General features: G+C 34.7%; 3 protein-coding genes across 6 annotated transcripts; 1 reads left to right on the plus strand and 2 right to left on the minus strand.

Annotated features, from left to right (window-relative positions):
* Window positions 1-2,576: 2,576 nt before the first annotated feature.
* On the plus strand, window positions 2,577-3,846 carry LOC115975804 (membrane protein PM19L-like). The gene is made up of 4 exons (XM_031096792.1): window positions 2,577-2,829; window positions 3,048-3,225; window positions 3,398-3,446; window positions 3,569-3,846. The coding sequence occupies exons 1-4, from the start codon at window positions 2,697-2,699 to the stop codon at window positions 3,758-3,760; spliced, it is 552 nt and encodes a 183-aa protein (XP_030952652.1). The 5' UTR covers window positions 2,577-2,696; the 3' UTR covers window positions 3,761-3,846.
* Window positions 3,847-7,151: 3,305 nt separating this feature from the next.
* LOC115975803 (ultraviolet-B receptor UVR8) lies at window positions 7,152-19,920 on the minus strand. 3 transcript variants are annotated; one of them, XM_031096789.1, is made up of 10 exons: window positions 19,611-19,918; window positions 18,750-18,860; window positions 18,586-18,646; window positions 18,176-18,294; window positions 15,507-15,592; window positions 15,129-15,330; window positions 13,124-13,225; window positions 12,674-12,787; window positions 9,977-10,033; window positions 7,152-7,511 (listed from the first exon to the last, which is right to left on the minus strand). In XM_031096789.1, exons 1-10 carry the CDS (start codon window positions 19,785-19,787, stop codon window positions 7,305-7,307), a joined length of 1,236 nt encoding a protein of 411 aa, XP_030952649.1. In that variant the 5' UTR covers window positions 19,788-19,918; the 3' UTR covers window positions 7,152-7,304. The 3 variants fall into 3 exon arrangements, with proteins under 3 accessions (XP_030952649.1, XP_030952650.1, XP_030952651.1); XM_031096790.1 differs by having other exon boundaries at window positions 13,172-13,225; window positions 19,611-19,916; XM_031096791.1 differs by lacking the exon at window positions 9,977-10,033 and having other exon boundaries at window positions 19,611-19,920.
* A 14,987-nt stretch (window positions 19,921-34,907) lies between these two features.
* On the minus strand, window positions 34,908-38,838 carry LOC115975805 (14-3-3-like protein A). 2 transcript variants are annotated; one of them, XM_031096794.1, is made up of 5 exons: window positions 38,731-38,838; window positions 37,364-37,854; window positions 37,120-37,242; window positions 35,756-35,872; window positions 34,908-35,243 (listed from the first exon to the last, which is right to left on the minus strand). In XM_031096794.1, the coding sequence occupies exons 2-5, from the start codon at window positions 37,847-37,849 to the stop codon at window positions 35,169-35,171; spliced, it is 801 nt and encodes a 266-aa protein (XP_030952654.1). In that variant the 5' UTR covers window positions 37,850-37,854; window positions 38,731-38,838; the 3' UTR covers window positions 34,908-35,168. The 2 variants fall into 2 exon arrangements, with proteins under 2 accessions (XP_030952654.1, XP_030952653.1); XM_031096793.1 differs by having other exon boundaries at window positions 37,120-37,245.
* Window positions 38,839-53,218: the final 14,380 nt, after the last annotated feature.

The following is a 53,218-nucleotide window of genomic DNA, read 5'->3' on the forward strand; positions in this document are numbered from 1 at the left end:
AGAGGGGCAGTGAGGGAGAGAATAATAAAAAATTGTAAAAGAATGAATATTTTATTGAATAAATATGTAGAATAGATAAACTGATGTGGGTATTTTGTAAAAATTGGTGTGTAAAATAGAAAAAGTAGTTTTTTTGTGCAAAATAGATGGAAATTTTATATCCACTGATGTGGATGCTCTAATACCGAATTTGGTCTTAATGTTTTGCATATCAATTAAGATTTTCCATCAAATTCATGATAATTATTGAAAAAATTATAATCATATTAATTTCATTTATACTCTCGTGAAGAACATCTTTGACATAAATAATGAAAATAAGATCTATTATTTTATTTCATTAAAATAGTTGTAATTTTTTTTTCTTTTATCTTTAATCTCTTTTCCAAGTTGACTTATTCACAAATCTGTTAGATTGTATAAAGGTCGAATTGGATTAGTGCGGGTAAGAGACACTATTACTTGACTGTATGACTTTAAAGATAATTTGGAGTTGTTGTAATTTATATGATTGTTGTTAAAAATTAGCTATATAGAACAAAAGACCCTAATTATGTCTATATTTATCAATATTCTCTTAAGAGCATCAGTATTCGGAATTGTAAAACTCCTAATATGTTATATTTTAGCATCAAACCACAAAAGGGAAGCATTAACTGGGATGCCAATTTTTTTTTTTAAAAAAAAAAATTACAACCAAGCTATAGTGGTGTCCTAAATTTAGAACCCACTGTAGCAAGGTTGCAAAAATAAAATAATGTTTTTTTTATTCCTTCTCCTCCTAAAATATCTCATTCTTTCTCTCTCTTCAGTCTCTCATCTCCTCTCTCTCTCTTTGTCTTCTCTCTTTTTTTAGGTTATATTATTAAAAAAAAAAAATGAGAAAAAGGTAAGGAAATTTTATTGAATCAAATCCAATTGGAAAACACTATCCAAATCACTAGGTAGAGATTCTACCCATACATCCGTGTCTGCAGATATAACTGCTCTCCTAGCTAAAGCATGCGCTAACCTATTCCCTTCCCTCCTAACATGTCTGTGGATATATTATTTTAATGTGTTTTATATGAAAATAAAAACTAGGATGTTGAGTGTATAATAAAATGGGATGGTATAATAAATAAAATAACCTTTTAGATGGTAAAATAGAATATTTTTCGCAATCCTGGACGCTAATGCTTAAGCAACAATTTTTACATAATATGTTCCTTCTTATCATTCATATGTAGTTTTTCTATATATAATGATTTGAACATAAAAATTTTTAATCCGAACCAGTGTTTATGAAAAATTAATATATAATTAGATAAAATGTGCATAACTACTAAAAAGAAAATTTAATTATATCTCTCAATTTCATGTCATATTGTTTTACCTAATGGCCACACATCATAATTTAGTTACGTATTGATATAAATGCAACAACCTTGAATTAGTATATATATATATATATATATATATATGATAAGTTTTGTCATTTAGAAAAAAATAAAATAAAAATAAAAGAGCCTTTAACCACGCGCAACATGCGTGTGTATAAGCTATAACTTTTCCTTAAATTAAATAATAATAAAAAAAAAAAAAAAAAAAGATAACTTAAAACCCCCTCAAATTTGTCAAAAATTGAGGTAGTACAACTTTTCCTTAGGGTCCGTTTGATTGAAGGAGTGAAAAAGTGGGATGATAGAAAATGAAGAAGGAATAGAAAAGTGGGAGAATAAAAAAGATTTAGTTTTCTCTTATATGTGTTTGATTGAGAGAATAAAAAAGTGGAGAGATGGAAAACTATAAAAAATGAAGTTGGTATAAATTTACAATTACGTTCCTATTAAATAAAAAAAAAACAATACAATTTTTTATACACGTTTATTTATTTAAAAAATTATGTATGGACATTTCACTTTTTTTTAAATTATTATTTTAAAGGCACAAGCCAGATCATAAAACTGGTGAAAAAAAAACACAGCGTGAACGTACATGTTAGTAACAGTGGAAAAAAAAGGGAAAATAAACTAGGGAAGAAACTGGAAAGTGATAAAAACAAAAGAAAGAAAAAGAAAAAGTGGGATGGAAAAAAAAAATCATGAAACAACGTGAACCTGAAGCAAAGAAGGAAAAAAAAAAAAAAAAAAAAGTTAGCAAAGAAGAATGTGAGGGGCATTTTGGGCAGTTTTTATTTGTAAGCTTCTCTCCATAGTTTTCTCTCTATTTTGAAAAGAAAATTTTTTGATGGATTCGAAGAGAAAACACCTGAACCTTACCATTTATTTTCTTTCCTCTCCATTTAACCAAACACACTCCAAAAAAATTTTCTTTCCTATTTTTTTCAAAATTTTTCATTTCCTATTTCACTCCCAAACAATTACACCCTTGAATTGTATTGTTTTTCCTTTGGTCCCTAAAGATGAAATGTTGGTTTTGTCCCCATGAGTTTACCGAAGTTAAGTAAAGTAGACAATCACATGCCCCCAAATATTTCAAACGGATAATGAGCCAGCACCGCTCCACGTTGGCACTGTAGAGTTCAAAAAACGCATCCCTGTTTCGTAAAGTCCTCCACAAGACACCACGTAAACAAAAGTCTTTTCTTCCATCAACTCCAAGAAACATCCAGAAACCTCGTGTGAATATGTTGTCTGTAGGTCCGTACTGTGTTTTTAAATTTTGATTAGAAGTGGAGCTTGAGCATAATAACAATGGCTGTTGGAAGGCGTAGTAGAGACCTGATAGGTCCTCTTTTGGTGTTCAACTTTGTGGTGTGTCTTATTGTTCTTGGACTGGCTGGATGGTCCCTTGACAAGTATATTGATGGTGAACAGAATCATCCACGTATGCTCTCTCTCTCTCTCTCTCTCTCTCTCTCTCTCTCTAATGGTTGAGTATCTCTTTTTATTTTTATATTTTATACATCGATAGTTGATAGTTGAGTTGGGAGTTGGGAGTTGGGGTGGAGGATTTGAAAACTCCAAAATTAAAGGGTGTTACTTGGGTATCTCTATGCTCTAACTGTTTGAGTATACTGTGCTACTTGTTTGATATCTTTACAGATTTGGGTGGGAATTCATCAACAAGCTTTATGTTGATCTTTGCTTTGATAGCTGGGGTGGTTGGTGCTTGTTCTGTGCTTCCTGGGCTAGTGCATCTTCGGGCATGGCGGAGTGACAGTTTGGCTGTGGCAGGCTCTTTAGCAGTTCTCTCCTGGGCCATTACAGCTCTTGCTTTCGGGTATTTCATACAATCACCTCTTTACAACATTTTAATTTGTTCATGATTCCAGTACATGTTTCATGTTTGTGTGACCAATTCTTGAATTTCATTGAGCTAAAATAGCTAGGTAATTGTTAGTGGTTCGATGCACTAATCTTGGGTGTATATATATATATATATATATTGACAGTCTGGTATGCAAGGAAATCATTTTGGGAGGACGCAGAGGTAAACGTCTGGTAAGAATTCTCAACCAATAACATAGATAGATGCCTTAGTCAAAATGCTGTTTATTTACCAAATTCAAGTCCCTCCTAGTTAACAAAAATAAGTGATGCCTTAATAACCTGGTAATTTGCAGCAAACATTGGAGGGCCTCATATTCATATCACTACTGAGTCAGTTGCTGTATATGGGGGTTCTGCATGCTGGGGTGTTTGACAACAGCTATGGACCAGGTTATCGTAGCTACGACGTCGACAAGGACCATGCTGGTGGCGGCACTGCCATGGGTCATGAACCCCAGAATCCCGGAACTTCTGATGTAATCTGAAACATCTCACAAATGTTCTCTCTTAAGAGGGTGTAGATGATACTTGAACTTTCAATTTTTGTGTTTTTGTATGAAATGGAATTAGACATGCCTGAATTTTTCTGATTGATTAATTTATCCAAACAAAGAAACGCATGGTGAGGTAATAATTGCATCGAACCACAGAAATTAGGAAAACAATATTACCCCCAAAAGGGCCTGGCCCATGGATCAACCCTTGGTAGCCCAATTATAATGACTAATTAAGGAGAAGGCCCAACTAAAGCCAACAGACCAAAGAAAGAATCCATCAACTAAGGAATGAATGCGAACCGAGGGAGGAAGGAAAGATCCTCCTCGGCATGAGCAACTGGTTGGAGCGAGGGAAAAAGAATAAGGAAGCAAACAAAAAGAATTCAAACAGGGAAGGGAAGAAACGTATGGAGAAAGCAAGCAGTCACTTTGAGTTTCTCTATAGTACTAGATTCATCCCATACAAAATTAAATAAATATAGTTAGTTTTTCTTGATTTTTACCTACTGCGCTAATTATAAAAACTAAATTCAAGCTAAGCACCTTTCCACATTTCTAAAGAGCAAAACTTAGATACAGTGACTTGGGGGAATTTTTTGCAGAATAACATCATTTTGCTAACAATTTTGTTAGTTAACAATGTTTCCAAACTATATAGGAAACTAGCATCTTGAGTATTTTAGACTCGAGTTCATATGCTGATAGAGCTAAGATGGAAAAATTATCCATGTGAAACTTGAGTATTAAAGATTCGAGTTCCTAAAGAAGCAACAAATAGAAACCACAAAGAAGAAACAACAAACCCACGAAGATCAAAGCCAAACCACGAAGAAGAAACAAAAAGCCCACAAAGAATAAACAACAAACCCACGAAAATCAAACCCAAACAACAAACAACAAGAACAAACCCAAACAACACGAAAAAGAAACAACCAAACCCCTCGGCTTAGACTAAACCCAGGTGGTGAAGGCTCTAGGCGGCGGCGAAGGCTCCAGGCGAAGGAAAAAGAATAAGGAAGCATACAAAAAGAATTCAGATAGGGAAGGGAAGAAACGTATGGAGAAAGCAAGCAGTCACTTTGATTTTCTTTATAGTACTGGATTCATCCCATACAAAATTAAAAAAATGGTATCTTGAGGTTTTTTGAGTTTCCTTATAATGGATTCATCCCATACAAAATTAAATAAATATATTTAATTTTTCTTGATTTTTACCTACTGCACTAATTATAAAAACTAAATTCAAGCTAAGCACCTTTCCATATTTCTAAAGAGCAAAACTTAGGTATTTTGACTTGGGGGAATTTTTTGCAAAATAACATCATTTTGTTAACAATTTTGTTAGTTAACAACGTTTCCAAACTATATAGGAAACTGGCATCTTGAGTATCTTAGACTCGAGTTCACTGTAGCAACTTGAGTTTATATGCTGGCAGAGCTAAGATGGAAAAATTATCCATGTGGAACTCAAGTATTAAAGACTCGAGTTCCTAAAGAAGCAACAAACATAAACCACAAAGAAGAAACAACAAACCCACAAAGATCAAACCCAAACCACGAAGAAGAAACAAAAAACCCACAAAGAAGAAACAACAAACCCACAAAGATCAAACCCAAACAACAAAGAACAAACAACAAGAACAAACCCAAACAACACGAAAAAGAAACAACCAAACCGCTCAGCTCAAACTAAACCTAGGCGGTGAAGGCTCTAGGTGGCATCGACGAAGGCTCCAGGTGACGGTTTTTCTCTAATTCCTTCATATTCTTCTCTAGGTGTTTGGGTTTTTTGAAATTTTGTTTTCTTCTCTAATTCCTTCATCACTCAAGTTTCATGTGGATAATTTTCCACCTCAACTCTGCTAGCATATGGAATTCAAGTCTCTAAAACTCAAGTTGCTATAGTGAACTCGTGTCTAAGAGACTCGAGATGTTAGTTTCCTAAAATAGTTTGGAAACGTTGCTAACTAATGAAATTGTTAGTATTTTGATGTTAAATTGCAAAAAAATCCGTAACTTAGGTACTGTTCTTTAATTTCTCTTTTTAAATTTAAGCCACGTATCTGATAAAGACAACCCAACAAACGAACGTTAAAAGAAAAGTGTGCCGTCTCCTTGCTTTGGTTTTTGTGTTTTTCCTCACTGGCCCGGAATAAAGAACTAGATGATTTTAGCTTTAGAATTCAAATCTTTCCCCAATTGAATTCTTCCACTAAATCTTTATTTTTTGGTTTGGTACTTTAGTTTGATTTCTTTGGTTTGATTTGCCCCCACCGACTTCTTCCATTAAGTCTCCTCCTTCAGATTTCTTCCACTATGGTCTCCTCCTTCGGAGACATCAGGTTACTTTTCTTTTCTTTTTAATGTTTCTTGTGTGTGTGTGTGTGTGTGTGTGTTTTTTTTTTTTTTTTTAATCGTCTCCTCTTTTTATGGCTTATCCAGTAATAGCAATCCACACAACCTCTCTCTCTCTCTCTCTCTCTCTCTCAAAAAAAAAAAACAAAAAAACCTTGTATTGTTCAGTAACAAATTGAAGGAAACAAGGAGCAAGGTCATGGACCAAAACTTCTTACTAGATTCAAGGAAATCAAAATCCACCGTGAATCCCTACGTAGCCACTATGCCCTGCTGTCTTCTTCATCTCTCTCTTAGGTTGGTTCTCTCTTAAAACTTCTATTATGAGTTTTCATTTCGGTGAAAACCAATCTACCTCCTCACATGATGGCTAGAATGAATGTGAGTTGTGGTTGTGAAATGATCTTGCCAAAAATTTGTTTAGTTTCAGCCAAAATTTTTGTTTGTTTCTTGGGAAAATGAGGGTGAAAGTGTTTGAAGCCATCTAGTTTTTCTCGCAAGGAAGAGATAAGTGGAAAAAGAATGTATAAAAAAAAATAAAAAAAGAAAAAAGAAAAAGAAAAGAAAAGACAGTGTTATTACTTCAAGAGAAATAATATGTCTACAACATTTTTACAACAAATTTTAAGTGGCAAATTATTACTAATTGTTATTGTTGGGGTAAAAAAGTAATCTTAGTATTAGTTTGAAATTTGAACCAATAACAACTAACCACCTGTGATTTATTGTAAAAATGTTGTAGACGTAGTATCTCTCTTACTTTAAACACCGTTTGTTGAGTTGTTCATTTTATACACATGGCTGAAATTTAAAGAGCGAACCTAACGAACTGTTAGGTATTGTATCTAAGTTTTGCCTGTTTCTAAAACATCTAAGGTTCAAATTTCCTAGCTTTCTAAAACATCTAAAGTTCAAACTAAAACATCTAAGGTTCAAATCTCCTAGCATTTTTAAAACATCTAAAGTTCATACCTTCTTTTTTCCACTATAACTATTGAATTAAAAAATAAATAAAAAAACTAAATTCAAAACCAACAATCTAATCACCAAATTATTTATCAGATCAAACTGTTCCGTCTATGTTGCTTTGTTAATAAGTGTCCCTTAAGTTATAAGTTATACAGCCTAAAATTTATGATGCTTGTTTTTAGAAACTTGGCATCATCATTTAATCACATCACTGTTTAGATTCATCAGTATCCTTCCATTCAACAATAGCTAGAGTATGGCGTCCCCCACAAGCAACGAGTTTAGCAATCCAACGACCCTCAGCTGCAGCATCACCAAGATTTCTTGGAGGTGGGATGTTTATGGGCACTTCCAATGGTTGACCAGTAGTCACCTTTCGACCATATCCAAGACGTCCATGGTCACCTCTACCAAACTGCCCAAATCATTATCAGTCATCATAATTAGTACTTCCAACTGTCTAAAAATGTGGCAACCAATCAACCCGATCAAATATAAAAAAAAAAAAAAAAAAAAAAAAAAAAAAAAAATTAAAAAAAAAACAGCATGAAACAAAACTAGAATATAAAGAAGACACAACAAACTACTTATCAAAAAAAAAGAAGACACAACAAACTATCAGATGACCAAACAAGAATGAAATGAAACTATATCTATGTTACATTCTGAAGTAGAACAGAAATTTAACTCCTTGTGAAGTGGTTTTGCTGATAATAAAGCAGCAACTAAAATAGGTTTGTCTGACTATCACTTTTCTTAGAAGAGAAGGTGGTGTACAGCTGTTGAATGGAATAGAATGACTGTCACGATATTCATCTGGAGTCTGCTAGAGCTGGGTGGGTCAATTTGGGTGGCATGGACCAAGCATATCTGTTGAAAGGTCATTTTGGGAAATTGCTGTTCCATTTGACAGCTCTTCGGATTGGAGGAAGATCCTCCATTTGAGAGATGAAGCAAGGTCTTTATTGAGAGACTCGTAGGCAGGCAATGGTGAACAGATATTCACTCGACCTGACAATTGGCATCCAGATGGCCCTCCACTCTTGAAATATGGCCATATGATTTTAATGACCCTGCAATAAAACCTACCAGCAAATTGTTTACTATTACATCTGATGGTCATTGTAATTACCAGATCTGACGATCTAGTTCACGTCTAAGAAAAGATGTTTGATGTGCATTTGGGTGGTGAGAACAACGTGGAATGGCTCCCAGCACATAATAAGCAATACAATTGCAAGGAAACCTGGAATTATATTTGTGTCTGAAAATCTGTTGTAAGTTTGGTGGAGGCTGGTTTGGTTTCCAAAACACATTCCTAAGCACACCTTATATTAGTTGGTTAGCTATTCCTGATAGGCCAACAACTTAAAACAGGCTTGTCGCCTGGGTATATCAAGGTGATTACCTGTTCTTTCTGTAGAAGCAAGCTAGAATCAAGGGATCATATATCTCATGAGAGTTCTTTCTCTAAAAGAATCGGGTAAGGGGTGGTAGAGAAAATGTCTCATTAAAAAAGGAAGACTGGAGACCCATGTTAAAGTATTGAGTTTATTTTGATGTTAATGGCCCAAGAGGCCCAGTTATGTTATAAGCCCTTATTGGGCTCACCCTGCTTCTAGTCTCTATATATTATAACCTGTTAGGATTCACTATAATTGATGAATTGAGTATAGAATAAAGATGTAGCCGCTAGGACATTATTCTATGGATGTTGGACATTGGTCGAACCACGTAATCCCTATTTTCTTTTTATGGCTTCTGCTTCTTTATATTATTTTATTCTCGTCTTTAACAACTGGAATTTTGAATTAGCTTGGACTGTGAAGAAGGTGAAGAGTAAGAATTTTCAGAAAGTCATCTGCAGCTTAGCTGGGACAGCAGCTATTTACCACCTATGGCTGAAAGAAATGGAAGGACTCATGATGGCAAAGGTGTGCACTACAGAACAAGTGATTTCAAGAGTTATCATTAATCTTAGAGTCAGATTATCTTGGTGTAGGAATGTAAAAAACACCATCTAAAATAGGTTCCTTTGTAGCACTTGTAGAATTCCTTTTTCTGTGCTTGATCGATGATCTGGTTTGGTGTGCTTAATGGATCTCTGATGTAGGCTTCCCTTGGTTGGTTGGCTGTTTCTGGTTTTGGCTTGTGTTGTATTTGAATTTGCCGCATAAACAGTGTGTTGTACTGGTGTGTTTCCAAGCAATGAAATTTATTGTTCATTTGAAATATATATATCTATATATATATATATATATATTCTACATTCAATACCGTGTCACCCAAAAAAATTCTCAAGCCAAATTGGTGTTCTCAACTCTCTAGTGAGTTTGGTATTGCCCCAGTGAAGAAGACTTTGGACACATGATAACAATAAGAAAACATAATATAAATAGACTAATGCAAGTCAGTAAATACAATAAATTTCAAGCACTTACTTGCATTAATGGAAGATAATATAAATAATTACCTAATGTAAAAGACCTTGAGAATAGTCAAAATCAAATCACTATTTCTCCTAATCTCTTAATCTCTTAGCATGTCCCCTTATATGTCATGTGGCATAATTGCCAAACTTTATAGATGTAATATGCCATGTTAATGTCTTTTTTTATTATTATTGTAAGTTAATAACATTCTTGATAATTTCAAATGGCGTATACCATGTTAATGTCATAGTTACATTCTTAACACTTGTATGGTACAAACGCCAAGAAAATCCACCAAGGTGAGCTAATGCACGTTCAATTTTTTTTTTTTTTTTTTTTTAATTCATGTTTTTATTCTTATTATTTTTTTGAATACATGTTCATTGTTTATATTCAAATATCAGTCTTCTTGTCACAGCATTGACGTGAAAGTGTTCAAAATACATACTGAGAATATGCGCCCATCATGCGTAAGTGCAACCGAATGCGTGCCTCCACAAGACACCTGGATCACAGATTAGAAAATTTTGTAACAGACTTTCAAAAAGGAGAGTTTTTTTTTCCCCAAAGATTTCTAAGTATTGAAATGATACTGAAAACAATTTCCCTAATAGCCTTTGGAGGAACATGCACATCCGTAGGATTTGCAACAAAAGCAAAATGAGGATGCATAGGGCATCACCTGAAAATGAGTATAAAAAACTTAATGGTGTCATAAGTTGTGTGCTAAAACTATGACATACATGATTACACCATGCTAAGGACTCAATTAATATGTAACAGACCACAAAATAGACTCATCTTTGTTCCTGCATAAATGATCTCATTTCCATGGGATGCTAACCCTTTGTCAATTCAAAAAGATGTCTATCATGCCATGAACACAAAAAATATGGGATAAGAATGAAGTAAATGATAACGATAACAAGGAGGTATCTCTAAACCTAACATTTTTTTTTTTTGATAAGTAATAAGAATTCATTGATAATAAAAAAGATCCACCCAAGCACACAGGGAGTATACATGGGGGAGCAAGTCAAGAACGAAAATTACAAAAGTCAAGTAAATCCAAAATAGAAAAAGGATGGTTTCTCCACACAGAGAACCATTCAAGTAAGGTTCGGATGAAAAGAAGCTTGAGGTCAGGCATAGCACGCTCAAAGTCTTCAAAGCATCTACTATTCCTCTCCTTCCAAATACACCACATCAAACAAAGAGGAACGACCTTCCAAATAACTCCATTGCGGAGGCGACCAAAGTGACCTTGCCAGCAAGCAAAGAGACCAACAACAGACGAAGGCATGATCCAACACACTCCAAATAAACCAAAAACCATATCCCATAACTCCGAAGCAACCGGGCAATGAAGGAAAAGATGGTCTACACTTTCACTACTACACTTGCACATATAACACCAATCCAAAATGCAAACCTTTCTTTTCCTTAGATTGTCAATAGTCAAACATTTCCCCAAGGCTGCGGTCCAGACAAAAAAAGCCACTCTAAAGGGGATCTTCTGCTTCCAAATACTTTTCCAAGGGAAAATATGCTCACTATGGCCAGCAAGAAGATGGTAGTAAGCACTAACCGTGAACCCCTTACTCTTACAAGGCAGCCAAAATCTCTTATCCTCCTCGATTCCCCTTACAGGAGTGCTATAAATGGAGTTGATGAAGCTCCTGAAAGCTTCCAATTCACGATTATGCACCTCCCTACAAAACTGAATCTCCCAATGGAGGACTCCATTGGAGAATTTCATAAGATCCGCCACACTTGCCTCTTTGCTACAGCTAATCCTATATAAATCGGGATAGCGGACAGCGAGAGAGGAAGTCCCACACCAACGATCTAGCCAAAACTGCACTTTTGAACCATCTCCAATATCATACATAATAAACCGAGATAAAGAGTGCCACCCCCTGCTAATATTTTTCCACAAACTGACACCATAAGGACAAGAGGAAGACCTAGAACGCCAACCACCCCAATCACAACCATACTTTACCTCTATCACTTGACGCCAGAGAGCATCCCTTTCTTGCCCGAATCTCCAAAGCCATTTCCCTAAAAGAGCTATGTTGAAAGTTCTCAGGTTCCTAATCCCTAAACCACCTGAAGAAAGCAGGGTACACACCGTAGACCAATCAACCAAATGAAATTTGGGCTCATCTCCTAGGCCACCCCACAGGAAGTCCCGCTGAAGTCTAGCAATACGGTTGGCCACAGAGGCAGGAATAGGGAATAAAGAGAGAAAATAAGTAGGAAGGTTAGAGAGCGTGCTTTTAATTAAAGTGACTCTACCTCCCTTAGATAAATATAATTAAACCTAACATGAATATCAGCAATTTCATTATGGATTTTTAAGCATGTAAATTAATTGAAATGGCACTTAATAGTATTTTTATATTGGAATTATACACACACCTCATGGGTTTTGAAGTCTGAACCCATGGCCTCACCCTCCATCTCACTCTAATGAAAGAGGGGAGGAGGTTCCCTTTTTATTAAAGCTAATTGGCAACTACATTTCATAGAGTTTTCTACAAATACAACAATTATTTGGAGAAATAACATATTTCCCTTTCAATAATTAGCATTTGTGTTGAATCTTTAATAACTGTTCTCTGTTTTAAAAATAAAATAAAATATTAAAAATATAAAAAGTGATTCTGAAAATTGGATTTATGCCTTTAAACTATGGGAAACACTGGAAGTTCTTTATGGTGTTGCTTCCACAAGTACTTGGGGAATCCAGAACAAATATCTCTATCCCAGAGGATGTTCTCTTTTTTCTTTTTCAGTTTTTTTCTTGTCCATGGTTCTTGATATGATCTAGTACTTTTGAACCTGTTGCAGACCCTCAGATTATTTATTAATTTGTTTTTTGGTAATGCAAGACATGTGGAACGATGTCCTTGGATTAAAAGTAAAGTTAAAACTTAGCAGTTTTGATTTTTAAAATATATATATGCTAGCAGATTTTATTCTATCTCCCACTCATTCAACACTATGCAGATTATGACACCATATTTGTGAGCTGTACATCCAACTATAATCCAATTAAGCTAATCTATTGCTAGTGATGTGCCCAAAATAAATCTATGCTGGTTCCTGAACAATACAAATAAATAAAAAATGTCAGTACCTGAACAATGTCCTCTCCAGCTAGTAAATTAACCCTCTGAGGCACCATTTTACTGCTCTTGTCATTATCTCCAAATCCCAGCCTCCCATGTTCACCTCTTCCCCATCCATACACCTGCAAGGGAATGGCTGATATTTTAAGGCAATAAACTTAAAACCTTGAGTGTAACTCGGCTTCTTTTTCCAGTAGGCAATGGCCTAGCCAGTTGCCAATTCAGTTATAACATAAAACATAAAAGGATAAATTAATAGTAAAGATAGTACAAACGTTAACTTTTGCTTTGGTTGCAAATCATGACTAAAATGAATTAAAACGCTATCTGAATTCTTAAGCGGGATTAATTTTTATTCTTAAACAAAATCTCACTTCAAATTCCAATTTGGTCAATGTAACTTTGAAGCTTCATGTTTTCAACTAATTTCACCTGAACAAGTAAAAATAACAACATACAATAGATGTACACCAAAAAGAATGTCTTGAGAGAGAGAGAGAGATCACTTCTCCATCATCCGTCAATGCAGTAGAATGCCAGCCTCCAGCAGCAATATCAACCTAGATGTGCATACAGGTAAAGGGGATGTCAGACGAGTTACAACATGAACCAGTAAATAAGCACAGCTTTAAATATTTATCTAGCATAACATATGTAAGTCATTGTTTCCATCCTAGCTAAAGCATAAACGTCAACAACGAAAATTAAAGATTAATTAGTTAAAACTGGCCAACAAGAAAACGTATAAGAATATAAGATATCAGAACTTGTAAAACATTGGAAACTGAATGATGCGGGAGATGAAAGAGAATTATTATTTAATATTATTTATGTTTGCAAGTCAATTGTATTTTTATGTTTTAGGTCCTAGTAGTTTATTGGGCTTTTAGTATTTTAATTTAGAAGTAAGGTTATTTTTGTAATAAGGCAATTAGGGTTTCCTAGCCAGCAAGGGTATTTTTGTAATAAGGCAATTAGGGTTTCCTAGCCAATTAGAACTAGGGTTTAGTAATCCTTTATAAGCAACCTATTGTATTCCTTGAGGAGATAGTTGATATTTTGATGAATGAAAACAATGGCCGTTTGGTCTTTCTTTGGTCTGGTGCTGACTCCAGGTCTACCCTAGGTGCTGACTCCTAGTGGTTTCCCCGCTTGGTGCTGACTCCAAGCAAGGCCTAGGTGCTGACTCCTAGGTCATATATTTTATTTTTCCGTTATTTCAATTTTGTTCTGGTTGTCCTGCGTCACTGAAACTAGATAGAAGCAAAAAAATTTGCAGTTCTATTTGATGTTAGGAAGGTGCGCGTTATCTAATGTTTATTATGATTTGCATAAGTAGTGCAGGTCTACCCTAAGTGCTGACTCCTAGTGGTTTCCCCGCTTGGTGCTGACTCCAAGCAAGGCCTAGGTGCTGACTCCTAGGTCATATATTTTATTTTTCCGTTATTTCAATTTTGTTCTGGTTGTCCTGCGTCACTAAAACTAGATAGAAGCAAAAAAATTTGCAGTTCTATTTGATGTTAGGAAGGTGCGCGTTATCTAGTGTTTATTATGATTTGCATAAGTAGTGCACGTTATCAACTTCTGATAGTACTAAACGTTTCCACCAAATGTTTTATCCACATTTGTGAAAAAACTAAGTTGCATCTCCCGTCTTGTTTCAAGGATTCACATGCTTTTATCGTAGATGCAAATGAGGACTTCGCAAAGAAACTACATAATGTACTCAGTTATGTCTCTGTAGTAGTTCTAGAATGGATTTTTTAGACTAACATGATAGAAGAGTAGAAGCAATTGGCTAAATAAGCAACATTTCTATTTTGTCAAGACCTGACAAAACATGTGCTAATGGTTTTCATCTCAACCTTATGTGAACTCCTGACTGGGTTGATGCATTCAGCCAAGTGTATTCCAACAAACACATCAAGTTGCAAGCTTCCACACATGCTTCAAAGTTGAATGTGTCCATTAATTGGATGGAGGGTAAGGTTATGTATTCAAGATCTATTGGGTGCCTTTATAACTTACCAATAAAGCAGTGTATGAATGAAAAAAGAAAACACACTCCACAACCAATTGGATTCTTGAACCCTTTTTCTTCAATTGTTTTCACAAAATATTATGGCTCAAGGAAAACTTGAACTGTAAAAGTATTCATGCCTGAAAGCCCAAAAGCTTGCAACTAGATGAAGCCTAGTAACTAGGTCAACACAGGACTTTATAAGTCCCTCCTATGCCATGAGCCTAAGCATGCTTTACACCTAATTCAACAGAACGGTAATGGCAGAACTAGTGTAGAAATTATTAAACAGAGAAAATCAGAAATAACAAATTCGTAAAATTTCAGAAGCCACACGTTCAGATGAAATTGAAAGGAACATCCATGGTGATTGCCATTAATACCTAATGGAAATAAAGCAGGCAGATTAAAAAAAAAAAAAGATTTTAAATGAAAGTACAAACCAAAGTAAGTCCAGAAAGCCCATTAACAGGAATAGGTTGTGATCTTGGTTGAGTATCTCCGGTTCCAAGTTGTCCATATTCATTATTACCCCATGCCCATAAAGTTCCATCTTCTTGGAGAGCCAGGTTATGAAATGCTCCAACTGCAATGAGCCTCACACTTTCAAGACCTTGTACTCGAACAGGAACAGAGATCTGTTTTCTGTAAGTACAATATAAAGATTATGTCAACTAAAACAGAAAAACTACTTATTTATAAGCGTGCAGTTACAGTGCCAGTAAAGCACACTCCATAAGGTCAGTAACAAGCTGACCTGTTTAATTATTTAGGTACAAGAGATTCATAAAAAATAAAATGACAGAATTAGGGGGGTATACATGTCTCCAGGAGGCCATGGCTGACCCCATGTCCATACATTCCCATCACGTGTGAGTACTACAGAGTGAGTACCTCCTGCAGCTACCTGTGACATAAGAAATTAGAAGATATTAAATGCACAAATAGAGCTAGCAATGTCAATGTACGAATGCAAATATGCAGATAGAATGGAGAAGGAGGTGGAGACAAGAAACTTCCAATACTGTGCTTAAATAACAAATTAAAATCCCAGTCCCAGGTTACTTAAGAGTTCATTAATCAAAAAATGTGTTTTTTTTTTCTTTTTAAGTTAAAAAACATATACTTAGAGTTGCATTAATCAAAACAAATATGTGATTATCCATGCATGTTGAATAGATGAGGCACATAGAAACTATGAATGGTTTTATAAGTAAAGACTTATGCATTCCATGGATAAATCACTAGAATGAATCTTGGAATGAACTGCACTATGAATTGAAATGATAGCTAAAAGAAATGGATCAGTTCATTGAATGAGTTTCAAAAACTGTAATCATGAAGATGATGAAAACACAAGATTTACAAAATAACAGTGCTACAGTGATACTTAACTTAAGTTCAACTGCATCATATCCATCATATGAAGATGAAAAGCGTTTCTCAATATGGGTGTAACACTATGTTTGGTTTGGTGAAAATAGGAGGGAAGGAAAAGATTAGGGAAGAAATTGATGGAAAAGTGGCTTGGTTCCCTTCTTTGGTTCATGGGAAGGAAAGGTATAGTTGATGATGTGGATGGATGGGATTTCAGACGAGTCCACCATCTTGTGTCACAAATTGGGTTCATGTTACTTTAATGCCCTTTATTTTACTAATTTATTGCTTTTTTAATAGTTTGTTATTTTGCTGAACCTTTTTCCAATTTTTTAAATACATAATTTTTTGTTTCTATCTTATCCAAGCTTAACTAGTTATTTTCCAGGTGTGAGATGTTGAAATCAAAAAAAAAAAAAAGTATTTATACCCCTTAATAAAACGTGCAAAAAATAAAAAAAGTTGAAATGTTATATGGATTTATAGTTATCATATATTTTATATGCGTGTGTGTTTACAATTTTTCTCTTTTACCCAAACTTAACAAGTCGTTTTCCGCACATGGGACATCTGATCCTAAGAAAATTACTTGTAACCCCCTAATAAACATGCAAATTCAATATATATATATATATATATATAAAATTGTACTTATATAATATTGAAATATGTCAAATATATCCATAAGGGCATAAAAATCAAACAACATATTTTCCTTTACAAACCAAAAAAGTGCAAGATTTATTCCTTTTTTTCTATCTTTTCCTCCCTACTTCCAAACACACATAAGGAAAGATATCCTCTTCTCTTTCCTTTCTGTTCCCTCCCCTCAAGTGCGACCAAACATAATGTATTACTCTCTCCTCTCCGTCCCAATTTGTTTATCCTGTTTGAAAAGTCAAAATTTTTAAGGAAACATCATTTATTGTCTTGTTTGCCTTATAAAAATGTATAAGTTTACGAAACTACCCTTAAATAAATTTATCAAATTTTTTTTTTAAAAGAGTTATTCTTAATGAGGCAACTAAAAAGATACCCTAATTAGATTGATTTTTAAATATTTGTTAGTTTTCTTTTCAAATAGTTTTGAAAATAAAGTAGGGGTATAATAGAAAAATTAGTAAATTAATTACTTTTATTTTTAGAAACAGGACAATATTTTGGAACATCCCATAATGAAATAGAGGACAAATAAACTGAGACAGAGAGAGGTATTAATTATATACTATCTAGAAAAATACGAGAAAATGAAGAAATAAATACCCCCCACTCCCCTATCTCCCTCATGTGGATAACAAAAGCAATGCTAATTAGAATTTAAAATTCCATAATTGTAATTTTATTATTATTGAGGATCATTTGGGATAATGTTTAAGGTTTGAATTAGTTTCCTTATAAATATTTGATTTGACAAATGAAGTTTGATGTTGGAATTTTCCAATAGTTGACGGTTGATTCTTGGAAACCTAGGTGCTGATTCCTAGGTTTTTCCTACTTGGTGCTGATTCCAAGAAATCTAGATTCTGATTCCTAGGGTCTATCCTTTCTCTTCTGTTAATTGTTTTTCCCCAGTTTTTCCTTTTTGCACTTGTCTGGCATCACTCCCCTAATGAGACCACTAGTTCTAGACCAACTTAGGTTCCAAACCAGTGTCAAACTCTATTTCTGAATAGTGCATTCAAAAGATATCCAAAAAATCAGTATAATTGCAAAACATAATAAGACTCTAGCTCTGATCTTGATCATGAATTACATTGCCGGAGGAATTTAAAAGAGCTTACTTTCCTATTCTTCTGTTATTTTCCTAACAATGGAACAGCTATTTTAATGTCATTGTAGCCTGCAAAGATGAAGCTGACTTCCCAGAAAACCATGACAAGCTTATTTGCATGCCAAGTGGCTCAAATAAAATTCATAAAAACCAATGTCTATAATAATGCAATGTAGAGCTCCGGCGCTTAAAGCATATAAATATTTTGATAAGTAATAAAATTTTATAAAAGATTGAAGCATGTAATGCCAAGCTGCTGAGAAATAAAACAAAGCCAGAGAATGAGTATTAAATGCTTAAACTTCTAGTATAGTTCCACACATTGGCATGAATAAAAATTACCTGACGAACTACAAGCTTTGGGGCACAAATCTTAGGAATCACTATATCCCTTCGCAAAGGCCTACCAGTGTCATCTTTCCTCTCTGGTTCTTCCCCACATTGCCCGTACTCATTTCCACCTGCATCAATTTCCCACACATCAACAGAATACCACTAATCCTCACTCATTGAGACAACAAAGCAAAAATAAAGAAACCATACTTATATGTATCTTGTTATTTTTCAAAATGTCACAAACAAAATGCCAACTTAGCTAGTTTAATGCACTCAGGCCTCAGCTAAGTTGACTGAACCCTTTTTTAATTATAAAATATGAAAAATCTAAATCCCCAATGTTTTAACTACGTTTCTTTTTTTAATCTCAATAAAGTAAAGAAATAAGCAAGATAAACAAAGCTTAGTTAAATTACCCCAGGCATAAGCTCGGCCTTGTTCATCCACAGCCAAACAGTGCCACCCACCAATGGCTGCCTAGAACAAATCAAAACACCCAAAATGGAAATATTACACCAACAAAAACCAATCTTTCCACATTTAAACTCAAAGCAATAGTGATCAAAATTACAACAATTACCTGAACAATTTTAACATTGGCTAGTGCCTTAACCTGGCTTGGAATGTTCTCAGTCTTGGTCTCTGGTGGGTGCCCCAATGTCCCTCTTTGGTTCCACCCCCACGTGAACAACTAACAACCACCCAATCCAACCCAACAAAACAAAACAAAAATCAATAATAGTAGTAGATGTTAGAGATATACACTGATTCATAACCCAATTACATTGTAAGATACAACAAAATCGCTTTATAAAACTTACATAAACATTATAGATATACATGTATTAAAGTTATATTTATTATAAATTTGGAACATATTCAATTAATGACTAATTTAATCATCACTTGTGCAATAATATTGAACAAAGCTAACTATTTATAAACTATTTATATTTTTCCTCTCATCATATTACCAATCAACCTCATCTCAATGCCAATGGTATCATCATTTTGCAAAATCATGTCATCATTGAAATCTTCTTCTTCTTCTTCTTCTTCTTCATCTCATACATTTACTATCTTTTATTTTTCCTCTAAAATCTCAATTTAAACCCACCTATCAAAGTATCGTCCGATACATAAAAATATTCAATTATGTATTGTACAATTCATGAGTATAGTGGATACGTACCTACAATACGACACTCTCTTAGTTTGATCGGATTCGTATCGTTCGATACTAACAACTATAGTCTTAAATGCAAGACCTCATTACAAGGAAATGAGGCAGAGGTAGCGATAATTGGGCTTAACCATTTAAGATACAAAATACAATAATTTTCTAGCGTAGTTGTTGTTGTTGTAGTAGTAGTAGTAGTAGTAGTAGGAGTGAATTTAGAAGAGATAGAGAATATAATGAAGTGAAATAGAAGGAGGAGACCTTTCCGTCGTCGCAAATGGCGAGGGAGTTGCGGCTGCCGGCAACGACGGAGCGGACGGAATAGGAATCGAGGGCTTTGATGGGATACGCCCATTCTTTCTCTTCGTTGTTCCCTATTCCCAATTGCCCATCCTCTCCTGACCCCCAAGCGATGATAGCGGAGGTGTTGGAGGCCATTTGAGGGTAAGAGTGCTTGAAGTTGAAGCAGGTACTCAAGACTCAAGTGTGAGGGTGGGCGGCGAGTGGCTGTGTTGTCTACTTGTCTGTGTCTCTGTGTCCTTTTTTTTTTTTCTTTTTTTTTTTTAACTTTGTTGTGTGTATATGATAATGATATGATATGGCCAAAGATAAAAGTCACTTTCTACTTTCTACTTTCTACTTTTTATTGCTCTTGAGAGATTTGGGGAAAATTGCGTACCCGATTCGAAAATCTGTGCTTAGCTGGTTTTGGTTTAGTGGATGATAGTGTCATAGTGATGATTGATGGAGAGTGGAGACGTGGTCTGGCAAACGGCGACGTATGGTGTAAAGGGTTTTTATCTGGCAATAAAAAAAAGGGTATTTGCCAATTGGACAAGCCTAGGCTAGGGTATGCAGAAAATCTACCAACCTGTCAAATCCGACTCGACCCAACTTAACTCGTCGGGTTAGGTCGGTTTTTAGGGCTTAGTGGGTTGGGTTGGGTTACAAAAATTTTTTTATAATGGGTCTAGTTGGGTTTGGATCATAAAATTACAAACTCGCTAAACCCGACTCGACCCATCCATATTTTAATATATGTTTAAAATATATTATATATTTAATAAATTAAATAAAAAAAACAATTGTAGAGCACTTCCTCGATTCCTACTATCATATATAATATAAAATCCGATTAGTTCTTTTTATATATATTTAAATATATTATATAATTAATAAAAAAATTTAAAAATTTTAGATATATTTTGTTTATAACTAAGTTAGGAACTCATGTATATTTTGTTTATAAGTGAATTAGGATATTAGTTTATTTATATTTTGTTTATCAACTCAGTTGGATACTTAAACATATTTTGTTTACAACTAAGCTGGAATATTAGTTTATATATTAATGTATTTTTGTTTATCAACTCTGGTGGTAAGTGTGATATATTTTTTTCTGCTCAATTTAATAATAATATATAGTAATAAAAAAAATTGTCCAACCCATGGGTTCAACCCGACCCAACCCAACCCATGTGAGTTAGGTTGGGTTGGACTTATGTGATGAGTTGGGTTGGGTTGAATTTTTTTTAACCCACCATGGTGGTTTGGCTCAAAAAATCCCATCAACTCTACCCAACCCGACCCATGTACACCCCTAGCCTAGGCAAAAAATTTCACAACAAAAAATTAGATAAAAAACTATTAATGGTAGGTAAAAAATTATGTCAACAATGAGTCCAAATTAGAATTAATAATAAATTGCCACCTAAATTTTGTTGTGAACTTTTTTAGAATACATGCATGAATGAAGTCTCATAATAAGAATGTTAATATTCAAAACATTGGTTAATATAACATACCACTTTTACAACAATAATACATTTGTTTTGTTTTGTTTTATCTTTCATTAGTAGCCAATCATATCATTGTAGGAAGTATTTGTTAAAACTTTTGATTAGATAATAAATCTGAAAGTTTCTCAAAAAAAAAAAAAAAAAAAAGATAATAAATCTGAAAATTTTAGTATATTATCATATTATCATATACTATATAATAAAAGTTGGGCTTAGAAACCGTGGTTGTATCAAGCGGTTTCACCAAACTGTAGGAATTTTTTTAGATTTTTTTTAAAAAAATAGATGCATTTATTTTTGTTCTTATCTTCTTCTCCTATAATTTCTAAGTTGATAAAATTTTTAATTTGAATACAATCCAAATTCTTCATCTAATCCTTTTATTATTAATTTATCTATAATTTTTAAATTGATAAAAATCTTAATTTTATTATAATCCAAATTCTAATCCTTTTATTATTTATTTATTCTTTACTTAAATTATATTACTACATGTCAATAAAATTATTCATTTGATCACAATTTAAATTCTTCATTTAATCCTTTTATTATTAATTTATCTATAATTTATAAGTTGATAAAAATATTAATTTGATTACAACCCAATCCTTTTTATTATTAATTTATTTTTTACTATCTTTTTTACTTAAATTATATTACTACACATAAAAAAAATAAAAAAGAAAAGAAAAAAAAGAAAAGAAGAGGCATCACTTTTTTTATCTTTGGATTTCCTCTTCTCACACCGTTACTTTGTTTTTTCTTTGGATTTCCTCTTCACACACCACTTATTTTTTAAATTTAGATTTCAACTTCACACCTCCACAAGTTAGAATAATATTAGACTTTTTGTTTATATCAAGTTGGTCCCTATCTTTTATATTATATTTCAATTTAGTCAAAAACCGTTTAATTGTGTCAAAATGGTACCTAACTTTTTCGAAAAAACTAATGTGATAAACGGAACAATAAAAAATTATTTTTCATGTCACATAAACTACCAACTATACCACCACATCAGTTAAAAAAATTAAATTAAAATATGCACATGTGAGATGAGTTTGGGGAAACTAAAAGGTTCTAAAATTGCAAGCATCAAAACAACCATACGCTGCAAAGAGTGCGCCTATAACACACTAAGTACCAGTGCTCAGACAAGATAGACAAACAGAAGGTCTATTTCAAATTTCAATTGTCTTTGATAGACCATTAGCTCTTGTGAAAGAATTTCTGGACCCACCAGCTCGAATGTGTTGCAACGAATAACACGCAATAGCAAGACTTATTAACACACCAACCCATCTATCCTTTTTGGTTATGTTTGGTTAAAGGGATGGAAAAGTGACAGGATAGAAAATTGTGAGAAGATAGAAAAAATTTTAATTTCTCTCATTTTTATTTGGTTAGAAGCAGAAAAGTGGAGAGATGGAAAAAATGAGTTTGTAAAAAATTTACGCATACACCCTTGTTAAAAAATGATGGCCAATTAATACAAAAAAGTGACAAATAACCAAAAAAAAAAAAACAATCACCCAATTTATTAAAAAATAAAAAACATCCCAAAAAAAAATCATGTCCAGTTATACCCAAAAAGAAAAAAAAAAAAATTAAAAAAAAAAAAAAAAAACAACAACAACAACTATCAATCCCACAGCCCAGAAAAAGAAAAAAAGAAAAAGAAAAAGAAAAGGCAACGTCCAAGGAAAAAAAAAAAACAAAGAAATGAACTAGACATGGGCATTTTTGTCCATTAAACAATCTCATTTTCTCCCTTCAGTTTTCTCTCCATTTTGGAGAGAAAACTTTTTAGTGATTCCAGGGAGAAAACACTTGGGCCTCATGCCCTCACCATTTATTTTCCTTCCTCCCCACCCAAGTGCCCAACCAAACACACTCAAAAAAAATTTCCTTCCCATTTTCTCTCCAAAGTTTTCCATCCACCCTATTTCACCTCCAAACAAACACACCCTTATGGTGTCTACAAATAAACTAGGGGCTACCACCATCAGAAGAATTAAAGCGCCTGGATGTTCAAGGCAATCTGCGGTTCAATCATTAAGGGCTCGTTTGGATTGAAGAGAGAGGGAGGAGAAGTGGAGGAGAGTAAAGTAAAATAGGCTAATTTTGGGCCAATTCTATTCCACTCTACTTTACTCTCCATTCCTCGCTCTCAATCCAAACAGACCATAAATATACTTAGACAAGATTTTGTTATTATTTTGTATACCGCATATGAATTATACGTTTATGATATAGGTTCCAATGATGAAATGTTGTTACACATTTATAATTAATATGGATAGACATGATTTTATCAAATAAAAATCACTCAAAATGATAATTTTTGCCTGATTACATGTTAATTATAGTTATAAAAAATTATCACAATTAATATTTTTCTTTACAAAAAATTAAAAATACATTGTTTGTTCTATGTAATTTTGTACACTATTGAATTCCAAAAAATAGGACTACCCTATACACATTTTGATTTGGCTTTACCATGACACAAATGTCTTCCACTAGCTGACATTGATAGAGTTATATAGGCAGAAATTCCAAACAAAAACACATACCCTATTGCATAGGAAGCCATAGCTCAATTCATAATGCATGGACCATGTGGCGCAACAAATAAAACTTAGCCTATATGGTTAATGGCTCTTGCACTAAAAAAATTCCGAAGAATTTTTACAACAAGGCGACAATTGATGTTGATGGATATCCAATTTATAGAAGAAGAGATGATGGAAGATTTGTACAAAAATGAGATGTCAAATTAGATAATGGTTATGTTGTTCCTCACAATATCAATATATTGGTAAAATATTGTTGAGGGTCATTTGTGAGAATCCAAGTAGAAAGAAGAAAAGCCCAACAACAAGGGCAACAAAGAATTGGCAAGCAGATGGCAAAACCATTAGGCCCAAGCGACAGGAATAATGGATCATAGGCCCATCAAATAAACAAATGGGCCTTGAAGAGGCAAGTGGACTTAAAGAAGCCCGGAAAGAGAGAAATAGCATACTTATAGCCAGTATATGATGTAGAAAAGTGAGAAAGGGTCGTCGCAGGCCCAAAGTAATGCAAACAAAGAAAGTAAGGGGTTTATGGCAGACCCACGAACCCCAAAGATGAGAATAAGGTAATTAGGCCAAGAAAGCCCAATGAAGTTAGTAAAAGCCCATGAGAATGCAGAGTTAGTAAAAGGGCCAAGGAAGCCCAAAGAAAGCAAGTGGGCCAAGGATGCCCAAGAGAAAGACAAAACGGACACAGGAGCCCATAAGTAGGAAAACCAATGGCCATACCAAGCCATTAGGGGAAACAGTAAACGGCTGGTTTAAAGAGGTCCAGCAGGATTGAGTCATTACAGTAGAAATAATAGAACAATATGGCAGAAAATGAGGGAAATCAAGAAGTAGGCCAAAGAAATATAAGGCCCATCATCAAATAAGGCCCAGCTTCTAAAAGGAGCAAGAAATCGAAAAGCAGCCCACATAAAAGGTCAAAGAAAATGGACGGCAGGCTATGCAAGCAAGCCTCCAGACCACGGCAAACGTATGGGCAGCAGACAGATTTTAGACACATATGAAAGGAAGGCATGCGCAAGGCCCAGGCACCACCAGCCTGTACCCAACTAATACAGGGCATGGTGAGGTCGGGGGTCAGAGATTTAGAAGACATGGTTTGGTGGTGGGGAGAGGGGAAAAATCTATTTTTGAGGTTCCGGCTCAGGCTCTTTCGGGGAAGTGTCCAGCTGGGATGACTTACTACCAAAAAGAAGCAAGCTGAGTTGCAAGCTGAGTTGGAAGCATGCTGAGTTGGAACCACTAGGAAGAGAGAAAGAACCCAGACTGTAGCAGGAAAGGGTGCCATGGCAGACAAACAAACATAATACCCTTCTTTGTCTGGTGATGAGGGGGTGGCACACAGACGGATCAGTGGTGGTCGGCCAGTACACCTAGACCAGATAAAGGAGGTTAAGGGTTAAAACAGTAAAATTCGGTCACGGCAGGCACTTGTTGACACCCTATTTTGCAACCCGTATTTAACCTCACATAGAGGGTAAAAGGGTAATTTCACATTGAAAATATGCATCTTGATTTTGGTCATTAGATCCTTAATCTCATTTCACCAAAATGATCTTGATGTTGTAACGATTAAATCAACTGGTCATGAGCCCTAATCGGACCATTAGATTGAAAGTTATCATCAAATCAAGTTTTAATGGCTGAGATGCACTAGCACAAATTGAGTCTAACTATATGTGATTATGAACAATTGATTCCAATTGGTTATAAGTATAATCAATTTGAGATCGATGATGTGTCATAATTTGATTGGTTAGGACTACATTTTATGGTAGGGTTGCACACACCTAATTAACTAGATAGTTAAACATTAATTATTCAATGAGTAATTTGTGCAATTATCTTTTAATTAGAGTAAATTTGGAACCAATTAAGTCTGAAATGGGAGTGATTGGAACTATTTAATGTTAATTGGGAGCTAATTTGGGACCTATTAATGTTAATTGTGCTAAAACCATTTTCTAACAAATGACCTCTTCTCACCATTTCATCGATATCTCTCAGAATATTTTGAATCTGTGAATGAGGTTAATTTTCTCAGAAACTAGACATCCGGGGCTTCAATTTGTGCACAAGAATGAGACAATTACAATCAGAATTGAGGCAGATATGATTTTTCAAAGTTGGCTCTACAGGCTGTTACAGCAGCTACGGGAAAACCGAACTTTGCTTGCTTCTTCACTCTCATCAATCTCCACATTTAAATGGGAAAACCAAACTTTGCTTGCTCTTCACTCTCATCAATCTCCACATTTAATGCACCAGATTTCCTCAAAGGTTAAAATGAGGTCTAGGTTTATGATTCTTTGTCAACCCTCATTAAATGGCCTTCCATTCATATTTCCTCCACCACTACTATATAAACCCCCCCTCTCCTTCATTCCAAAGCACACAAAAAACCCCCCCCTCTCTTCTCTTCTCTTGAGTTCTAGTGAAATTGAGTAGTCTTGTCATATCTTAATCTTCCTGAGACTCAAAGTATTAAGTGAGACTCACTCTCCCTCTCCTAGATATTCTTTTCCTCCACCCTTAGGACCTCCATCAAGAGTCCCTTCCTCCACCATATGAATCTTGCATGAAGGTATAATCCACTTCCCTAACTGTTTGTTTATGTTGCCATGATGAGAATTTAAGATTAAAGCATGATAATTCCCTTGAATATGTTTGAATGTTCTTAATTGTTCTTATGTATTCTTCACATGTTCTTGGTTGTTCATCACATGTTCATGCATATCACTAGATTTAATCTTAGATTTACATCAAAAATATGAAAAACATGTTTGTTTAATAATTCTTTCAAATTCTTGAATCTAGGTTATCACCATCCACACACATTCACTAGAATTTATTTTTTCAATCCTTAATAAATTGAATTAGGATTTATCACATGCACACACATTAAATTCAACATGCAAATTGATTGATAATATATTGGATGATGTGATATGAATGTTGGCCACCATAGTCTAGAAGACCGGTTTCACCGGACAAGGTGGGTGTCTAACACCTTCCCACCTTGTAACATAGCCTCCGAGCTTAGATCAAGGGTTAGTAGATCAAATGCTTATCCATGTAATTTTCAATTTCTAGATTGTAACTAGGAAACAAAGCCATGTACTTTATCTTAGATTGTATTTAGGACCAAAACCATGTAATTTTCCTATGATCAATGTAAATTCAATTTCAAATTAATAAAATGAAAAAAAATTTCAATTATGGTTTTCTTATTTTTCCAATAATTAAATAAGTGGTGACTCCATTGTAAAACCCTTAATCTAAAGAGAGAAATATAACTAGTTGAACCTCCATTTTGAGAGGCAATAATACGACTCGACCCATTCACATGGGTTTGGCTCAACATCCTATAAAAATGGGCCGGGGGCGCGGTCTCTCACAGCACTATAAAAAGAGGATCTTGCCATGAATAGAAAAACAGAGTAACAACGGGAACCATAACTAAGAAATAGGATTTGAAAAAAGATACCAAGAAATAAAAAAGAAACGAGTGGGAGGGAAATAAAGAAAACAACCAGAAAGAAAATAAAGTGAGAATTAGAACGGTAGGCATGCACCGGTAGATGGACTCCCTCTCTCCCTCACGAAATCGTGCTCTCTGTTAAAACCAAAGAGGGTCTCTGTGCATAAATCATTCAGGTTCGTTTCTCTCAGGGCAGTTAATCTCCACGGCAGGACTTTTCCTAAGAGATTAATCGTGTTACGAAGGAACGTTCTTCCCTCTCTGGCTTTGCTCCTGCTGACTAGATTTTTGTTGATTTCTTCATCTTCCGATTAACCCATACATATTACTATTTGTCCCCCTTTTATTCTGTTCTTTTCCTTCTGTAAAAGTGATTATTATTACTGTAATTGTGTTTGAGGATTGTTTGGTCATTTTCTACTAAGTAGCCAAATATTTTATTTATTTTATTATTATTATGTCTATCTGCCATAACTTGTCTGAAACAGCTCTGCCTGCTGCAAGTACGTTCCTGGCAAACCAGGCTTAGTTTGCGCACAAGCTGGACCAACTTGAGTTGCAGCTGGACCGGTTCCAACTCCCTTATCCAGAAAACTTAGGCCTAGTGCAGCAGGAAGCAGCCCAACACCACTAGCACAACCCACCACTTTACAATTGGCGACTCCACTGGGAAGTTAGGAAACAGATAGGGGTGAAAAAAAAAAAACAGAACCCCTCACAAACAATGCCACCAAAGTCCAAAACGACACGAAATATGAGTGTCGTGCCCTCGCAAGCAGAGTCCAGGCCAACAACACCTCACCAACAGCAACCTAACCAAACGGAAGGTGCCAACAGAATGGGGGCTGATCCTTAGCCGCAGCCAAGAATTCCCACGGACAATGTCAGTACTTTTATTGAAGTATTGCAATCACTGCAGCACTCTTAGCAACAAATGATGGAAAAAATCCATCAACTAAAAGCAGACAAGATGAAGGAGAAAGGAAGCCAGCATGACCCAGAGCATGCGGCAGACAGAGAAGAGACACTAGCAGGAGGTGTCCCACGGAATGCAGAACAGCGTTTCATTACTATGGCTGAAGTAGCGGCTCTCCTGGAACAAGAGAGAGCCAGAACACCTAAGGAGAGGTTTTACGCACGAAGGCCTCCTTACCCATTGAAAGTACTCAGCAAACCATACCCCGAGAGGTATGAGCCGAGGGCCTTTGCACAATATGATGGCAGGAAGGGAAGTGCAGTGGAGCACGTGAGCAAGTTTATTGATACCCTTGGCCCTTACACTGCAGACAAAGATTTATGTCTTCAAGAATTTTCAAAGTCACTGTGTGACTGGGCATACACCTGGTACATCGGCCTAAAACCAGGATCGATCCCAACTTGGGATGACATGGTGGATGTATTTTGCACTAAGTACTTCCACGGAAAGGAAACAGTAATGCTTGCAACCCTACAAGCGACCAAGCAAAGGAATGGCGAAGATATGATGGAATACATCAAGAGGTTCAGGGACATAACACTTGACTGCTATGACCACTGTGAAGAAAGAACTTTAGTAGAAATGTGTATGACTAACATGATTCAGGAATTCAGACTAGTCCTGGAAAATCTAGAAATTTTCCAGTTTGCACAGCTGTTGCAGAAAGCTAGGAAGACGGCCCAGTCCGTAAAACCAAGCTCAGACAAAAGAAATGCCCCGCAGGCTATGGCGGTGTCCACTGGAGAACGGAGAAGGAAAATCGAAGGGAGGGAATATGATACGCCCCCACCCATACCGTGTACCCCTAAGGAACTGGACGTGCTATTAGACAAATGGATAGCAGACGGAATCTTTAAATCCAACCAAGTTTCCAAAGAACCCACGGAGGAAGAAATAAGAGACCCTCGCTTCTGCCGCCTGCACAACTATGTACAACATCCCACCGTAGAATGCTGGGCGCTCCGTAGATTGGTGCACCTCAAGATTAAAGAAGGCACACTGGAGTTAGTTTTTCCTAGGTTTTATTGCAATTTTGGAAAGACTTGGAGTCAAGATGTAATTTTATGGAAAAAAACTAGGGTCAAAATATGAATATTGAAAAGTTCCGGGTCAAAAAGCAATTTTTGAGGAAGACCGGGGTCAAAATATGATTTTGGGAATTTTTGGGATTAAAACATGATTTTTGGGATTAAAAAATGATTTTTGGGAATTTTGGTATTAAAACATGATTTTGAGAATTTATGAATTAATATGCAAATATGGGAAAAAAAAAATTAGATGCAAACAAGATGAAATGAATTAAAATGCAAACGTAGCGAAAATATGTGAATATGTAAATATGGGAAAAGGGATTAAAAAGAATGTAACAAAAATACATAATAGCAAATAAAGATGAAATGAACATTGTGTTTGCATTTTTTTTTTAACGTGCTTTGCAGTGTGCTCAGTTTGTTGGCTTATTAATGATTCAAATTATCACGTTCTTTGCAATGTACTGACATTAGGCGTGGGCACACGGAGGGCAATGCCATTCAGCTTCCCTTTTAGAGAAGGGAGAACAAGGGCCACAGCTTTTGCAGCACCTGTGGAAGTTGGGACTATGTTGAGAGCTGCAGCACGTGCACGTCGAAGGTCACGGTGACTTGCATCAAGAAGCCTCTGGTCTCCAGTGTAGGAATGTGTGGTTGTCATGGTACCCTTGATGATGCCTAACATATGAAAATGATATTTCATATATGCACGTTATGGACATGCCATATAACCATGCTAGAGGATGAGAGAAGTATCAATGACAATTCACAAATATAAAGTTTGATTAGATAAACCTAAGGAAAACTTGTCCAGCATAATCTTTATTGGAACCGAGCGGGGGGAAAATAGTCATGTATTTAATGTTAACTTAATTGTTCATCCCTTGTAAATGAGAAACTATTGGAGGATTATGCCTAATTCCAAGCCAAGAGAGACAGACATATCATACAAAATGGAACGACGACATGTTAATAATACACTCACTGAATGGTTAGAAATGCTTGGAAGTTAAATTAAAAGCTTGTGTAAACTAACAGATGATGCAATCTCAGAGATAATCATAGATCAGTATCATCAAACACGGTAACGATGAGATACTATATATTCCTGCATAATTAGAGCTGCATTATTTAACAGCAAAAAAAGGTAATGGGGTTAGGTATGAGCCCTGATTCTAGGCCACAAAGATGCAAATCAGAAGATTAACTAGGATATTGAAAAGGTGAATGCACCGAAGTGAGAATATTTTCAATTATATGACCAATTGGTAGGGAGTAGGGATACAAATGATGGCGTTGAGCCTTTATAACCAGAAAATCAAGTTCTTTTCTACTAGTAAAATGTAGGCTGAAAAGTTGGGAGAGGTTTATGGTTTGGCAAATATAATTTAATGAAAATACTATGATAATGGATGTGACTGGGACAAACCATCATTGTTAAGGCACCTAAACAGTCCTTAACAGAGCTAATTGATTAAGTAAGAAAAACAAACAAAATCATGGAACACTGAGGAAGCAATCTAAATGCAGAAATAGCATGGAAGCATTTGCAGACAAGTGCTGACCTTCCACGTGAGCTGTTGTCCACATGTCGCGACCTTCCATGATGACCTTCGTCTTCAACCGTCACCATCGGCATCGAGAGTGGATAGAGCCACATCTTCCTCTCTCTCTTTCTCCGATTCTCTCTCTTAAAACCCTAATCTGTCGATTCGATTCTCCCTAATATTGCATCTGTTTCTATTTATGTGCCCGTTTGGATTCGAATTATAGCTGCGTCTACGTTTTTTGAATTTTTTTTTTTTTTTAATTTCCAGCCGCACTATTTGACCAAGTCAACCGTGAATGGTGCATCCGTGCACTGTTCACAGACCCACAAATTTCACTTTTCAACAACTTTTTCATTAAAAATGGGTCCCACAACACTATTCACACATTTAAAAATTATTTTGCTACAGTGTTTTTAGTTTTAGCAAAAATAAGTTCAATCCAAATGGACCCTACATATATAGTATATGATGTCAAGGAAATAAAAGTCGGTTCGGTTCCTATAAATAAAAAAAAAAAAAAAAAAAAAAAAAGTCGGTTGGGTTGGGTTGGGCTTTAGTCTTTTCAAATGAATTTTTTAATTGGGCAGGGTTGGGCTTTTTTTTTTTTTGAGTGCATTACGCTGGTCAAATTATTTATTTTTATTTTCTTTAAAATACTAAATATTTTAATACATACAAAGAGATAGAAGAAATTAATTTAATTGGTCCGTCTTGGCGGACTTTTTTTAAAAAAAAATTTTAATTTTTAAAAGATGAAGGTAGCTGCCCAATGAATTTCTTTTTATTCATAATCTAAAATACGGAAATCCTATCATCTATTCGACTTGCTCTCTCCTCTCAAATGTAGCTTCCCTCTTCTTCTTTTCTCAACCTTCCAACTCCCCTATTTTTTATGGGAGTTGAATTTGCGCAAAAGTAAAACTCCCAACCCTCGCTAGAACCTTACTCACCAGAGGTCCTCCTCTATAAATATATATTAAATTTACTTGTACTTCAAAATTACAAAAAACTTTACAGTGGAAGATTAAAGAAATACTTTAAAAATTGTATTAAATTTCTACAAACACTTGGGCCTCATGCCCTCACCATTTATTTTCCTTCCTCTCCACCCAAGTGCCCAACCAAACACACTCAAAAAAGTTTTCCTTCCCATTTTCTCTCCAAAGTTTTCCATCCACCCTATTTCATCTCCAAACAAACACACCCTTATGGTGTCTACAAATAAACTAGGGGCAACCACCATCAGAAGAATTAAAGCGCCTGGATGTTCAAGGCAATCCGCAGTTCAATCATTAAGGGCTCGTTTGGATTGAAGAGAGAGGGAGGAGAAGTGGAGGAGAGTAAAGTAAAATAGGCTAATTTTGGGCCAATTCTATTCTACTCTACTTTATTCTCCATTCTTCGCTCTCAATCCAAACAGACCATAAATATACTTAGACAAGATTTCGTTATTATTTTGTATACCGTATATGAATTATACGTTTATGATATGGGTTCCAATGATGAAATGTTGTTACACATTTATAATTAATATGGTTAGACATGATTTTATCAAATAAAAATCACTCAAAATGATAATTTTTTCCTGATTACATGTTAATTATAGTTATAAAAATTTATCACAATTAATATTTTTCTTTACAAAAAATTAAAAATACATTGTTTGTTCTATGTAATTTTGTACACTATTGAATTCCAAAAAAGAGGACTACCCCATACACATATTTTGATTTGGCTTTACCATGACACAAATGTCCTTCACTAGCTGACATTGATAGAGTTATATCGGCAGAAATTCCAAACAAAAACACATACCCTATTGCATATGAAGCCATAACTCAATTCATAATGCATGGACCATGTGGCGCAACAAATAAAACTCAGCCTATATGGTTAATGGCTCTTGCACTAAAAAAATTCCGAAGAATTTTTACAACAAGGCAACAATTGATGTTGATGGATATCCAATTTATAGAAGAAGAGATGATGGAAGATTTGTACAAAAATGAGATGTCAAATTAGATAATGGTTATGTTGTTCCTCACAATATCAATATATTGGTAAAATATCAAGCTCGTATAAATGTTGAGTGGTGCAATAGATCTAAAGCAATTAATATCTCTTCAAGTATATAAACAAAGGCCCTGATAGAGCTACAATGTTGGTATAAGAAAACGTAACAAGAAATGAAATATCTGGATTGAAACAAATCACTGATCTTAATGAAATCAAGAGTTACTTAGATAGGTTAAAAAATTGGAACAAAGGTTCTTATTCCTTGAATAGTTCTATCTCCTACAGAATCAAAGTGGCTATTCATCCTAAAAGGAAAACAATTTCCTTTAAAGATCTGTTATGCTAACAATCAACAAAAGTCAAGAACAAACTCTAAACAATGTTGGCCTCTACTTGTCAAGTCCAGTGTTCCACCACAACCAATTGTACTTTACTTTGTCTCAAGTAACAAGCCCTGAAGAACTAAAGATTTTAATAAAGAAAAACGACAAACAAGAACAAGGATACACTAAAAATATATTGTACAAAGAAGTATTCAACAATCTCCCAAAGGTAAAAACAACTTCTAACATTTTTTTTTTTTTTTGCATTAATATTGTCGTAAATACAAAATTCAGATGAAAACAATTTGATACATGTAACTACAAGTCTAATTAGAGCACAATTGGTATGTTAAAAGATAATATTTATCTATTGAAGTGTTATCATTTTATATTTGATGGTTGTTATACCAATACAATTTATTTATTTGGTTATTATAATAATTTTTTATTTTGTTATTGTTTTTCAGATAAAATATATATTCTATAAGTTTATTATAAAATAGTACAACGCACGGGTCTTAAACTAGTATATATAGTATATAATTTCAAAATGGTGCACCAGTACACTCCGATATCGAAATATTTCGTTCTAATAGCTAATTTAGAACTGATTCCAAAACGGAATTCAATACAATTACAGAGATCAATAAGTTGTCAAAGTTGACCCCTTTAAAAATAAATAAATAAAAATTGAGCCGCCACTGTTCTTTTACCCAACAATTAGAAATTTCCTCACTTGTTGAAATGGATGTTGAAGTAATTGTTCCTTTGATTAAAAACCTTTCCTGTGACAACCTTATGTTAGATCCTCTACTCATTGTCTGTAGGACCCTTCTGAGGGCATTCCCTAATGCAACAGTGGAGGTTGAATCACATCTCCCATGCAACAGTGGAGGTTGGATCACATCTACTGGGAGGCTAACCACTGCAAAGATGCTTGGCGAAAATTGGATCTTGGCTAACCCACTGCCTGTGGTGGAGTCTTTGCAGGGCTAAGCCATTTTGTAATATACTAATTTGCTTTTAATTTATATATTCTCCCGTTTTCCATTAAAATAATAATAATAAAAGAAATCACGATATAAAATTCTCCGGTCAAAAAAAAAAAAAAACCTACACACTGCAATTGTTAGAAAAATATATCGATTGATTTTTGTTTCCGATAAAAATAATAGATTCGACTGCGTTCAACTGTTCAAGTTGACAAGGACACGGCCAACCACCAAAATGTCAATGACAAGCCGAGCATAGAATTCCAAACCAAGCAAAGATGGAATAAGATTCTCTCTATTTGCCGAATGCTGCTTATTCATCGGTCTTATCCATTAGGAATAGTCGAATACTCTATAGGAAGTTGGATAATTTCTTACTTTTATTTGCTTTGCGCCATTATGTAGCACCCATGTTTAATGGGAAAAGGGTAGCTAAATTATAATCAAATGTAGAGAGAGAGAGAGAGAGAGAGAGAAAGAGAGAGAGAGAGAGAGAGAGGCACAAGCAATCATCTTCCCTGCTCCTCAGGGTCTAGAAGTAGTACCACGCGCAAAAGCTAAAAATTCAGTTCAATTTTATCACCATATATGGCTTTAAAAGAAACCAATCAAAGAAGCCATAATTTACATTGCTAAGGTGGGGTAAGTGCCGGATCCAAGAAGATCAAGAGTCTTGGGAATGATCGCAAGGGTTAGCTTTATTGCTCAGACACAACGAACCGTGTTTGATTGGAGTTCAATCCAACTTGGAAAGAAAAAGAAAGCACAATCACAAAATGCAAGAACATAAATAACCATCAGATCAAAACTACCATGCAACTGATGCTTCAAAGGCATCAATTTCAGCACTAAATCGCATTCCACATCACTCCAAACACCAAACCATATTCTTCTCATCAATAATAAAAAGCACATTCATATCTTTCAGAACAATTCAATCCAGGTGCTTCTATAAACACCCAAGGATCCTCAGTTCATTGAGAAATTCTGCTACAACAATCCACATACCATCTATGTAAGAGGTCTCGAGATTTAAAAGTACAGAGTACATCCTACGAACTTATCACTGCTGCTGAGGTGGCTGACCCTCGCCTGACTCACGCTTAGATGCTTCTTTGATCTCATCCCCAGCATCATCCTAAATTAACACAACAAAATACATTAGGCAAGGAACTGGAGGAGAAAAAATCCCAATGATATGACACCAAAGCAACAATCATATGCAGCAGCCACACATGCCTAACCACCCCCCCAAATGGATAAAAATAAAACTTGGATCGATGTGATGTGACCTGAATCACCAACCCAACTACAACAATTTGATAGTGTTGTTTTTTTATGAAGGCTGATCCCAAGAGTCTATTGGTTTGTAATATTATTTGGGTTAAACCTTGTAAAGATGCTTTTGAACCCAGTATGATCCAGGTTGAAGTGTCAAATCAACCAATCTCAGACCAGCTTACATTTTATAAATGGCAGATGCAGAACACATAAGGGGAATAAAAGAATTTAATGCACAAAAAATAAGCCGGAGGAAATGAAGGATATGAAGGTTTCCTATATTTGTTTAGGATGATGACCTAGCAACATCAAACATTTCAGCCTACACACAGACACATGCAGGGGAAAGAGAGAGAGAGAGAGAGAGACCGTGATGTCAGAAGTCCACAAAGTCAAATTGTCTCGGAGAAGTTGCATGATCAAGGTACTGTCCTTGTAGGACTCCTCACCCAATGTATCCAACTCAGATATAGCCTCATCAAAAGCCTGCCAAATGTAAGCAAAGGGGGTAGAGAGTGAGCAAGCAAGAGAGAAAAGAGAGAGAACAATGGCATACTATCAACCTTGCAACCTTGTAGTCAATTTAATACTTTTCCGATTTAATACTTCATGTCAAGATTTCGGCGAGACTTCAGCCGGATAAATCAGAAACTTTAAAAATGGAATTCAACTTAAAAAAGAAAAATGCCACAACAGAGACATAAAAAGCTCACAACCTTAATGATAAGCAACAGCCAAAACAGTATCCCTATCATAATGATAACACACTAGAACTCACATGTTGAAACCATGACACTAAACTCTGCACAAAGTATATCAGTTGAATATATTATGAAGATCACTCAGAGAGAGATTTTTTTTTTGGGAGGGCCGGGGGGGGGGGGGGGGGGTTTATGGAGGTGGGGAAAGAGAGAGATGATTAACACCCAACCCCATTGGTTAGATCGATTCCTTCATAACAAGTACTCAATGAATTATTCCAAAACCAAATCAAGTTTTGCATATATGGTATTAGATTAATACACAACAACAAATGGATAAGAAACCCAAAAAACTACTAACAAGCAATATGTATCACACCCATACACATGGGCACACACATTAAACTCAAGCAATGGAACCAACGCCTACAGAATTAATAAGTAATTTGTACCAGTTTGATAATATGTCCACCACAAGGACATAAACATATTATAATTCAAGCGATGAAACCATGACCCCCATGTGTCAGCGTATTAAAAAATCCATAATATGGTCTTCAAATGAATCAAATTACAGCCAACGGCTTTAAGATTCAAATACAAATACAGCACTAAATATAAACCAAGAAGGGTCAAAATAATCGTTAGAAAATCATCAGTCACCATGAGATATTAAAAAGCACTTTTTTTTTCTCCCTAAAATCAGCTTGCTACCAACCCCACACTCCCCACACAAAGAGTAGAAGGCAAGAAGGTACAAATATATAACTGCTTATCTATGATGAAAGGAATTACTATTAAAATTTCAGGATACTTTGGGGAAATAGTAACCCAAAAGAAACTCAGAAAATAAATTTACCATTAGAACAGTCTAATCTGGTTCCTAGATTGCTATGCATTAGAAGTCGACTCGAACCAAACAGAAATGGTCAGGCTACTTAAAAAAATAACAAATCATGCCCATAAATAAATAAATAATTGCAACATACTACAGTCACAATGAAACAAGTAAAAGCAGTCAGGTAAAAATACCTGCTTTGCAAGATTGCAAGCACGATCAGGTGAGTTAAGGATTTCATAGTAGAACACAGAGAAGTTAAGAGCAAGACCCAGCCTTATTGGGTGAGTAGGAGGAAGTTCAGCCAAAGCAATATCCTGCTTAAAAAACGCAAAGCAAGCTCAAAAATCACTATCACAGAAAAGTCCCAACTTCAAACCCAGTAAATGAATTACAGAGGAGTATTGAAAATAACAACCTCATACACCATACACCTACCTGTGCAGACTTGTAAGCCAACAAGGTGCTCTCAGCAGCTTCCTTCCTCTCAGCACCAGTCTTAAACTCAGCCAAGTACCTGTGGTAATCACCCTTCATCTTGAGATAAAACACCTTCGACTCAGCAGCTGAGGCCGATGGAATGAGATGTGTCTCAAGAAGGCCTAAAATGCCGTCACAGATCTTGCTCAGCTCATTCTCAATCTTGCCCCTGTACTCCTTGATGATCACAACATGATCCTCATTTCCCCTACTCTCCTCCTTCTGCTCAATGGAAGAGATGATCCTCCATGAAGCCCTCCTGGCCCCAATCACGTTCTTGTAAGCCACAGAGAGGAGGTTCCTTTCCTCCACAGTCAACTCCTCAACATCCACGGTCTTTGCAACTTTCTCCATGAACTCAACCATTTCCTCATAGCGCTCGGCCTGCTCAGCTAACTTGGCCATATAGACATTCTCCTCGCGTGAAGAGTCAGTTGGCGACATCTTTGCTACAACAATAGAAATTACTGTAAGTCCACAGATCAATTCAATACAAATCTTATTAATCTCTTGGCCTATATTATATATCATATCACAAACCCCAAAATTAAACATATATATCTACTAAACAAACATTGTAAATAACCCACTCCCCAAAAAAAAACCATCTTTGAAATATTAGGAAGCACAAATTGGAATCTGATTATTAAAACTGTTCTGATCTACAGAAAAATTCAACACAACCCTAACTTGCAGACATGAATTAAAAAAAAAAAAAAAAACTGAGGATAATTAATTAATTATCTGTTTTCTGAATATCCAAAACTACAAATTCCCAATCACTATTTAATATACATTGATTAACACTACATATACATATTTCGCATTAGGAACAGTAAAAATAAATCTTTGTTGTTTTCCTACCCTAATGGCTAATATTTTCTCAGCTACTAAACAGATCAAATCACACTCTCGTCACGTTAGGAATTAAGCATCACAGAGCTGTTTTACACTCACTTCAGTAAAGTTGATCACAGTTTTTCAGTCTCACACAACAATAAAACCAAGGTTCAAATACAAAGTCCGATCATTTCCATTTTCCGACACTTTCTCGCAAACCAAACAAATTCATAAATATAAAACAACAAAAAAGCATTAAAAAAAAAAAAAAAGCCCTATCTAGCAGATCCAATCAAAATAAAAAACAGAAATTTAATCAAACCAAACAGCAGCCCTAGATCTCAAGGATCAAGATCAACACGAACCTAGAAAAACAAAAACAAAAACAAAAAACAAAAATCGAGTAGATCTAAGAAAAAGCCTCGAAACCCTAACCCTAGATAGTAGAAAAGGAAAGCAATCAGCGAGTGAAGAAAAGAGCGTACCTCTCTGATTGGCGAAGAAACTGAAATTCCTCTCTCTCTCTGTGTGAGTGCGTGTAAGAGAAAGAAATGAAGTGTGAGAACAGAAATGGAAAAGGGTGCTCTTAAAATAAATACAAAAAAAATAAAAAAAGCGGAGAGAGAGAAAGAGAGAGTGGGTCCAATGAGAACGTGACACGTGGTGCGGAGCGGAGAATCCGTGGGAGAGAGAGTGTCTCTGTGTGTGTGTCACGCTGGCGTTGACGGTCAACGGGATTAATGCGGGTCCTACAATCTGTAACCGGTAACACCTCCACATCATTGTGTTTGTGTAGCGTTTTTTTTCCATGGGAAAGAGTGGCCTTGACTAACGGTTTTTTTATCTTCTTTTTCCTGTGTAAAACTAAACGGAAATGCTGCCAATTTCACGCGCCGGCTATGGATCTTTATTGTTGCTGCTGCCGTTTTTTTTTTTTAGTCCGTTACAACTTACAATATGTTAATTTCGTAATTTGAACTATTTTTTTCCTTTTAAGTTTAAAATATTTACCATTTAAGGGTGTTCATTGGAAATAAGGGTTTCCACTGTTTGAACTAGCTTGAGTTTTTGCCCTAAATTTTTTTGTCACGCAATCAAGTTAACTTGATGGCAGCAATTTGGAGAGGAGGCCAACCGATGCCGATCGACCAACAATGAGTATTAGTTGCTCGAGCGATCGTTTTTCACGGTTGAATTTTTCGAGTTATCAATTGGATATCTCGATGATGGAACAATGAATCAATATCTAGTAAAACGACAAAGATCTAAACTTTAGTGGTCAAATCTTGACCTCAACAAGTTGAGAGATGCCAAATCTCGACCTCAACTATGGTAACTCTGTGCAACTATCAAAGATGGAAGGGGGAAAGATCGTTCTAGTGATAATAAACTTCTGTTGGTTCGATTTTGATGTTAAGAATCCAATGACTTGAGACTTGAACTAAAAACTAGATTTTTTCCAAGACCCAATACTTGCTTCTCGACTACATATGCAATCAAAACCGACAGTGAGTCACCAAGTCGGTCAGAGTCGATTGGGTTTTGAGGGTCTGTGGATAGCCCTAGTTGCAAATACTCTCATAGGCTGGGAAGGATATTAACATCAAATTAAGGTGTTGATTAAAATTGAATAGTTAATAATGCACATTACAAATTTCCTATAATTTAGGATATATGATCATAATTAATCCTTATTTCTATTTGATAGTTTCCTCTAAATTTTTATTTTAATAATCAGAAAAACTAGAGTGTTGATTGCAATATTTCTATCTCTATTTGTTAGTTTCCTCCGAACAAAATTGGAAGATACTCTTTTCAATTTATTAATAAAGAGGAGTAATTCTGAATATTATTCACATGAATTTTTTTATTTATTATATGAGCATTTTTTTACCTAGAATCATATGAGAATTTAATTAAAAGAGGATGTGTGTTTATAGTATTTGAGCTATTTTGGAAGTTAGAATACTCCTTTTAAGGTGAGCTTGGAATTAACATATAAACATCATCAAATCATCTCATTCAATTCACTTACTTAATCAAGAAAACAAGAAAAAAGTTCTAGCTGGTTGTTTGAGTCTTTTACGTTAATATGAGAGAGAGAATACATGCTTAAAAGTGTCTAAATTATCTTGAAGGTTAGAGTACTCCTTTTGATGTGGGCTAAGACTAACAACGATGAGCCTCATACACTCCTTTCCTTCATAGATATAGTAATCTAAATTACTACCTAATGGTTTAGAGGAAATTTTTCCATTTAGTTGGAAAGAAATTTTTATTTTTATTTTCTTATTTTGCGTGTTTTTGGTATAAAAAATAAAATCCTCCAGCTTATTGAAACTTAGTCCAATTTCTATTTTAATCATTGAAATTTTAAAAAGCACATTTTTAAATAGGAAATTTAACAAATGTGAAGTTAGTCCTTTTATTTTATTCCCTCTCCCTTATAATTTTAGGTGGCTTTGTTCTTGGACCGCTAGGTTGGGCAACACATGGGTGTGTGTTCCCATTGGCTACAAACCAACCCCAAAGTCATGTCACGAATTGCCCAGCTATCTAAGGTCAGAGTCACTTAAGCATGCATTTAGTTAACCACATCAGCAAATATTATTGTTTAGAGGGTACAAAATGTCAAAGTTTGGTGTTATATATAATTTGTTTAGTGTGGAAAAAAAAATAAACTTTTTAAAATTATATTAATTAAAATAAAACTTAAACCAATGACAGGGACAGACCTATTCGTTTAAGTTTGCAAACTACTTGCACTAGTTTATGAATTTGAACTGGGATTTGCTTTTTTGGGGGAGGGAGGAGCTTGCATTGCATGTTTTGATTTCAATTTCAAATACAAAAAAAAAAAAATAATAATAATAATAATAAATAAATAAATAAAAAGGACTGGTTGAATATGATGGCAGAGGTGCGTGTCCATTTGGGTGTCTTGAAAAGCAAAGTTATGACTTGATTTTGGTATGCTTACCCACTCTTGAAATATGACTCACTTGAAAAGCATTAGAAAAATACATGGATTCTTGATTTTGTTATTAATGTTATTACTTTTTGTGAACTTTATAGTTGATATTGTTACTCTTTACCAAATAAAAATCAAAATAGTAGTTGATATTGTTACCAAATCATAGGTCACGCGTAGACCCGACCCATACAACATGAACATGCATGCATCATATGAAATGCAAATTGAATGAGGTTTGTTCCTAAATGTGTTGTTCATTCATTAAAAGAAATTCGGATGCCTATTGTGACAATTGTCCATTGCAATATTTGACTTATTTATATTATTTGTCTCAGTTCCTATGAGGATGTGAGACGTGGATATATTTTTGGTATGAATGTGTGGTGTTCACATTGTGGACACGTAGAATTTCTCAATAGTCATTTACATAATTTACCTAATATATTAAAATGACAAAACTTAGGTACAGTATTTATGTGCTGTTCCTTAAGTTCTCCTCTTAAGATTCAGTCATATGACTGTACTTAATTAAAAATACGCTTCTATTTCATAAGAAAAAAGCCACATAGTTGATTCTTTAAAAATGGAACTTAAGAAACAGCACCTAAGTACTGTACCAAAGTTTTGCTCATATTAAAAATGCTTAGTGATGCATGACTAAATATTTTAATTTGATATCAATAGTGATTGGAGTTACATTCTAACTTAATATTATGTTCATGCGGTGATATTCTATCTTTCTTAGGCAATAGAGACACCCATCCACACTTTGAGATATATAAGAAATTATTTTGTTAGGTCTTTTTGATCCAACGCTAGCCGATAATAGACCTACCATGCCTTGCTTGTAGATTAATTGCAAAGCTAACCCTTGTTCTATTGGGTTGGTGGTTGCTACCAAGCCAATTTCTTTATGCCCATCAAAGGACCTTGAGATGCTTAATTCATGAAAAAAAAGGATTCGAGAAATTTGAAAGAACTCATATATATAAGGAATGAGGGTGACCCGTGGACAAAAAAAAAAAAAAAAATTTACTATCGCTAGTGAGTTAGTTGCTTTTCTCAAATGAAAAAAAAAAAAAAAAAAAAATCAAATATTATGTAAATAAAATCACACCAAGATTTATATAATTAGGAGACTTTGGTGTACCTACAATTCATTATTTCCACACTCAAATTACTATTTTTTTAATGGGACTAAAATTACTATTAAATGTAGAGTGATGCAACAAATTTTATTACAAAGAATTCCAAAAATGATGCGTCATCATCAATCACAATAATACAAAAAAAAATATTTAAATATATATTTATTAGATACTTGAAACTTACCAATTATATTTATTGTCATATCAGTTTATAAAATTCATGTGGTAAATTTTATACAAGTACCTTTAACATTTTTTTTCCTTAAATGTTTCCTTCATTAACAAATAATAAAACCCACCTCACTTTCACAATAAATTAAGAGGATAATCACAGGAAAAGTTCAAAACCTCAAAGTCACATCATTGCATTAATTAATGATATAATTGTGCTGGTAATTAATGAGTATAGTTTAATTTTGCGTCATATCTCATCTAATCTAAACTTTTAAATTTTTATGTCAAATAAGTTAATTTAGTATAAAAATTGAATTTTAATTAGAGTTTAATTTTGCGCCACATGTCTCATCTAATCTAAATTTTTAAAATTTTTGTACCAAGTGAGTTAATTAAGTATAGAAAATGAGGAGTCCAATATAAATAAACCTAAGTAATATATATATATATAACCAAAGCTTATAGAAAAATTGATTATAATCAAAATTAAATTTTGCCTTTGTTAACTTTTCATACAAATTAAATTGTTTAGATTTTTGCTTCTTTTTTTTTTTTTTTTTTTGAACTAATGAGTATATTTTTTTATACAGTTTCTATTTAGATATTTTGTTTGCGAAGATCATGAATGTAACAGACTATAATTAAGCTAAATGATTCCATGCACCTATCCCCATTCAATTTAGGAGATACTATTGAACCAATTTATTCTTTTATTTTGTGTTGTATTTAGTAGAATTTCATGATGAGTTATAGTGAATTGATACTATATATGTAGTGTCCAATAGTAATTTTCAAAATTATATACACAACAATAGTGTAATGAGAAACCTGGAGTAACCAATATCATTAAAATTGTAAGGAAAAATCATTTCGGTACCTCTAAATGTCCTAGTCAAACTAATGTCCTATATATTTAATAACCCAAACTAACATCAATAGTAACACTGCAATTCATCATTCCCATGCGTAAGCACAAGTTACATACTAGTATATATTAATAATCAAAACTGAGAGAAAATCAAATTAGATTTCAAATTGGAATTCAATTAGAGTCTAATTTTGATTCCATGCACCTATCCCCATTTAATTTAAGAGATACCATTGAACCAATTTATTCTTTTATTTTGTGTTGTATTTAGTAGAATTTCACGAAGAGTTATAGTAAATTGATATTGTATATGTAGTGTCCAATAGTGATTTTCAAAATTATATACACAACAGTAGTATAATGAGAAACTTAGAGTAACCGATATCATTAAAATTGCAAGGAAAAATCATTTCTGTACCTCTAAATGTCCTAGTCGAATTAATGTCCTATATATTTAATAACTCAAACTAACATCAATAGCAACACTACAATTCATCATTCATGTGCGTAAGCACAAGTTACATACTAGTGTATATTAATAGCCAAAGTTGAGAGAAAATCAAATTGGAATTCAATTAGAGTCTAATTTTGCGTTATGTGTCTCATCTAATCTAAGCTTTTATATTTTTGTACCAAGTAAGTTAATTTAGTGTAAAAATTGGAGTTCAATTAGAGTTTAATTTTGTGTCATGTGTCTCATCTAATCTAATTTTTTTTAAAATTTTTGTGTCAAGTGAGTTAATTCGGTATAGCAAACGAGGAGTCCAATATAAATAAACCTAGATAATATATATTTATATATATAAAACAAAGTTTAGAGAAAATTTGATTAGAATCAAAATTATATTTTGCCTTTGTTAGCTTTTCATACAAATTAAATTGTTTAGATTTTTGCTGTTATTTTTTTTCCTGAACTAATGAGTATATTTTTTATATTGATTTTATTTAAATACTTTGTATGTGAAGATCTTGAACGTAATAAATTGTAATTGAGTTAAATGATTTCACGCACCTATCCCCATTCAATTTAGGAGATACTATTGAATAAATTTATTCTTTTATTTTGTGTTGTATTTAGTAGAATTTATGCATAGTAATAGTGAATTAATTTTGTATATGTAGTGTCCAATAGTGATTTTCAAAATTATATACATAATAGTAATGTAATGAGAAACTTGGCATAACCAATATCATTAAAATTGCAAGGAAACATCATTTTAGCACCTCTAAATGTCCTGGTTGAACTAATGTCCTATGTATTTTGTAAGGGGCAAAACTAGGATCAAGCCAAATCTGAACAGGAATGGGCTGACTGTTGATGTTCACTTTGGCAAGAAGGCCCAATAACAAGAAAAAACCCAACAATATGGGAGACAATAAGAGAGAAGAATTAGCAAAGTGAGAAGAAAATCATTAAGCCCGAACAATAGGAATATGGTCCATGGGTCTGTAAGATAGTCAAAAGTCCCCAAAGAAAGTAAGCGGGCCCAAGGGAGCCCAAAGAAAGAAATAGTAAACCCATGAGAATTATGAAAAATGGAAAGCAAGCAAAAATGGGCCAAATGAGCCCAAAGGAAAGAATTAGTAAATGAGGTTGGTAAAAAGGCCAATAAACTCCTGAAAGTAAAGGATATGGTAATTGGGCCGGGGAAGCTCGAAAGATTTAACAAAAGCATGGAAATGAAGAATTAGAGTGGACCGAGGATACCCAAAGGAATGAAGCAGGTTGAGGATGAACAAAGGAATAAAACAGGCCGAGGAAGCCCAAAATAGTATGAGAACAAGCCCAGCCATAGTACTGGGCTACATGAACTGAGTAAAAGGGAAAGTTTGCGGTAGGCCCAGTGAGCACAGACCAAAATGCAACATGGCAAAGGCAATGAGGTAGCGTGGCAGAAGTGTCAACCAACCCATAAAGAAGACAAAGGCTGGATTAAAGAAGGAAAAGCCCATGCTCAAGCAAAACCCGGCCCAAGGAGAAAGTAAGCTATAAAGAATGAAGACCCAGTAACTCATCCACACCATAAGAGGTTAAGAATAAGTGGCAGAACGGGCAGCAAATACTAGACAAGCCCCCAAGTCATGGCAAACGCATGAACGATAAACAAGCCCTGGACTCACATGAAAATGGAGCATGCACAAGGCTCAGGCACCACCCATTTGTACCTAGTCAATACAAGAGTGATGGACCGGGTCAGAGGTAAGAGAGGGTATGGTCTAGTGGTGGGGAGAAGGGGGAAGTCTATTCTGGGGTTCCCACTCTAACTCTTTTGGGAGAAATGTCCTGTTAGGATGACATACCACCCAAAAGAGGAAAATATGAGTTGGAATCACTAGATGCATGCCATAAGAATTAGTAAGAGAGAGTGCCCAACCCTTATTCAGATGGGAATGCCACGGAAAGTAAGAAAACAAAACAACACTCTTTTGTCTGGGAATGGAACGTGGCACGGCCAGCACAGGGAAGTGGTGATGGCTAGACAACTGATAAACTAGTGGGTGGTCTGGGAAAGACATTTACACCCAAACAAAAGTAGTTTAGGGGTAAAATAGTAAAACCTATCATGGCAAGCAGTATAAAAGGGCCTTGGCGCACACAATGGGTAGGAGGAAGGTCAAGCACAAGAGATAACAAAGAGAAATAAGTAAGAAAGAAAAGAAGCAAAAAAGATAAGAAGGAAAAGAGGTAACATAGAAAACAAAAAGAAAAAATGGAGAGTGAAAGGAAAATCTGAGAGTGAGAAAACAAGAAGTGTAGTAAAGGCATGCACCAATAAGCTACTCCCTTCTTTCCCTCTTAATAGCCTACTCTCTAGTAAGAATTCGAAGATAAGCCATCTAGGCCCATTCCTTCAAAGTGAGCAATTTCTGTGGCAGGATTTCCCTCATGAGATTGCCCACATTGAAGGGTGGTTCCCTTCCTGGACTTAAATCTCTTAAGAAACCAAGCACGACAGACTAACAATTCTTTCTTTTTCAAGCATTAATATTGTTTCCTTTTCTTTTATTGTTGTTATTAATCTATTTCTGCCATGCTCATATCATTGTGTTCTTTCCCCCTTTTACTAAGAGAATGGTTTAATCATTGTCTTTGGCTAACAGCAAGCATATTCTTCTTATTTTTATCATATTATACCCTCTTGCTATAACATTTTTGTGACAACATCTTCTACCGTGGGCACATGACCAAGGTCCCAACAAAGGGTCCTAGCTTGTGCACATGCTGTCTTGGGGTGAGTTTCAGTCAAGCCAGTCCCGACTCTCCTACCCCATAATTATTGAGCCATAACGCGACAGTAAGCAGCATAGCCCAGGATTACAAAAAAGGCCCACCACACTGACAAGCAAGCCTTGTGCAATTAATTTATAAAGATGGGTTATCAAGGCCAATCTTTTAAACCTTAGTAGCTTTACTTAATGATTGTTAAAGAAAGGAAAAACTTCCCATAAAATAGTTTAAGAAGAAAATAATAAAGTGAAGAGCGAAGATTCTGGTTCAAGGTCTTCCTCAATTTAGCCAAGGAGAGATGATTCTTTGGACTACATGCTCCTCGATAGTACAATTCTTAGTTTTGTTATTTACTTTCCTAGTTTTTCTCCTCCCCTTTCTTGGTGGAGCTTCCTTCCTTTTTATAGTGGTTGGGGTTGCATCCCAGCCCTCCGCTTGGACTGCTATGGATCCCCACTTGGATACTTGTCCCATCAGTGTCTTGCTAATGGTGATAGAGTAGGTTGCAAGCTGTAAAGACACTGATCACGGGTCATTCTGCCATTAAATGCGGTAAGCTAGGTGGGTACAGTGCATTTAAAGTGGTGGTGATAGATGCTTTATAAGGAAGCTTTCTCATTCCCTTGCCTACACATCTCTACTTTCTTCCTCAACCCCCCATCTTGTTAGCTCTGGGTTGGGACCCCAACCCCTCGAGGGAAGCTTTCTCCTCGGACTTCTCAGACTTCGCACTCTTCTCGTGTTTCGGTATTTGGTTGTCTTGTCTGGGCTGGACCCAATTTGATGATGAGTGAGGCCCAATTGACTCCTCGGGATGTACTAATGCCACTTGCCTTTGCTCCTCGGGTTCCTCCTTCCCACATATTTAATAACTCAAATTAACATCAATAATACCATTATAATTTATCATTTCTATACGTAAGTACGGGTTACATACTAGTTTGCTTAATGGTAGAGTAGAATTCAACTTTTCCAGGGAAGGTAGGGTTTTTGAAGGAATGTATTATATTCATCCCATTCCATGTCCAAAAAATAATAAAATAATGTAACAATGATTTTTATTACTATTACTATTAGATATGATCGTACAAAATCCTATTGACTCAAAAAACAATTACAAATAAGATATTTAATTAATTTGTAAAAACAATGTTTTTCCGGAGAAGAAGAAAGAAAAGAAAATGCAAGGATGGGCTATTCCGTCTATAGTTATACGTAAGTCTTGCTCAAAAGTCAATTTTGGGTATAGTCAGCACATGCTGGCTAGACTAGAGCGTAGGTCTAAAGGTAATACAAATATTTGGAAAAATAAAATGATAAACAAAATACAATAGACGCTTTATGACTCTATATAAAAAATTAAATAAAAAAAAAACTCGAAAGGGGATTCCATAATAAAATATATATTAACAAAATTTTAAGATATATAGTTTTTTTTTTTTTGGGTAAAGATATATATAGTTAAGAAATACAATGAAAGAGAACTATACGGACTAGGCAATTAGGTTCATAGAGTTTCAGCACAAAAAAAAAGAAGAAGAAGAAGAGGCAAGGTTCATAGAGACAATGAATGAGGTTTACGTACATCAAATCTTACCTACAAACTAACTCTTAAACATTTCATGCGGCTTTTAGTACATATAAGCTTACTAGCAAAAGACAGTACATATGATATACGGTTAAATATTTGATTCTTAACGCTTGACCTGTGTTTCAAAATCGTTCTTAATACTTTAAAATGTTTTTAAATAGTTATTTTCACATTATTAATGAAAAATACTAACATAGCAGACTGAATTCACGAAATTGATGTCACTTCAATGTTTTTCATCCATATAATATAATAATGATAAGAGCATTTTTGAATCAATTTTAAAAGTGTAACGACTAAAGTGAGACATGCACTTTGTTTGTTTTAAAGTAAAATATTTTCGTGGGTTCTAGTTAGCTCAACTAGTAAAGTCTCTGATAATTGAATAAAAGATCTGGGGTTTAATCCCCACCTACACCAAAAACCGATTAGTGTTTTGGTCTAGATTCTCCCTCCATTTGGTGGCTAGGTCATCTTTTCAATGGGTTGGGCAGTTGGTGCTGGCGATGTAGTGGCCGGATCTCCGCCCAGTGACTAGTGTCGAAGACGTTGTTCCGATGACCAATGTTGGCAGTCCAATGGCCGGAGACACCGCTTCAATGGCAGTCTGATCACTGAAGCCATAATTCCTGCTGTTGATTCTGTTTGATCATCGAACCTTTGACATCAGTAGCTCTAATGGCTGAGCCACTGATCTTGGTGGTTTCCCTAAAAAATTTTACATGTCATACCAAACACCTGAATATATTTTATTTTAAAACAAATGGAGAGTTAAAAGCATTACAACAATTTTCAATTAAAGCTGAAAATTTGAGAACTAGATATGAACTTTTTTTTTTTGGGGGGTAAAACACATATGCAATTTAACTTACATATAAATACTTCATATTGTGTGGGTTCCAGTTAATTTAACTGATAATGTCTTTTGTTATCGAATAAGAGATCTAAGCAATTATTAGAAGCGGACACCATTGGTTAAAAATTTCTTTAAAATTAAAAATAAATAAATAAACTTCATACTGCCCTCTTCTTTCCGTCAACTGCCATGGGTTTTGAATTTTGATGGCTACATTTCACTTTTATATATAAAGAAGGGTTTTTATTTTTTATATTTTTAATAAGAAGTTTAGACTTTAGACTAAGAAAAACAATAGTGATATCACAATAAGTGGATTTAACGTACTAGCTTTACCTTTAGTTTGAGATTGAACTTTGAGTTTTAAAAAGTTCCGAAGGTCGGTCAAGATGACTGTACTGGTTACAAATGATCAAGTCTGCTTCCAAGTTATCCTATGTACGATTAAGGCAGTACCGAAAGCACTGGTATAGGTCTTGAATGAATAGAATTTAAAAGGCCTATACCAGTGCTTTCAAAAGCGCTGGTATAGGGCGTATGCCTTTCCCAGCGCTTTTGAAAAGCGCTAGTACAGGTTTGGCGACCCTATACCGACATTCACTGCATGGCGGTTTGAAGCGCCGGGAAAAAAAACGTCGGGATAGGAATTTTGACCCTATACCAATGCTTTCTGGGGCTATCCCAGCGGTTTGAAAACGCTGGGAGAGCCCCTTTTTTTGTAGTGTAGGACGAGTGATGTGTGTGATTAAAATATAATTCGCAAAAACATTGAAAATATGTACCACTTTTCTTTGCTATGAGCATTATACTTGGATTATACTTGGATGTAGATGATGCCCGCAAGTCATTGTGGTCGATATTAAATCACAGGACAACAATAAATATTCCTTCTTTGCTATAAGCATTATATTTGGATCATAATTGGTTCTTCTAATTTAAAATGCCTATACCTTGTAGACTAGTATTTGTTAAGATTTTTAGTGTTGACTAATTACATGACCAAGTTTACTTTTGAACCATTTTAAATTATATTTGTTTGGTGTATTTAAGGATGAAGCCTGAAGAATTCATGTTCATTATGCAAGTTTGCAAATATTGGCCAAGTAAAATTGATGATGGATCGAGCGAAAATGACAAGTTGAACATAAACCACTAGCCATTCGCATGACATTTGGTTGAGCAAATCCTTTAGGGGAAGCACTGAACTAAACTTTAATGGCAGCTTTTGCGGCCAATCATATCTCAAATGATATAGGACCCATTTGGTAGCCGATTTTAAATATTTTTTTTGCTTAAAATGATGTGAAAGCTGTGGTTTAAAAAGTGTTATGGAAACATGTGTTTATAGTGTTTATAAAACAAAAAACGTGTTTGGTTCCATGTTTCAAATAACATGTTTTAGGAGGTGTTTGGTAATTGCACTTAAAAATATATGTGAAAATACGTGTAATATTGTTTAAAAACTGAAAACATGTGTTTGAGTTGTCATACCAAACGGGGCCTTAGTGTTTGAAAAACATAATTGTGTATTTGGTATGTGTGTGTTTGATTTTTAAAAGAGAGATGCTACATCTACAACATTTTTATAACAAATCACAGGTGGTTAGTTGTTATTGGTTCAAATTTGAAACTAGCATTAAGATTACTTTTTTACCCTAACAATAATAACTAGTAACAACCTGCCACTTAGAATTTGTTGTAAAAATGTTGTAGACATATCATTTCTCTTTTTAAAAAACTGAAAACCAGGTTCAAATTTAATATTTATTATTTGACGAGAGAGAAGAAAAGTGTCTATTTTACCGTTGCCCTTATTCTTCTCCCACTGTTCCTTCTTTTTCCTTTTTCTACCCTGAAGCTTATCATTCCTTCATCTTTGTCTAAAACCAAACCCACGCCTTCACATTCCTAATCTCCATCGATGCAGACAAAGATCCAAGGCTGGGCTTCATTTTCCTTCGGATCTCATCTCCACTGTCAATAGTCCAAGACCCAACAACAAAGAGGGATTTGCTTGCCGCCAAAACTAGGGGAAGAAGGTGCCACTTCAATACCGAAAACCCACAGGCCTACTGCAAATCCAAGTTTGAAGAACACTTTGACCTTGGTTGTTAATAGGTTTTTGTCTAAAGATTGTTGTTTTCCTTCTTTATACTTTTAATTGAAAAACTGTGGTAAATTAGTGAGATCTTTTGCACTTCTAATAAATTTTTAGTCCTTTCATGTTTCCATTTCTGCATCATCTGCACATATGACTTTACTTCACTTGGACTTCATAAATCATAAACACTGGGTTGATTCAAGTAAATATCACATACTAATATGTAGACTTAACTATTTAGTAACCCATCAAATGTAAGACTTGAAATTTTAAATTTTATACACACAACTCACCTTAACAAGACCTTTAGGACCAAAAACCAACAAAGCCACCACCCCAATGACCAGAGCCTCATGTGCTCCAACCCCAAACAAAGATGCATAAATCACCTTACCCTTACATCTCCCTTTCCTATCTGCACCACCATCACTTCAATTGGCTTAACCAATAGCTAACAGTGAACATCCTCTGCATCAGAAATGCTCACATAGATCTACTTTTGCCTATGAACGATATTGTCTTGACTATAACAACTCTTGAAAACTACCCTTACCCTATATACAACATGAATCTCTCTAAAAGTCAATTATACTGTGGAGTATCCATATATTTTTGTTGACAAGAGTCCAATTTAGAAGACCCAATGCAACAGAGATAATAGTAGTAATCATGCTGCACTCTCTTGTCTCATATGAGAAAGGGAGAGGTGAGAGATCATGTGTTAATTCCTATAGTTTTAATCACTATGGTATGTAGAATGTTACAAATATATAGACAAGATCGTCTCATTAATAACTATGGTATGTAGACCGTTGCAAATATACCAAGTTTGAAGTCTTGTCATTATCTTTTACTATCTTTATCCTTCTATATATACAAATATAAGAAAATATTGAACATGATCCTATGACCTATCACAAATTGTTTGGCGGATAGGTAATATATTAGTGCCTTCAATATAAATGTGAACATACTTGTGTTCTTTTGGAGGGAAAAAAATTTGCAGGCCTGAAACATAGGAGGAAACGATATTGACAGAAGAAATAGATTGTTTGCAGTGGACATGCGTATTACATTGTTGCTTGTTTTGAACAAAAATCTTTTATATAATACATATTATGTTCATACGAGAAATATAAACTACTGTATATTAGATTATAATAAAGTTAAACTTGATACTAAACTCATGTCTTTGTGCAAATTACGTTGAATAGTCAGTAAATTCAATACTCTGTTGTTTCTTTTGCAGATGTCGAAAGCAATGTGTAATGTTATTGACGACAGGCTTAGGTTCCAAAATGTGAACTATTCATGTGGCTTGAGAGCAAGTGTGAGGATTTCGGATAAGCAAAATAAGAACCGATACAGGCTTTTCCAATGTTGCCCAAGGGATCAATGTGGTTTTTTTGAATAGTGTATTCCCTTGAAGACACCATTGTCATATGCAGAGGATTTCCAACAACTACAAACAGAAGTGTGTGTATTGCGAGTGTAATTGAAGGCCGTGCATGACAAGGTCCAACCCATTGTTGAGACTGAAAGAATGGTGAAGATTATGTTTATTGGATGGTGCCCTATGCACAGTTGTTGCACTACAGCTCACTATGACAACGGTGTAAAAGAAAGTGACATGATGACCACTTTGTTTTTGCTTTCTAAGCATATTTGTTTATTATATATGACTCATTATCAAACTGACATGGATACATAGGACCATTTTAATAATGTGGTTGTGTAATATTTTTGGACATAGTAGCTTTTTGTATTTTGCTAGTGCTAGCTATATGTATCTTTAAAAAGTTGTTTAAGCTCAAATGTTTTACATGTTCACTGTGCACCAAGAAGCCTTTTTGGGTAGAGGATTTCCTGGAAGATGACAAAAGCGAGCCAGAGAGTTACTAGAAGAATAAGAAAAAAATCCAAACATTTCATTCACTCTAGAGTCTAGAAATTTAGTAGTAGTTTCTTTGTATATTTGGTACTTCCATTGTATTATATCAATCACTGATTGTGTAGTTGGTATCATTTGGTT

This window comes from Quercus lobata, chromosome 2, assembly GCF_001633185.2.
Source record: "Quercus lobata isolate SW786 chromosome 2, ValleyOak3.0 Primary Assembly, whole genome shotgun sequence".
In the NCBI taxonomy this organism is placed as follows: domain Eukaryota; kingdom Viridiplantae; phylum Streptophyta; class Magnoliopsida; order Fagales; family Fagaceae; genus Quercus; species Quercus lobata.

Coding starts and splice junctions, on each gene's coding strand:
- LOC115975804 (XM_031096792.1), top strand. CDS start 2,697: ATGGCTGTTGGAAGGCGTAGTAGAGACCTGATAGGTCCTCTTTTGGTG. Junction 2,830..3,047: donor TGGTGAACAGAATCATCCAC/GTATGCTCTCTC, acceptor ATATCTTTACAG/ATTTGGGTGGGAATTCATCA. Junction 3,447..3,568: donor GACGCAGAGGTAAACGTCTG/GTAAGAATTCTC, acceptor GGTAATTTGCAG/CAAACATTGGAGGGCCTCAT.
- LOC115975803 (XM_031096789.1), bottom strand. CDS start 19,787: ATGGCCTCCAACACCTCCGCTATCATCGCTTGGGGGTCAGGAGAGGAT. Junction 18,295..18,585: donor AGGCCGAGCTTATGCCTGGG/GTAATTTAACTA, acceptor AAATTGATGCAG/GTGGAAATGAGTACGGGCAA. Junction 15,331..15,506: donor CCATGGCCTCCTGGAGACAT/GTATACCCCCCT, acceptor TTGTACTTACAG/AAAACAGATCTCTGTTCCTG.
- LOC115975805 (XM_031096793.1), bottom strand. CDS start 37,849: ATGTCGCCAACTGACTCTTCACGCGAGGAGAATGTCTATATGGCCAAG. Junction 35,873..37,119: donor CTTGCAATCTTGCAAAGCAG/GTATTTTTACCT, acceptor TACATTTGGCAG/GCTTTTGATGAGGCTATATC. Junction 35,244..35,755: donor TGTGGACTTCTGACATCACG/GTCTCTCTCTCT, acceptor GTGTTAATTTAG/GATGATGCTGGGGATGAGAT.